This window comes from Notamacropus eugenii, chromosome 6 (genome assembly GCF_028372415.1).
Source record: "Notamacropus eugenii isolate mMacEug1 chromosome 6, mMacEug1.pri_v2, whole genome shotgun sequence".
Taxonomy (NCBI): Eukaryota; Metazoa; Chordata; class Mammalia; order Diprotodontia; family Macropodidae; genus Notamacropus; species Notamacropus eugenii.
Genome location: NC_092877.1, coordinates 14,818,906 through 14,887,185, shown reverse-complemented (window position 1 = coordinate 14,887,185; position 68,280 = coordinate 14,818,906). Strand labels below are relative to the sequence as shown.

Genomic DNA, 68,280 nt, shown 5'->3' with positions numbered 1-68,280 from the left:
AGCAGAGGCTGCCTGATGTGTTAGAGTGAGGTTAGTGAAGTGGAGGCCGACCATCATCCAACTGTACCTCGCACCTGCTGCTGCAAGGGTCCCCTGGGGAACAGCTACAGAAGACCTGGCCAGGCTGACTTCCATCTGTACCAGCACAAGGCAACTTCCACCTCTTGCCACCAATCTGATCTCCACTTGAGATGCGGACAAACGTCCAGTGCAAAGAGGAGCAGACCTTCCATTTCCTTCTATGCCTGGCCCTTGGGGAAAGAGTCAAAGTCGATGAGGACTAGGACTTGCTTCTGCTTCCTAGCTTCAGTTTCCATCTGAGGCTGCATCGTTCCCTGCCTGCTCTCTGGCTTTCCATGGGGGGAAGAAGAATAGTGAAGCAAGCCCTCAGCCTGATCATCCAACAGTGACCTTTCCATCTCATGCTTCACCTGTCTCCAGCCTCCTTAGGAAAGCTGAGTGAAACCCTTCACCCAATAGTGAGCACGTCCTACATATCTCAATGAGTCTGAATCCCTACAGGTTGTCAAACCTTACTTCCCTTACCCACCACCCCTTTCCTTACTCTTTTTTTAATTAGTAAGTTTATTTTTAGTTTTCAACCTTCAGTTCCATAAGTTTTAAATTTTCTCCTCTCATTCCACCCTCCCTCCCCAAAACAGCCTGCAGTCTGATATAAACTCTACAGTACATTCCTATTAAACACATTTTCACATTAGTCATGTTGCATAGAAGAATTAAAATGAATGGGGGAAACCATGAGAAAGAAAACAAAACCAAAAAGCAAATAGTCTGTCTCGCTCTGCATTCAGACTCCATAGTTCTTTCTCCGGATGTAGATGGCGTTTTCCATCCTGAGTCCTTTGGAAAAGCCTGAGGTTTCTGCATTGCTGAGAAGGGCCAAGTCTATCAAAACCAATCATTGAACACTGTGGCTCTTTCTGTGTACAATGTTCCTCCTGGTTCTCCTCATTTTCCTTTCCTTCCTCTCATTCCCTTTACCCTCCACCCCAAAGTTTCAATCAGATGCCACCCAGCCCTTCCACTGTGCCCTCTGGAATGCCTGTTTCATGGGTAACAAACTTCCCATCACTGTCTGTCTTTTAACCTCTGACTCCTGTCATGTTCTAGCTCTTACTGAAACCTGGCTCTCCTCTGATGACACAGATTCCTGACACCCTTTGCAGGACTATCTGCATCTTCACTCATTTTCCTAGGCTCACTGGTTGAGGTGGGGTAAGATGGATTACTTCTTGTTCCCCAATTGCCGTTTCCAAGTTCTTTCCGTACCTCCATCACTCAGTCATCTCTTCCTTTTGAGGTCCACGCTATTAATATCTATCCCCAATCATAATCCAGGTAGATGTTGTCTACAGATTTCCAGGTCATGCCCTTTCCTTCCTCAATGAGTTCCATACTTGACTTACAATTCTTTGCCTTTCAATCCCAGCCCTCATCTCAGAGGACTTCAACATACATGTTGACAAACCACTCAGTTCCTCAACCTCCTCACTTCCTATGACTTCCTCCTCCTCCCACCTCAGCCACACACAAAGATGGTCATGTCCTCGCTATGACCAGTACCACCTCCATGTTCAAGAATCCTGAGATCCCCTTATGTGACCATAATCTAATGACCTTTCACCTCTCCCACAGTCTTCCCCTATCGAACTCTGCTTTTTATCCACACCATGATATCAGTCTCTTGACTCCTCCACTGTCTTTCAGGCTATCTCCTCTGCACAAGTCACCCCATCCTCTTTTCCCTATCTTGACTCCTTGGTGAACCAATCCAACTCTACACTGTTCTCTCCTTTTGGGGCCCTAGCCTCTTTATTTCAATGACTGTGTTTTGGATCATTCTGTGACTTGATGGGAGCTCAGAGGTCAGGGTCATTTCTTGATTGGTCTAGTACTGCCTTCCAGTATGTATGAATGTGTGTGGGCATGTGCTCTGATAGATGAGCAGAAGGCTGATTCTCATTTTCACTCATACAATCTGGCATGCTGTTCTCAGGAGGTGTGATTTGAACCCAGGTCTCTTGTCTTCAGAGCCACTCTGCCACTCTGCCTAGACTCCAGACTCTGATTTAGTCGTAATATATAGTGAACAGTAGCAAGAGAAATAAGGGGCTTATGTATTCAGTTCAACAGTCAACAACTGTCTATGTGCCCAGCATTGTGCCAGGTGCTGGGTTTACAAATGAAAATGAAACGATCCCTATTCTCAAGGAGCTCACATTCTAGAGGGAGAGATATATACAAATAGAATTATGCATAAAATAGGTACAAAATAAATAGGAGCTTTATCAAATGTTTATTAAGCACCTACTATTCTATGTTTGGCACTGGGGATACAAGGACAAAAAAAAGTTCTCTCCTCCCAACGGGAATTATATTCTATTGGGAAGACGCAATATATACACAGATAAATAGATAATACAGCTAGTATGCATCTGAGAGAAGATCTGAACTCGGGTCTTCCCGACTCCAGGCCCAGCACTCTATCTGGTTCTCCATTAGCTGCTCTAAAGACACAGTTGGGTGGTTCTGGATTTGGTGTCAGCAAGACCTGAGTTCAAATCCAGCCTCAGACACTTACTAGTTATATGACCCTGGGTAAGTCACTTAAATTGTTTGCCAGTTTTTCCTTCTATAAAGTGGGATAATGACACTTACCTCCCTGGAGTGTTGTGAAGATGAAAGGAAAAATGTAAAGCACATTGAAAACCTTTCATTGCTATAGAAATGTTATTGTTGTTGCCATGAAGTGATGGACGCTATTTGGTCAGTAAAGCCCCAGGTCAGGAGGTCTCCTGTAGACCTTGGTGGTCTGTTTGGTCCCCCAGAGCCATATGAGCCTATAGGGAAGCACGTTGTGTAATAAATGGAGAGAGCCCTGGATTTAAGAATTAGAAGACCTCACGAGGGGCCATGGTGTGGTGTGTGTGTGTTTGTCCATTGCCAAAGAAGACCATGCCATCAGAGAAATGATGACATGACTTGCCCTTGGCTTTGTTTTGAGGGAGGGAGGGCTGTGCAGGTCACCAGCCTCACTTGTCCTCCAGAGCCATCTGAATCCAGTGGCCAGATATTCATCAGGATGGCTAGAGATGACCCAAGATGAGGCAATTGGGGTTAAGTGACTTGCCCAAGGTCACATAGCTAGTGAGTGTCAAGTGTCTGAGGTGAGATTTGAGCTCAGGTCCTCCTGACTCCTGCACTGGTGCTCTATCCACTGCACCACCTAGCTGCCCCAACCATGGTATGGTACGAAAAGGACCGAGGAGAGGGTCCCAGGAGCCCTGTTGTTTATTGTGTGTGGTCCTGGATCATTCACTTACTCACTAGGCCTGTTTCCTCTCATGTAAAGTTGAAGGATACTAGTCTATCTGACTTCCAAGGTCCTTTCTAGCCCTAAATCTATGATGGTGAGCCCAGCTTTTGCTACATAATTAGCTGGGTGACTTTGGATATAGGACCTCCTAGAACTAGCAGCTTGTGGGAGGCCAGAAAAGGAAAAAACCTAGAGATAATGTTAAAGTAAGTATGCATCAGGGGTGAGGAAGGAGGGGAATGAATGAATGAATGAATATGAATATTAAGGACTGACTTTGTGAAGGTAAATCTTAGCTGATTAAAGCTGGAGAGCCACTTGTCAGGTGGGTTGGTGTCAGAGGCCTGAGAGCCAGGGCAGTCTCCACTTGGCAAGCCCTTGGCAAGTCTGGCTCCAGAACTGTAGGCTGGGCCTTGGACTTGCCAAAACTGGGTGAAATTTCTCCGGGACAGTTGAGATTCCCAGGTGAATAGTTCACGTCCCTCCCAGGTACTTAGAGGGTGTTGCTTTTACCATCTGATCTGCTGAAGTTGGGGAAAACTGTTGAGAAACTCAGGTTTCCTCTTAGGTAATAACTACCCCTATTATGATAAGGCAGCAACTGGAAAGTTAGGGGGAGGCTGGCAGGAGTATTGAGGATGGGGTTGAGCAGAATGATAAGGCTGTGGTCCTATGACTGATTAGAAATGCTCCATCTGTGCCTTGCCGATCCCAAGCTTCCTGAAGCAGTGGGTGGTTCCATTCCAGCCTTCACATGCAAGGGCAATCTACCAGTTGGCCAGAAATCAATATTTCCGCCCTGTGACAAATGACAATGGCCTACTTAGCAGGTTAATGACCACCATGGAGTGTAAGGGTTTGCTGGCTGTGCATGATGATTCTTCCTTCACCCCAGCCCTGAGCCTCAAATCTAGGGCTTATACTGGGCTTTGGGAAAATGCCAGGTTGAGGGTTGGGGCTTCCCCAAGAAGCCAATATTGAACACCAGTGTCCCCTGCAGCAACCATTCCTTCCTTCTCCTTAAATACAGGGAGCACTGCCTGCCATGTACATAGGAACCTTGGAGCTGAAAATCTGGCCTCCTTCATCTTGGAGATGGGGAGACCAAGGCACAGAGAGGGGAATACACTTGTCTAGGTCAACCTGGGGATTTTAACCTAGGTCTTTGTTTCCAAATCTGCTGCTCATTCTGTTTGACAATAATATACCCTGCAACTTTCTTGTGATCTTACAAATCAATTTTGAGATGCAGATGAGGAGAACTAGGATGACTGATCCAAGGACCTCGAGAGGCATGCGAACCTATGGAAGATAGTTCAGTCTGCTGGTGCAAATTCCACAATGTCAAAATCACCTTATATTGATTTTGTATACAAATGTATAAATGTATATAAATATCTATAATTTTATATATTCATACACAAATATGTAATTTAAATATATGTAAATTTATATAAATGTATATGAATATGTAAATGATAAATTCCTCCAGGGAAGGGACCATTTCATAGGCTCATAAATTTACATGTGAAGGAGACTTTAGAGTCTGCAAGCTCCCTCACTTTACAGGTGAGGAAACTGAGGCCCAGACAACTTAAATGACTTACCCAAGGTCATGCAGGCAATAAAGTATCAGTCAAAATTTGAACTCCTCCCTTGATTCTCAATCCAATTCTTTCCCTATTGAGGGCATCTGCGCTGGCAGGGCCATCAGATAAGAGTCTTCAAATAAGGCCTCCCCTATGGTGCTTGGCTAAATCTCTTTGCGAAGTTGGGAGTTGGGGAGAGGCGCTGAGCACTCAGCCTAACTAGTAGATGGAGCACGGCTGCCACCTGCTGCCAGGTAGTGCTCAGGCTGGCCCTGTCCATTTCCCTGGCTTCCTTCTTCCCTTTGAAGCTAGTCTGAGGTGCCTGAAATACCAGTGCAGAAAACCAGTCAGACATCTACCCGCAGAAAGCAAACCAATCAAACAACCCAGGCTTTCGTGGCTAAGAGCTCTCACTGCTGCCGAAGTTCTGTGTTTGGGACCTCATTAGTGCAGTAATCTGGTTCTGGCTCAGATTTTTAACGGCCCTGCAAAAATCACAAAAGTGCTTCCCTTACAGCAATTAGACACATGGTTGGGCAGGGCAGGCTGTTTTATTCCCATTCTGGAGATGAAGTAACTCATCCAAGGTTCTTTAAAAAGTAGTAAAGCAGGATTTGAAACCCCACACTCTGATTTTATGCAAATAACTTGCACAAAATATGTACAAGAGAAATGCAGAACGAGAGAGTATGAAGTCCAAGGGGGAAAACCATTACCAACTGAGAGAATTAGCGAAGGATTTCAATGGAAGTCGTGGTATTTGAGAGAAAATTTAAAGAAAAGGTAGGAAACCAGTGAGGGAAGAAGGGTTAGGAATAAGAGGATTCTGAGCATTGTAAATAGCATAGACAGAGGAAGCACCTACTCTATGTTAGGCACTGTGCTAAAAAATAGGATACAAAGAGAGGTAAAAGACACCCCCCATCTCTCAAGAAGCTTAGTCCAAAGCGGGGAAGATACTGCAAAAACCATGCACAGAGAAGCACCATGTAAGACAAGACAGGATTTAACTGGAGATAACTAACAGAAGGAAAGGCTTCCTGTAGAAGGTGGAATTTTAAGTGGGACTTGAAGGAAGCCAGGGAAGCCAAGAGATGGTAAAGAGGAGAGAGATTTCAGCCATAGGGGACAGGCAATGAAAATGCCTGGAGTCAAGGGATGGAGAGTCTTATTCAAGGATCAGCAAGGAGGCTAGTGTCTTTGGATCACAGAATCCATGTGCGTGTGTGTGTGTGTGTATGTGTGTGTGTATGTGTGTGTGTGTGTGTTGGGGTAGTAAGGTGTAAAAAGACTGGAAAGGTGTGGGGGGAGGAGGGGCATCCTTATGATGGCCTTGGGATGTCAAATTGAAGGTCTTGTATTTGGTCCTAGAGGTAATAGGGAGCCACTAGAGTTTACTGAGTAGGTGGGGAGTGGGTGTGTGATGTGGTCTAATATGTGCTTTAGTAAGGATGGACTAGAATGAAGACTTGTGGCAGGGAGACCCACTGGAAGACATTACAAGGCTTGGGGACTGAGGGGATGATGGTATCCTTGACTGTGATAAGGAAATTTGAAAGGGGTAAGTTTTGGGGGAAAGAGAATGAATTCAGTTTTGGACATGTTGAGCTTAAGATGTCTACTGACATACAGCTGGAGAGATCCAAGGGGCAGCTGGAAACACACTGCAGATCAGTAAAGAAGGTAGGACTGGGTAAGTAGATTAGCATAGAGATGGTCATGGAATCATGGGAGTTGATGAGATCAAGTGAAGTAGTACAGAGGGAGGAGAAAGAGGGCCCAAGGACCTGTGGGACACCGAGTTAGTAGATGTGACCTGGATAAAGATCCAGCAAAGGAGACTGAGGAATATGAGATAGATGGGAGAACCAGGAAAGCAAGGCAAAAGATTAAGCATTTATATACTGTAGTATATACTGTAGTTCCTACTGGTATGTGCCAGACACCATGCTCAGCCCTTTTTATAAACATCTCATTTGATTCTCACAACAACCCTAGGAGGTAAATGCTATTAAGCCAACCCCATTTTACAATTGAGGAAACTAAGGCAAATAAATGTTAAGTGACTTGGCCATAGCTATAGTAACTGAGGCTGGATTGTCTTTCTGACTCGAGGCCAGAAAACCTGGAGAGGAGAGATTATCAAGAAAAGTGTGATCAACAGTCAATCATCAAAGTGACAGGACTCAAGCAACAGTTTGGCCAAAGCATGGGATCACAGGATGAAATAAGACTGAAACGATAGAGTGATCACACGCTGCCTAATGGACTGAATGCCACGCTAGGGAGTTAGAAACTTACTGGGTAAGTGAAAAATGAGGCACTGAAGGATTCTGAGCAAAGCAATGCCTTGTTTGTAAAAAATATCATGAAGGTGGATACTGACAATTAAATGGATGAGGGGCAAGTGGAAAAAAAGCTGATAGTAGGAACAGAAAGCGAAGGAAGGATGTTTCGGTGTAAGCTTTCACATTCTAGTCATCTGGAAGGTGGCTTCTAATCCCTGTCTATGGTAAGGAGCAGGTAATTGAGTACAGAAATAAGAAAAGGAAAGCTTGACAATCTTCCAGTGTCTCTGAGTCATCTTTCAAGTATGTATAGTTAAGTTATTTGCCTTGGAGTATTATGATTTCCTGGAGGATCAGACACATATTCAAACATAAGCACAAACACACATTCTCAAGCCAAATACAAATGCTTTGGGTTTCCCTCTGCTTAAAATTATTTATCACTGCTCATGGATAAAGAGTTGACTCCATTTCTTTAAAAAAAAAAATTATTTGGATTTTTAAAAGTGACAAAATTAACAGAAATTGGAGTAGAGATGAGAGATTTTAAAGTCAAATCTTAAGCAAAATGACTTGTTGGGAATGTTTTAGAAATGACAATCTTTGATGACTTATTTTCTTGGAACATCCACCTCAAAAGTCTCTGGAAAAGGTCAGCTTTCCTATAACATATCTTAGAAGTGTTTCCGTCACTCAGTTCTAAAATGAATTGCCTCATTTTAAATGCAGCAGGTGCTGATTCTTCGGAGAGACTGTACAAATGCATCTCCTGGCCATGGAAGCGGCGGTTCTTAAAAAAAAAAAAAAAGACCTTTTCAATAAAGGGTTGGGAAGGGGCCATGTAGGTCATCTAGTCCAGTCTCCTATTACATAAGGAAACTGAGGCCCAGAGAGGTTAGGTGGCTTGTTTGGTCACACAGGCAAGTAATTAGAGGCTGGAATCTGATCCAAATGCAGACATTGTACTACATCTCATTACTCCTGTCACTTCAGAAAGTTCCCTAGTCTAGGATTTTTTTTTCTACAGCCACCTTAAATGAGGTGGGCAGATGTCATCAGGAGGGAGCATGGACATGTACCCTGCAAGGGACCCAGTCATGTAACACAGCTGTCTAAGCGGCTTTCCTTCTCTCTGACTCAAGCCTGCCTTAAGTTCTTCTGCATGAAGCAAGGATTATGATACTTCCAGGATGCTCACCTCACACGAGGTAAGAATGAGGGAGCTGCGGCACATAAATGAGTTCCAAAGTCTGCCTCCCAACTCAGTTCTCCTGTGTCTTCCTTCTTGATCTGTTTATACTACCCACCCCCCAATGATGACAATGCCATCGTAACATTAAAACAATTTATTAGTTTTTTAAAACTTTTTCTAGAAATATTGGTGATATTTTTAAATTACAAGGGAAAATACAGACAAACCAATACACATATTTATTGTGAAACAGTGCAATACATAGGCCAGGAGGGGAAAGGAAAGGTCTGTTATCTTTGCCAGTGGCACATACGTACGTTCCACAGACATTCATGAAGGTGGGTGGGCCCGGGGGTGGGAAAAGGAGGACATCCATGTTCAAGGACCACCTTTCTTTTTGTCCATATCAGTCTTTAGCAGTGTAAATGTCTAAAGTCTTGGGCCATCAAGTCATGCGTAAACATCCTATCCTAGAGCATCACGGTCTCTTGCAATTGAGTTAGAAGCACAGGCTTTTTATTATGCCCACCACACAGAAGGGAGAATTGGGATTAGTCCTCAAATAAAGAAAAAAACAACTGTTTGGAAGGGGTTAATCTAGAAAATGTCCTCCTCTATCTTGCCCTTCAAATTTAAGTCAGCAGCCATCTATCATGGGGCTAGAATCAGGGCCAGATAAAAGACAGACCCGCCCAGTTGGAGCTCACAGCCTGCTAATTCCCTGTACAATTTCTACAAGTACACAATCTATTCCAGGTTCTCATCATGGCCACAACCAGCCTTTCTGCAGTACTTTACACCCCATCATCCTTGAATTTTACAATGGCCTCAGGCCCCCTCAGAGGGCTTGTATGGCACTTGTTTACTACCTGAGAGTGAATTAAAGTTTTATCTGGAGGACTTTAAGAGATCTATGATGACTAGTGACCTAACAGGGCGTAACAAAACCAAGGCTGGGTAATCCTGCACGGGAGCACACATACACATACATACGAGCATCTTCCTAACATTAAATAAGCAATTTGTAAAGGGTTACAGGTAATACTTAAGGAAAATGAGTCCCAGGGGTTATGTGGTGAGTCTTTTATATCTACATGTGTGTATACACACACATATATGCATATAGACATACATACACCTGCATGTGTGTATATATATACACACACACACACACATAAGTATATAATATGCCAAAAACTTCTAAAGCAGCAATCTTAAAAAATAAAACTATTCAATTAAGACACTTGTGATGGATGGCCAGACGTGTGTTAAGGTGCTCATCTTATAAAAGGACTGATCAATTCCTGGCTTTTCTCACCATTTATGGAATAATGATAACTTTAAAAAACTCTCTGGATTCCTAAGGTGCCTTTTCTTTTAAGGGCACAGAGCACTTACACTGGTGAGAATCCAATCCTTTGCCTTTCTCTGGTGTGATGGCTTACCTACTCAATAATTCTTCATCCATCCTGATACAGGATTTGGGAACCTTAGGACTTTGCACAACTAGTGCAAAAAGCTCATCAGTCATTATTCGTGACCAATAACAGCACAGTGACAGATCTCTTTGTTTAAACACAAGTAGTTTACACCACAGCCACGTACAAAAGTATTTCTTCATGCAAAAATATAAATAAGACCACAAAACGCATTAGCTATGGAAGATAAAGCCTTTCTAAAGTAGTTTTGGAAGCTTTTAGTTACACCTCAAATCTATATCCCAGTTATAACTTTTCCAAATAATAATCCTCTTCTGCAGGAAGACCAACTCTGTTTCATTTATAAGAGCAATGAAATTCAAGGGCATGGACCTCCAAATAAGCCTCACTGAAAGTAACTTTGGAAAATTACTAACCTTGGCTTATAGGGGAAACTAATAACTTGCAGATCAGATTTTCCCCTTTGAAAACAAGAAGGTAAGCAAGAAGGCACTCAATTCCCTTAGAAGCAATCTCTCAGCTTTCACTTGGAGGTGATGCAGGGCAAGCTTGCAAAGACCAGGGAAACAATGAGTAGGGCAGCCTCTCTTTCAGAGACTAGTCAGGAGCACCACCGGAGCTGTGCTTTGTTGCCTGGGCCAAGCCTACTCTACCCGGAGAGTCAGATGGCCAGGTGAGAACGTAGGGTATAAAGGATGCCCTTTGTATCACAGTAGAGTTGAATGCATCCGTTTTACAGACTCCTTTTCAGATCCTCCCCAACCAGAATTACTTTTCTATATTTCATTCTGATATCTATTAGGAGAAATTAGCCTTTCATTAAAAAAAATAAAAAGAATTTCTATAATAACAAATGAAGCCTGTTGACTGAGACAGAAAAGACTGGGGTAACATTTCAAAAAAACAGGTATTTCTTTTTTGGGGGGGGGGAAATATTTATTTACAAATGTTTACTTCTGATTGAAAGTTAAGGTTGTACTGCTTAGGTGTAACAAAACATATAGATCTACACTGATTTAATTAGACCGAGTATCCCTACTCTTTTTTCAGGCTGCAGGAACATAGAGGAAAGGTGATATACACTGAGACGGAAGGAAAAAACACTTCTTCAGGTTGTACAAGACTACATTACATAGTAAGATGGCTTCCCAAGTGTGATAAAAGAATTATGTTATTTATAGTCACGAACATACTGGTATCCATTAACAGTCAAAAGGCCAAAGTCAGGGGCTATAAACAAAATGATGTGGTTCCATGACAAAACATGAAAACACTCCCAGATGACAGTTGTCTTCACAATTAAATTCTATTGGATAGCACAGTAGCTTACAAGCTTTCACATATGAATCTTGCTCATGTTCACGGCCACCCTCTGAGGGAGGGAGGGAGGCAGTTAGCTGGGGCAGAAAGTAAAACTCTGGAGGATTGTGCCTTTCCCAAGATGACACAGCTAGTAAGGAATAGGGCCGAAACCACAACACAGATGACCTTAACAACTTAGCAGAAAAGATAGCCATCTTGTTTTAAAGAATTTAGAAAACACCCAACTGCTTAGGCATTATAGAAACAGGCATTGTGGAAATACAGCATTGCAGCGTTTTACTTATTAAAAAACAAAACAAAACAAAACGAATGAGCTTTTAAGGTACATTACTTCTTTCTCCACAGGGATAAACAGGGAAGTGTTTCATAAAGCAACTGACTACATGACTGTGGGCCTCTCCAACTCTAATTATAAATTAAATGGAAAAATGAAAAGGGTTTTAAAAAAGTGCTCCACTAACGTAAAATATTTATTAGTAAAGCAAAAAGCTATGAGGATCTCTCTTGAGTGAGGAGCTTGTACAACGGAGTAGGCAAACGCTAATATTCTTTTTATGCTGATGGCCTGAGTGATTTGTAAGCACAGCCCTGTGTTATGAAGATGATGGTGAAGTTTAATGAAAGATTCTAGGTTTTGTGGAAAAAGTGCAATTCTTCTAAATAATCCCCAGAGACTCATCTTTTTTCTCCTCATGTTCAATAGCCCTAGCAAAGCTGTACAGGTTTCCATCATATTACCTTCCCTATTCCCCGGGAAAAAAGATAATTTTGGTTATGCCAGCAAAAAAAGCCATCCTTATTGGGAGAAGAAACCAAGAAATCGCTGACGTGGAATTACACCCCTATTCTGCCAATCAATAGCAAAATGTGTGACAGCAAATTGAGTAGAAACATTGGCTTGCACAATGCTCTTCAAAGAGGAAGTTGCATATGGAGCTTTATTTATTAGCAAAGCTCCAGATGATGCAGAGGCTTAAATTTGAGGGCAGTGACTAGTCAGTTAATAAAACGCCAAGATGGCCCCATCTGTTGATATGCCAATTTGCCCAAACTAGCAAACTCCCACTTTTTTTGGCACAACAAGACTAGAGGAGGAAAGGAGTTAGTTGGTTATTGGGTTCTAAGTCAAGGTCAGCCTGAAGACCTGACAAGAGGATCTTTCTGTCCTGGATGATGCCTGTTATCATCAGGCTTTGCAATGATCCTCAAATACATTCAGCATCAAGTAATTAGCTAGCTAAGGGAAGGAGCATCCACCTGAATAAAGAGACAACCTAGCTGATGGGCATTTAATCCATTCAAAGCCATCATTTTGTTAGCATTGGCAAAGAGCAGAGATAACTGTTTCCGGATTTAACTGACCAGTTTAAACAGGCTTCGTCAATGCTATGACAGCTTAATGACAATTGTCAAAGGGTCAGAGAGAATTCAACTTCTGAAATCATTGATTTCTAGCTCCAAGGAGGCCTTAAGAACTATCTACTGTAGGGGTTCTTAACCTGGAATCTATGAATCTTTTTAGAAAATATTTTGATAACTGTATTTCAGTATAATAGGTTTCCTGCAAAAGGGGTCCTTGACATACATAGAAAGACCTAATATACTGGAACCTCCTCATTTTAGAGACGAGGAAACTGAAACCCAAAGTGGTTGTGGCAATAAACTGGCATTTGATGTCTTCTGGGGACAGGAAGAAAAGATCAAGCAATTTCATCACAAATAAATAATCACACACTGCCATGCTTCCTTCTAGTAAGCCAACAGGTAATAGACATAGATCAAGGAGGAGTACGTATATCTCTTGCCCAGTAGATAACAAAGGCAGTGGGTGAAGGGCTATAAGAAAGCAGTGCTAATACAGATCTGTAAAGATGAGGTGGTGGTCATATGGCGCCACGAATTGTGGCAGAGATAAAAAGGCAAATCTAAATGATTTTTGTTTCGGTGCTGGTGCAACAGATAAGTGATCTCTCCTTAGCTTTCTTTCCTATCCTGATTTTATAAATCCCACCAAAGCCAAAATATCAGAGGGAGAGGTCTGGGTTTGCCTGGAACTCAAAAATAACACTCTTTTGGTCTCCAGGATGCAAACGGAGGTAGATGGTAAATAAGAAGTATTTTCTACTACATCCAGATATGAAATTCTAGAGAGGGAACACCTACCACCTCTTGATTGTAAGAACCAGCTCAAAAGGCAGAAATCCTATCACAATATGGTGACGCTGGTTGATGACTGGGTCACACTAGGCCACTTCTGAAAGTACAACAGGGAGTCACTGATAAATCCATGAGTCTAGTCCCTGACACCAAAAGAATTTTATCAACCCTTGGCTTTATCCTCACCTGAGCCCTGAATAGTAGGTACAGTCAGAGGTACCTGGTTGGGGTTTTGCTCGCCCTAGATTGGGGTACCTGTAAAAATCTCCAACAAAGCTCTTGGTCAATTACAGCCACCAGCTGAGGTCCACCTATGTCTGGACAGAGCTGATATCCCAGGAGCATTTAAGTGAATGGCTTCATTTCCTGGATCCAAACTGTGGCAGTGAATGCTCATATCTCCATCATTTTTAGATGACCATGTCCACTGGGGATGTGTACAGTATCAATAAACCCAAATATCAGATCAAGTGAGAAGGATCTATGTCGCCATTTCTAAAAATTCCAGACACAAGTAGCACATACAGGCGTCTGGGAAAGGGGGCAGGGGCAGCAAGCTGGGGTTTTGGATGTAATCACTTATTGGGGTTCCTTGACAAAAGTCATTTAAAATTATGTAATGATGATTATCCTGACTTTGGGGAAGGCAAGAGTGGAAAATTTAATATAAAAATTGGTAAGTGGCCTAGCTGATCAACATTTATTACTCTAACACACTATTCTGTTCATATCAGCAAAATGCTCCCTCTCCACAGCGTCTCGTTAGAGTCAGTAGTTTGTAATGGGAAATCTTGCGTTAACAACTAGTATTCAGAACTAGATTTCACTCCAACATTCAATATCCAAGGGGCCTAAAATACTACTGAACAGATTTAAACAAGTACCCTGTGTGGACCTCCATTATTGTTCTAGGAGAGTACATAAAGATATACTGAGTGAATCCACTGTGAGCTGGATTCTTATTCAGAAAAAAGTTTTCTTATTCAGATCCCATGGTTCTGGTGAGTTAAGGCAACCACTCCAAATACTGTATAACAGAACTGTCTTGACTGACAAATTCCAAATTCTATTTGGTGATATTCAGGCTCTCTCTCAAGGGAGTATTGGAAAATTATCAAAATTCATTTTGATCTGCCTTAATTTAAAAAAAAAATCAAATGTATCAGAATCTTATGTCAGGATATAAAAAATTCAGCCATAAATATCCCCAAATAGCTTTGAATCACTGGCTTACACAACTAAGTGGTGGGCATCCATATTTATCATGGATGTTACTACTTTGTGCTGTGTGCCTGCAACAAAATTTGGGGTTATTGTTAAATTTTTGTTTGTGTGTATTTGTACAGAAATACATTTAAAAATACTTGTTATGCAGCATATGCAACCAATATATTTACACACACACATCTGTTTTAGCCTCAAACTTCAGTTCAACAGGTGATCATGGTCAGCATCTTAGCAACAGATCACAAAAGATGCAAGAACCATTACCCAGAGTTCTTGACACCAAAACCTACTAGTACAGAGATGAGAAGATAGGAGATTACAAATATGTGCTTATGTGTCTTAAAAGAAACATGCACTGAAATTAAGACTCGGGACTATTCAGTAATGAGTTTTCAAAATCTCCCCCACAACTAGATCACATTTTCATATTGGCTCCCAACTTGAAAGATAATATTTCTACTACAGATACAAGAACAAAAAGACTAAGTGAAATGAAAATTCAATGGGCCAGTGCTGGGTCTGGTGTGGACCACGACAGGAGCAGCTCCACAACATGCCTGCTGACAGTGAACACTGCAAAGATCTGGCCAGACAAGCCGAAGAGCTTATCAGACACAGCGTCCCAGAGGTCTCACAGGAACCGCTGATCAAACAAACAGCTTTCTGAGAACAAAATGCTAATTCAAGAGCTGAATAAAAGTGAAGCTACAATGAAAATCTACGATGATGTGGGGACGAACTTGCTTCAGAACTATAGAAGTGATGACACAAGGAAAGTGAAAGAAAGCAGTGGCGATCTGCGTGCATCTTGGATGAGCCTCAATCAAAGCACTCGTGACCAACAGACTGCCTTAGAGGCTGAGCTGAGGATGGGGCAGGCCTCCTTCCAGGATCTGGAGAACTTGCTAAAGTGGACACCAGAGGCAGAAACCATAGTTAATGTGCTTTCAGACGTAGTTCAGCGGGAGAACCCTCACCAGGACACTGGTTTGGCCAAGGAATTAAAAAAGCAGATTTAGAGAACTTCTTTAATCACATTTATGAAGCTTTCAGCCTGGCATAGCAAGGATATACAGGCTGAAATTGATGCCCATAATGATATCTTCAAAAATATTGATGGAAATATGCAAAATATGGTAAAAGCTTTGGGAAATTCAGATGAGGTGGTCGTGCTCCAACATCAACTAGATGATATGAACCAGGGGTGGAATGACTTGAAAGCAAAGTCTGCTAACATCAGAGCTCACTTGGAGGCTCATGCTAAAAAGTGGAAGAGTTAATCGAGTGGCTAAATATGAAAGACAATGAGCTTAAAAATGAGCACACTGGAGGAGATGAAACTGCCTTAAAGCTCTAGCACAACCACTGTAAAGCACTGAGACATGAACTGAAAGAGAAAGAACAGAACATACTGAATGCTGTGGATGAAGTTTGAGTCTTCCTTGCTGACCTGCCAACTGAGACCCCTGAAGAACCAAGACATGACCTTCAGTCTAACATGAAATAGGGGCAGCTAGGTGTCACAATGAATAGAGCACTGGCCCTGGAGTCAGGAGGGCCTGAGTTCAAATCTGACCTCAGACACTTGATACTTATTAGCTGTACAACCCTGCGCTTAACCCCAAATGCTTCACCAAAAACAACAAAAATCCCAACAAAATAAAGTCTCTAACATTCACATGTAGGGGTGAAAAAGCCCTTTGCAAAATTCAAAGATCTTTATAAAAATACATACAGTCTTGGTGAAAAAAGCTTTTTTTGGATAAGTCTAAGACCGCTCTATATGACTGTGCTTGTAGCTGGTACTTCCCTGGGAGAAAAAAAAAAAAGCAGCAAATGGAAACTTCCCCTCAAATCCCTCAACCACTAAAAGGGGTCAAAATTATGAGAACTCAATTCTCTAGCTCTTCATTTGGAGTAGATAAGGCAGTAGTGATTCTCGTCTATTTAAACCTAATATCATCAAAACAACATAGCTTGGAGGAAATTTCTTATTATCCAAGGAAGAGGAAGCTTTCAGCTGCTCTATTATGGCTTTTGGATAATAAATAGCATCCTTCGAGTAAAGTTCATGGGAAAATCCTTTGGTGTCAATCTTCTGACTTTATGTGAGAAAGGACTAAAGACATCCTCAGAGACTAACAAAACAGCTAAAATACATTAGGCACCTCGGCTTCCATTCTTTTGTACAAGCAGACCAAGTGTTCATCCCCAAGGGAAAATTCTTTCAATGTAGACTGTCACAAAAGGAGTAAGGACTTAGGTAGTGATATAGACTTCAACTTCTGAGTGATGGTTTTCAGGTAATGGTACAGAATTTAGGATAGAGTAATAAAATACTACCTTTTAAAAGCATGGGTTTGATTTGTGTTTCATTGCTTAGAGGTTTTCAGAGGACTGAGACTCTTCAACTGACTTCAAGGCAACCAGAAATAAAGCCTGGACCATATCACTGTGACGTGAATCATGTATGGTGACTAGGACAGGAGCCAGCAGGCTCCAGACAGATTCCATCTTCCTAAGCCAGGGGCCATTCACTATACCCCTGCATCAGTACTGCGTGGCTGAAAGCCCTCCCTTCTTAGGCTATTCATGTCCAGGCGTGTTAAAACCTCACAACGCACAAGTAAAGTATCATCTTTAATGAAGGTTCTTTGCCTAAGGGCTTGCAAGTGCATGAAAGTCACATAGCCAAACCCTTTGGGGTTCCGGGGGATGGTGGGCCTCTGGAAGGCAAGCAGCTCTGGCTTGGCATCCATGATTTCTTCATGATTCTGCCTCACAGGTGCTTCAGACTGATCGAGAATAGTTAGGCGTATTGTGCCCTGGAAGGGCCAGGGCAGATGGCTGTCATACTCACCTTGCATCGTGTGGACAAAAAGGGAAATATAGTTAGCACAGCGCTGAGCACTGGGCAGCTGCAGGTGAAGGCGCATGCAGAGCTTGTAGCCAGGTTTGCCAGTATAGAATCCAGGGCTGTGGATGACTACAGGCTTCTCTTCTTCTTGTGATTTCAAATGCATCCCAAAGTTGTTAATCTTCCAGATGTAAATGCCATTGCACTGCTGCGCCTCCATCTCTGCAATTCTGTCCTCAAGGGTTCGAATGGTCCGTTTGAGGTCCCCCACACAAGCACTCTGCGTTTCCATCTTAGCAGTCAGCTCTCGGATTTGATGGTCCTGTATGACAAGGCGACTTTCCAACTGTTGGATGGTTTCTTGGAAGTTTGGAACCCCTGAGGGGGTCCGGGATATGGAGCTACCATCATAGGGAGGGGTCTCACGTGGGTGGAGGCTGGAATTGAAAGCTGCAATGCTGATGCTCTCGATGGCCTGGGCCATCATTCGCATGTGCGCCAGAGTATCCTCTTGTAGATGGCGTGCCAAATGATTCCTCGGCATCTAGAAAAAAAAATGATGATAGTCAGTGACTAGAACAGTCCAACTGATAATCTAAAGGGCTAAATGGGAAAAATGAAAAAAGTAATACATCTATTACTCTAAAGCTTGCAAAGCATTTTATGTCCACTATTCCATTTTGCTCTCACAACAACCTTGTGAGTCAGATGCTTTGGCAAACTGAGCCTCAGTGACTAAGTGACTAGGCCAGAGCTAGTCAGTTACAGAGGCAGGCCTGGAAACTCAGGGATTCCTGAATTTAACAACATCCTGCTGTCTCTTGAGAAGTTGATCAGGGTCCAAGATTTATGCTTAGAATTTCCAATTACCATGGATTAGATTCTTTGAAGCATTTTGCTGAGTAACATAAATGTCACAATTTAACATAAGAGATTTTCTTGATGGTTAAAACAAAACTCACCTTCTCACGACACCCAAATGTATTGAAAGTACATGGAATTGGAGCTATTGGGCAATCTATATCATAGTGATTAGACATCTGGAAAAAAAAACAAAACAAACATTTCCCTGCAAGACATGGTTTTCTCCAAACAGTGAGCAGATCATATTCAAAGGGACTATTTCCAATAAACTATTAGTAAACACAATTTCAAAGTCACTGTAGGCTAAGCAGTATTACATCCCATATTATTCCAACAGATTTCATACAAATTAGATTTGGGGGAAGACAAGAAATTCAGTTCTGCTGTTGGTACAGACTTCCCTCTAGTGGTTTTCAGAGGAAAGAGCCTTGTCTTCAATGACAACTGGAAATTCACCCTGAGCTAGCAGTGTGGTACGATCATGGAGTGGGGCTAAGGGCACCTAAAGCAGTATAGCTACCAACCAGAGCTTACGGCCATTCACCACACACCCCCACATGAACATTTTGCCTCCATCCTGTCCTTGCTCCTCTGTTATCCTTCTTTCTTTGTCCTCAGGACTGCCAGTAGTGGCATGGCACTGCTCAGTTCTACTGGTCAACACTGTAGGCACAGTTCCTTGTTATGTGACAAAAGTTCTAAAGACACAACCCTGATTCTTGTTTATGACATCCTCATTGTGACGCAGCAGGAAGCTTTACAGAGAACAGACTTCTCTGAAGACTGCCTAAATGGTTTCTTCCTGTGCTTTAAAGGCAAAAGAAGACATTGAGACTATATTTAGAAACTGAGGTTGGTGCAACCTTAGTTATTTTGTGAGATCTCCAAAGTGATATATTTTTGTTTTAAAGAAAATACATTTTGAGAAGAGAATTGGGGGCTGTGATATGGGAAACAGGAAAAACACAGTGTATTAAAATGAACACTTCTGTCTTTTAGAGATAAACTCAACAGGTCATTTCAGCAGCACAATCAATCAAAGAGAAAAGTTTAGAAAGTTTTCCTAGCACTTGCTGAGCACGCTACTACATGCTCATCTCTGTGTTGGCAAATTTCATGCTTATATTAACATTCTTACCAATAGTTCCGATTTTTGCTGTTGAACTGCCCAAAAGTTTTAAGACAGGAATGAGGAAGAACGTTCCATCCCAACTGTCAGACACTTCTATGGTCCACAACATACTCACTTCATCTGGGATGCCCTGCTTGCTACCTAAGGCACACTCAAGATGGACTATAAATTCCAAGATACTTTAGAACTTTTTATTAGGCTTGATGGCCTACAGCCTACTGATGTCAGAAAGAAAAGAGAAAACTGTGGAACTGACTATACTTGCTTTATCTTATGCCTTCCCTTTTCTCAGATAGATTCTGTTTTCCTAAGGGACACTTACCATAGCAAAGGTATATCTGACACAAAATTATTGGTCTATTAACTTAAAGATTGAGTGTTTGAGGTTGGGAATGCTTGGTTCAATGACCATTTTTCTGGCTGGTGAAGACAGACAGATACACACACACACACACACACACACACACACACACACACACGCTTATGTAAATCAAGGGCTAGAAGGGTCCTTAAGAAACCACCTAAGTCATCCAGCCCAACCCTCTCATTTTATGGGTGGTGATACTAAGGCCAGAGGTGAAGCATCTTGCCCAAGGTCACATCCCCAATTCCAATTTAGGTCATGGCACTCCAACTTCAGCCTTCTCTTTGCGGCAGAGATTTGGGTCTCTCTGGACTTATCCCTCTTCAGAGTTCTGAGCAATTCATGGAAAGGGACTGATACTATTGACCTAGCTCAAGCAGGCTCCTTCTGACCCTCAGCCATGCTAAGGAGTATCTCTGTTTAAAATACTTTTTGATATTTAATTTTCAACTCAATGCCACAGACCCCCTTGCTGGGAGCTTTGGGTGAATGTATATATTTGTGAAAAAGAATGAAGTTAATTACTCTACCTGTTCACGAATGAGCATGGTGTTGCAATATTCACAGAAAACTGTTGCCAATGGGCAGTTCTGGTCATGGAACTGCATTTTGGAGAAAATGAAAAAATGTATAAGCTATATTGTATCTTAATCCATTATCAACTAAGCACATGTGTAGCTGGTTTTTCACCTAGCCCATATTACTCAGGAACAGTGGAATTTATGTAGGATTAAGTACTTCAATGGTTTCAAGACCTTATTTTCCATTTTCCCCAGGATATTCATGATACTAATTGAGTGCTCTAGTTCTCTGAACAGAATACTGACCAAAATGCAATAACTCTTCCACTTTTACCTAATGACTAGCTAACAGCTCAGCTGGGGCTAGCAGCATTTATGTTAAGGACAACTCCCGATTCCCCACAGACAATCTTTCCCCCCAAATTTTCCTTACAGCATGAAAGCTCCTAATGAAGCCCTTATGTAAAGAGGTTATAAAGTGGAGCCATTCCCGGTGTGTGAGTACTGCTAGGTGGCACCTTCATTGTTACAAGTCAATCCCATTATTAAATTCCCTCATCACCAGGAAGAGTCTTCAAGTCCTTCATTTGGAAAACCAAATTCCATGCCTAAAGTTAAGATTAGTCACGATCCTGGGAAGGAATCAACATTCCATGTTGGTTCTCCACATACGGAAGTAGGGGCAAGGAAGGAGATGGGATTTGGCTCCAATTGTGACTCTTCTGACCACTCTCAGCCAGGCAGCTAATTTCACTTGTCTCTTTCCTAGCTAACATTTAATATCACTCACTCTTCTCCAGGCACTGTGCTAAAGAGCTTTACAATTACTACCTCATTTGATCTTCATAACAACCCCGAAAGGCAGGTGCTATTACTATCCCCATTTTACAGATGAAGAAACTAAGGCAAACAGAGGTTACATGACTTGTTCAGTACCATACACCTAGTAATTGTTCAGTTTTCTGGATTCCCAATTCTCCCCTCTATCTGCTGCACCAATGATTGCCCCAATTACTCTAAAGAGCAGTGCACTACACTTAAGGAACCACGAAGGTTAGACTCGTGGTGGGGAGTCAAGACGCCTGGACTCTTATTTCTAATTTTGTCGATGACAGCATAACCTTACATTACAAAAGCCTCCTCTCCATAAAGTCAGGAAACAACCTCCTACATCATCAAGGTGCTCTAAAGGTAAATGGGAAATGTTTCAGATTTGCATAAATCTACTCAAAGAAACCCCTGGGCCTCATGCCACTTCTGTTTTTTAAAATATGTCTCCTCTGCACTCTTCACATACTTGACCCTGAATCCCTAGACATTGCCAAGATAGGTCTTTAAGAAACAAGAGGCAGGGATACAGAGCAGAACACCTTTCCTATGACTTTGTCCCTGTGAAACTTTTCAATGTGCCAAAATGTTTCAAGTGAACAGCCTTCTTTAAGTTAATATCTATACATTTTTAAACCTTCCAGTTATTTCAGTAAGAATGTATGTCAGCCATCTTAAGCTTTAAAAATGAATTTAAAAGTTCTCTTAACCCACACATGAAGGATATGTGATTTCATCAGTGGAAGGAAATACCCCTAAGGGAACCCCATCCAACAATGTAGAGGGCAATCCTTCTATGACACAGTAGTTAAGACCAAACAGTTGCATGGTCTATAGGGAGGGGAAGGACCTTGCCCAGCCCCATACACAGTCAGGTGTCAGAGGCTGGATCTGAATCAGATTCTAATTCCCAGCCCAACGCCCCACTCATTCTCATGATGCCATATGGCATAAGATTTCCCATTCCTTCCCAGTCCCTCTCAAATGCAGGCAGGAATTGATTTCCAGACCACTTCTAACAGGGGGCAGGACACAGGTCAATACGTGCCTCTTTCTCTTCAAATGGCATCGGAGCAGCACAATTCACACATGACACTTGTCGCCTTGGACACTCCACGAGCATATGATTCTGAAGGAGATATTTCCGAAAGGAAAGGTGGCATTGTGGGCATTCTGCAAGGGCAAACTCACAGTGTGTCTGGTGATCCTATAAGAAGAGCAAAATGAAAACTAATTAACATCTGTCAAGATGAAAAGTTCCACCTATCTCAGCAAGATGAGAGAACATGGATATCATGGAGCCCAGCACAGGACAATACAGCTGCTTTAATGAGTGCTTTCAAATAATAATTATGATTTTAAAATTCATAGGGCAAATGCAAATTGGCCAAGTTCATACGTGCAGATGCAAAAGAGCTAGTCTCTAAGCCAGGAGGAAATGGATTCAGGTTTGGCTTCTGACATATACTGGATGCATGGCCCTGAGAAACTACTAATCTGCATTGGCAAAGGAAAGGTTCTCTGCTAGAAGTCCCCACACCAAGAAATCACAGGTCTAAGTCTCTCACTTGATCACTGTTGCCACATACTCAATCACAGAACAAAAAGACTTTCAATGTTAAGGTCTTCTCCACACTGAATTACCTAAAGGAGGGGCTACTCTAAAGACTAGTGGAAAAATTTATTGCCAAGTCATTAAACTTCAAGTGTGACATAAGCAATGTGGTTAAGCCACTGACTGAGTGATCTCACTGTAACTACTTCATGTAAAAGTAAATGCCACTGCTAGTTTCATCACTTCATTTAGATCACTAGCTATAGGGATATCTCATCTAGTTAATAAAGAAGTACGCAATTTATGAAAGCCCAGAAAGAAAAATATAAGGAAGACAATGATAAAGGGATGACAGCAAAAGGTGCTGGTGAAAGACTGGTTCCTTCTTTCAAAGTGGCAGAAACAAGGCATGGGAGTCAAGTGTGGTATTTGCAGAGCCCAGACCAGCTCTGCTCCAGATCAGGATCACATAAGGACATCTGTGGCCGGAAGAGGAAAAGAGCTCTAACTTCTCTTTCACTTCTGGGTCTCATTTTCCATGTGACCCACCAACAACTGGAAATACTACAGAATAGAAAATAGATTTACAGTCCACCTCTAGATGCCTCAGTTCCATCTTCAGCAGGCAACCTTCATTAGGACATTTCACTGTAAGCGAGAGGATTTCCCGTTTAGCAAAGTTGTCAGGAAATAGTTGATTTTCCAGCAGTATTTCATTGTCTACAGGACATTTGTGACCAGCATCTCTATGACAAATAAATGAAAAAAAAATGTATACCATTATTAGAGGGCAATTCAAACTTAACTCTCATTCAACAAATAAGTGTACCTCTGCATTTAATATCTATTATAGAATGTAGTATTGGATAATCAATTGGATTACCAAAATAATCTATGGTAATTGCTGGAAACAGGAAGATCTCACGCCATCTCTATGGTACAAATCAATAAGGGATTTTTTAAACTGTGGAGCTGTTTAACACCACAAGAAATGTAGAACACTTATATGCCTAAACTCACTGGCAAACAGTTAAAGAAGATAAAGGTATGAATCTGAGCAGTGTGGACAGCCTTGATATCCTGTCACAACACGCCTAGTAGGCAAATGACATTCTAGGGTCCCTGATTTAACTTAATATGACCAAAACACTTCCAAGAGTCCCAAGTATGGGTCATCTAATCAAACCAGTGAGTTGTCCTGGGGCATTCTTGTGACTGGTTATACCTTAAACACAACTGAAGCTTTGGGTACAGTCAATGGAAGTGGGTTTAAGTTCTCTTCCACTGGGAAGAGAAATGTATTTGGACTCCATAGTGCATGGTCAAGTCCTGTTGATACTCAATGACACAAAAATGTGAACAAGTCACTTAAGTTCTCCAGGCCTCAGGTTCTTCATTTGCAAGATGGAGGAGGGGTTGAGTAAAGATTCCTTTCATCCTCTTATACCTCATAGGGGTTGTTATGAAGAAAATAACATGATGACCAGTAAAGTACATAAATGGGAGTCATCATTAGAATGTACATCCCCTGAGGCCATGTCTTGGGTTACCCTTAGTCCTCATATTCTAGGAATTCCTTGTTCCTTATGAAGGCAGTTACCATTTCTGGTCTTACTTACCTACTTATCATTATCTTCCAGCCCTGGAGCAGGTAGCCCTCTAGGTCCTTGGGTGGAGCCTTCTGACTGAGGCCAAGTTTTCCAGAACAAGTCCTTTTATTAAGGGGATTTGTTCTGTGAAGTTTGGATTCAGTCAAAGACTTGAGGGCCATGGGTGGCCTCAAAGCCATAGGTTCCCCAACCCTGTCCTGGCCTCTGCCCACTCATTCCTATCAGAAGTTTTAAAAAGACAAGGTGGTGCTTGATGCATATTTTAGGATTCTTTATCTAGGCAACACTGAGATGCCCCCATAGTGAATAAGGTGATGCTTGAAGCATGAAATTGCAGATTTTTATATACTTTAAAAATTACAGGTGCTAAATCTAGATCATATACAGGAAGCCTAGAAAATCTACAGGATATCTATACAAAATGTAAAACTGTTACCTGGAGAACCAGAATTCCTTTTGAAATAAAAAGAATTAGATTTAGAGGAGTGGATACATTTTGTTGATTACAGGGATCACAAAGTTGGAAGGGACCTCAGAGATGACCTTGTACCACTATCTCATTTTGCAAATGAAGAAACAGAGGCACAATAGATGAAGTGATTACCCAGAAGTCACATGACTACTAAATGGCAGAATGGGAATTTGAACCCAAGTGCTCTGATTGTACACAGCAGCTGGTGATGATATTACATAATATCACTTCTATGAGCATGAATGTTAGTGGAAGTAGATTAGCTGAAGCTTTAGAAAGGAATGTGAAAAAGAAAACCTTCACATTTCCTTTTGTGGGTTTTGCTTCCTTTTAGTCCTATTCTGTGTAGGAAAATTTCACTAATGAAAAAACAACTTCATCTTGCCTAGGTTTGTAAGCCTGGATGACCTTGGTGACACGTTACACATCTCTAACTTAGTAAGAGGAAACCCAATAACCAGTGCTATTTCTATTTACTACATATACTGTGTGAAGAAGTGTGAGGGAAACAATGAAGGCCAAAGCTGAACCAAGCAGCTTGGTTTCCCTGCTCTCAGTTTCTCTATCCACAGTACAGATGCTGCTGATGCTTACAGAGAGGGGAAATAAAGTTTCTTGAAGTGCTAAAAAATAAATATTCAGTGTAGCATTAAACCAGGAACTCAGAAAAGCTAGGTTTTATTCCCAAATCAACTACTTATGGCCCTAAGGACAGAGAGCCCTTAAATTGTGCATGCTGCGGACTTCTTACCTGGAAATGAAGACAGTAGTTACTCAATTACTTCATAGGGATCTCAGAAGAATTTTTAAAAGGAAGAAGGGAGAGGGGAGGAAATGGAAGTGGAACTGATGGTAGTAGGAGTAAGCATCAGGATGAAACTATCCATTTTTTTTAGTTCAAGCGGTAAGAGGTATCCCTTGTAATTTGTAAACTATGGTGAGTTACTTACCTACAGCTGTCATTGTAGCTTTTGTCACTGTAGCTTTTATAAAAGAAACCCCCTAAGATGTCTGAAGCTACCCTTGGTGAACAAAGGTCAGTGAAAATTAAAAGATTTCTTAGAAGGTGACTTTTAATCCATTCATGGAAATCCCACCAATAGCTAGAGCATCACTTACTAATGAAAGGGCATGGGGTAAACTGCTCTTACTGATAAGCATAAACACAGCCAAGCTGAGTCAGATATTAAAAATACACTGATATCTCATTTACAAAGAAAGCTGTTAGCAATCTCATTCTTCACTAGTGCTCTAAGTTGGTGGCTGGACTTGACATCTTCGAAAAAAGTAAAATTTCTATGTCCTTTTTCTGAGTAGGATGATTTTACTCTCAATTTTCACAACAAGATCTGGAAGAAATAGCTTTATAAGCCAGGAGAAATAGCAGTTACTTTAACAACTGGAAACAGAATCCAGCTTTCTCAGCTTACTATCCAGTGTCCTAAAATTACCCATGCAACCTCTTATCCAGTAAAACTACCTCTTGAGATACTGATGTTTTATTACCTTATTGACTTGACAATGCAGGCTTTGCAGAACCGGTGGCCACAGGGGGTTTGCACGGCTTCCCGCAGTGCCATCAGACAGATGGGACACTCATATTTGCTTTCAAGGGGTGGATCAAACTCCACATCATAGCCTTGAATCTCATCCATCAAGGAGCTGGCAAGGTTCCCAGGAATGGCACTCCCATTTACACTATCCTCCTTTGCACCAGTGCTACAGGCACTGGCCATGGCGGTACAACAGTCACTGGCTGGCTGGCTGGCACTGCAGCTGTCTTCACAGTTTACCAGACTCATAGTTGCTAAATGGCCAAGCAACTTCTCTAGGGAAACAGCAAAAAAAAAAAAAAAAAAAAAGCTTAAAATTGCATTTGTTTAGCATCTGTTGTCTTTGTTCAATTTTTGGCTTTAAGCAAAGCAATTATTCCCTAAATCTTGGCTCAGATGCCATTTCCTCCATTCAGCCTTCTCTAAAACTACCCACCCACTTACTCTTCCTCTTCAAACATCCCAAGGGCCCTCTGACCCTCCCTTGTATGCTTTTTGGTGTATACACTTTTTCTTCTGTTACGTTTTAAGTTCCTTTCAAATAAGAGCTGTACATATCCATCTCTAAATTCCTGACACCCCAAACACCCACAGGTGCTTAATAAAGGTGAAAAGAATGGCAATAGGGTGCAGTAGAAGGGGTGCTAGATTTGGAGGAGGCACATCTGTGCCCTTTCCTGGGACCTGGGTGGTCTTGGGCACTTCACTCAATCGCTCTGGGCCTCAACTGAGGCAGAAGCAAGTGAGATTACGAGTTGTCCAAGCTGGCTTTAAATCCAGGACACTATGGTCTCTCTTTGGTTCCAATCACTTCCCATTTAGCAGAAGCATTACAACAGCTGACACAGAACTTTAAACTTAAAAAAACATATACGTTACCTCACTGATCCTCACAAGAGCCCTGTCTGAGTGGGGGTGGTTTATAATCCCTATTCTGGGACCAAAAAAACCCTAAGGATCAGAGGGTTTAAGTAACTGGCTCCAAGGTCTCATGATCAAGTATCTGAGGTAGCTCCCTGCTACCCCAAACACCTTCACACATTACCTGGCTCTTTGACGTCTGGTTCTCTTAGTTTTGTCTTCATATTCTCAGCTCCCTATACAGTGTGCATGTGCACACGTGCATGTATGCCTGAGCTTTACATATACAGGCATGGATGTATTTTAAAATCAAGGTCTCCCCATCTTACCCAAGTGAGAAATGCAGGCAATATTCATAAACCCATTCTTAGCACTAACTGGAGGAAGCTTTTACCTGCTTGCTTCATTTCAGACCTAGGTAACCTGATGGCCTTCTACTTCCAGGGGCTCTAATGTCAAACACTGGACATCCAGTCAGCACTGCCCATAATCAGCACGGTCCACTCAGCTCAGAACTTGTGAGCTCAAGAGACCCAGTAGCTTTAGCCACCCCTGCAGCTAAAGTTAGAGGTATGCACTACTACACTGCCCACACAGTTAAATTTAGAGCATTTAACGAATAGTTTACTATGTGCCAATACCAGGGATAAGAAGCCAACAGGAGACAGTTTCCCCTTAATGAGGGGAAGAAACAACATGAACATTAATAAACCATATCCAATATACATAAAAATAGTGGGAGGAGGGTAAGGTATTAATCACTAAGGGAAAAGGTCTATTGTAGAAGGTGACATGCACTTGAAGGGAGCATGGAGGTTCCACAAGGCAGAGAGGAGGTGGAGAACATTCTAAGGACAAGGGAATGGCTGTTCCAAGTCAGGAACTGAGTCAGGAGTTGGAATGCTATATAAAGACAAAAGTCAGCAGACCAGTGTAGCTGGAATGGTTGGTTGGTTGTTGTCCTTCATTTCTGGAAAGGACCAAAATGACATCACCATAATAAAGTGAAGTTTCAGTGTGGCCGGCAAGCTCGGAGTGCTCTACCACAGGTTGGGCACAGATGGTCCATATGCATATTTAGGGTGGTTACTCCAAATCTGCACACCCTATGTTTCCTTTGTTCTATCCCAATTCTGCTTTGCACATAAAGCACAGCATCTTTTCTGATGTAGGCACGCCACGCTGAGCAGTCCTGTGCCAGCGTCTTCCATGTTGCACAGTCAAATCCAAAGTCCTTGAGAGAGACCTTGAGAGTGTCCTTGTATTGCTTCTTCTGGCCACCATGTGATCGCCTGCCCCATGGGAATTCTCCATAAAAGTCTTTTTGGCAAGTGTACATTTTTACATTCAAACAACATGGCCAGCCCATTGGAGTTGTGCTCTCTGAAGCATAGCTTGAATACTTGCCAGTTCAGTTCGAGCAAGGACTTCAGTGTCTGGTACCTTATCTTGCCAGGTGATCCTCAGAATCTTCCTAAGACAGTTCAAATGGAAGAGATTCAGTTTCCTGGCATGGTGCTGGTAGACTGTCCATGTTTCACAGGCATACAACAATGAAGTCAGCACAAGAGCTCTGTAGGCCTTCCATTTGGTACCTCTTCTCTCCCAAACTTTTCTTTGGAGCCTCCCAAACACTGAGCTAGCTCTGGCAATGCGTGCGTCAACCTCATTGTTAATGTGTACATCCCTGGAAAATACCCTACCAAGGTAAGTGAACTTATCCACAGAATTCAAAACTTCTCCATTTGTTGTAACTGATGATTCCATGTGTGGATGTGTGGTGGTGACTCGTGGAGCACCGGTGTTTTCTTGGTGTTAATTATTAGGCCAAAATTAGCACAGCAAAGCACCTGGTGCTGATTCTATTCCAGCTGAGATTTAGAAGGCAGGGGAATCATTACTCACACAAAAGTTGACTGAAATTTTCCAGGTTATATGGCAAGAGGAGATTATTCCCCCAGGAGTTCAAGGATGCCTCCACTGTCCATTTCTATAAAGGTAAAGGGAATAGATTGTCCTCCGAAAATCAGGTGGGAGGTCGGGGTGGTGGTCTCTCTCTTAGTAACTGCTGACAAAATTCTTGCTAGAGTCCTCCTTAACAGGCTGATCCTTCACCTGGAAAATGGTCATATACCTGAGAGCCAGTATAGGTTCAGAAAGGGCCAAGGAACAGTCGATATGGTGTTTGCTGTCCAACAACTCCAGGAGAAATGCCCAGAGCAGAACAAAGGTCTGTACACAATGTTTGCAGATCTGACCCAGGCCTTTGACACTGTTAGTTGTGAGAGCTTATGGGAAATTATGTCAAAATTTGGCTGCCTGGAGAAGTTTATCAGTATTGTACGTCAATTTCATGACAACATGTTTGCCTGGGTTCTGGATAGTGGACAGTGCTCTCCAGTGGAGTGAAACAGGGCTGTGTGCTTGCTCCCATGCTTTTTAGCACGATGTTTTCAGCCATGTTGTCAAATGCTTTCAATGAGGATGAACATGTCATCATTACCATACTGATGGTAAATTCTTTAATTTGAAAGACTACAAGCCAAGAACAAAGTGGAGGGAGTGTTGGTGCATGATTTTCTATTTGCAGATGGTTGTGCACTCAATGCAGCCTCTGAAGCTGAGGAGCTGGAATACAGAGTTCTGAATGACAGGTTTGTAGGTTTATATAGTGTCAATGTCTGTAAAAACTTTAAGATCAATTTCTGATCTGCTCATTCAGACAACAAAGTTGAAATACAGGTGAGTCTCTGGTATACTACATCAACTAGAATGAATAATTGATAATCCTTTTTCCATAAAGTAGTTTTATTAACTGAAACGTAGGAAACCCAAGACATAGATTCTCTTTAAAGCCACACTAAATCATCTTATTTAAAAAAGTAAGTTGTTGTGACTTCTTGCTTCTTTCTCATCTCTCTAGTGTTCTGAATTAAGAAAACTATCACTTGTAGTTCTAAGAGCCTGTGAGCTCAGTAGTAGAATTATAAACCATTTTCATTTTATTTATTTATTTTTTTTAAAGAGTATTTTACAGAAAGACTTAGTACCTAAGGTGAGAAACAGTGACTCTGTGACCAGCAAAAACAGGCTCAGCTCAGAACTTCCTCGCTGCTTCATTTCAGACAAAGAGGTTTTTCAAGCTGGCAAAGCCTTTACTCCTCCTGCCTCTTCCTCCTCCAACTGGTGATTCCTCCCTGGAAACCTCCATTGAAGGAAGTGCCCATGCAAGTCCTAGCCCTTCACAAATGGTTCTGCCCAAGACTATGACTTCTCACCTTCCTCCAGTTTTTTTCAGCTCCCTTTGATTTTGTGTCATTAAAATGTAATCTCCTTGAAGGCAGTTCCCTAGGACTTGGCAAGGTACCTGCAACAACCTATGGCCTTACTATTATGAAATGCCCTCTTGCTCTCTCAGTCTGTCTGTCTAGTGTTAAAAATTGGGAAGCAATAGTCTTCAAAAAAAACCAGTATTTATATTTTACCTTTTTAAAACAATGAGTACCTATCTAAATAGTCTATTTTGCTTTCAATAGTGACTTATTTTCTTTGTTTACATGATATTATACAATTGTCTTAAGAATCTGAAAGTAAGTTTCTCTTTGTAAGCGGCTTCTTTGCTACAGAGGAGCTCCCCAGGAACTGGAACGAATTTTTAAAACAGGTTGTTAGAAATAATGTTTCCTAGTGATATAACAGATAAAATCTCACTTATTTTAAAATGGTCAAACATGAAACAAATAATCAAATATGCTACCTAATAGTCTAATGGCATAAAAGTAATAAAATGTCTTATTACTATTTTTTAAGAATCAAGCAGTCTAAAATCATAGTTCAAATTAACCCAAATAACTCTAATAATCAAAATGAAAGGAAATGCATATCACAGGATCAAAAAATCATACATGTAGAACAAAGTGAGGCCTTAGAGGCCATTGGATCCAACTCAGTTGAAGAAACTGGGACTCGAGATGAAAGACTTGCCAAGGGTCACATAGTTAGTAAGGGTCTGAGGCATCGTTTGGACCCAGATCATCCTAAGTCCTGTTGGGGGGAAAGGGAAGTGGTTATAACTGATCTTTGGCTTCAATCTTTTCTAGTTTCAGAGTCAAAAAATATTTTAGGAAAAAACAGATGCTTCCAAGGATGAAAAAAAAAAAGCTACTTGGGTTACAGTTATCTTGTTCAGACTTGGTGTAAATTATTTTCAAAGACCACTTTAGCTACACAGTATAGCTCTGCAATGAAAACGCTGATTTTTTTTTAACATAATAAAAACTTTATCTTTCATTTTCAGGCTTGCAAAGAATATCTCATAGCCTATTATCTCATTTCAGTCTCACAACCATCTTGAGGTGAGTTCTCTGGTTATCATTCTAGCCTCTTTTTACATAGCAATATGGTACAAAAAAAACACTCAGAAAAAACCCCAAATCCAAACTGCACAGGCCGTAGGTTCAACTACTGGCTCTGCCTCTCCCACGAGTCCTTTTGGACAAATTGATGAAGTTCTGTGGGTGTCACTTTCTGTACCTGGGAAACAAGAGTCAGACCAAAACACTTCTAAGGTCCCTTCTCCCTCTGCATCTAAGATACGATGATGAGACATCACAAACATCATCCACTGAGGGCTCTCCTTTACGTAAAGATGCCTTTCGACAACACCCTTCTGTTACTGAAATTAGTATTTTAAAAATTCAAGTGAAAATGCAATGGGTTTTAAATAGCTTTTTAATGAGTAAATAAAACAAAAATAGCAGGCAAAATAAATTCATACTGACATGCTCACTACAGTTATGTCACTGTTTTTACTAATTCTGTTAGAAACACTGTAGGTTACTGCCATACATGACATGTGCAACTCTTCATAAAGAAATCTTGCTATTTCTTAAAGTGAAAATAGTATTTTTTTCCTGAATGTATTTTATAACATTAAATAGCAAAATAGCAAAATAAAATAGCAAAAGTAAAAAAATGAATATGCTTTTATATGACTAATATAGCAATTTACAAAGCACCTTATATATTATCTCAGACCTTTTTTTAAGACAAAAGAGGAAAAAATCAGCATGGTTGAGCAATACATCAAAAAAATTTCTGAAAATATATGTAATATACACCACTAGTGTACTAGTGGACCTCTCAACTCTACAAAGGGATGGTTTATATGTCTTAAGGTTTGTAAAGTATTTATTAATTCCTTTGAGTCTCTAACACTTAGATATATTAGGCAATAGTTCTGTTTTATATATTAGGAAACTGAGGCTCAGTGAGATCACACAGCTGGTGAATACCTGCAAGGGAGAACCTGGACACATCTCATCCAGAATCCAAAGCCAGCATTTTATCCACCAGGCCAGCACTCATATTTTTCCTGAAATGTATCTATTGAGGTGGTGCTGCTGATAAAGGCCCAACTCTGATCAAACATTACTCCATTTTAATACTTCATACAAGTTTCCCAGAGAGTAGTGTCCCCATTTAATAATTCATTCTTCCAAAACTAGAATATTTTTTTTCTCCCCAGAGTATGTATTCCTCCCTCCACTGGTACAGACTCAGACTTGTGCTGAGCTATCAGACTACAAAAGTGACGAGAGCTGCTCTGGATGCAAGATTCATGAGTCTTCAGCCTGCCTAGTAACAACATTGCCAGGCTCAGCTTTGCTCCCCTTCATCCCTGAGCCCAGACCAGCTTTTCCTGCCTCGTTGGAGCTGCCAGAGCTTGAGGTCTGACTCCCTTTGAGAACTTTCTATGCCACTAGGAGACACACAACGATCTGAGTGGGAGATCCTTAGGTTTTCATTTAATACAAATGAAAAGACAATGACAACAATAATCTAAGTTGCCAAGTGAGTATTTTAAAATGCTTCTGAAGACAACTATTTCTCAGATTTCCTTGGAGTTCCAGCAATAGGGATGCCCTCCATACACCGCAGGCATCTTATGCACACAGAGCTTTTCGGACATCGCCTCCTCCACTAAAACTGGAACCTCCAGAGTGCTGGGCTTGCATTTTTGCCTTTCTGTGTAGCCACAGTGCTTAGCATTGTGCCTGACACAGGGCAAGAGCTAAGTAAAGGCCTGCTGAGACCAAGGAGGAAGCTGTTCAGTTAAGCCCACTTTTTCCACGTTCCACTCACTCATCAAACAATCCATTTTGTTGGAAGTCTTAATTTTTGTTCTTTCTCAGTTCCATTTAAAAAAATCAAAGGCTTTCCCCACAAATTAAACTCATCTTTTCTGGCAAATGCATTTCTAAGAAAATACATTCAATAATATTAGTCCCAATTTTGATGGAAAAAAGTTCACAGTAAGGATGCAGCTTAAAGATATCAATCAGGTATTAAAACACTAAAATGATTGAAAATTTTGTCAACAAATACTCTTTGCTTTAGAAATCAAAACCACATACCCCATCTGTCACTGTCTTTGTACAGAACATTAACTCCCTTCACAGATAATGCCAAGACACTTACTCTACCTTCAATGGGAACACTGGAAAGAGACACAAGGCCCAACCCACAACAGTGATTTCATTCTATGCAGACCCTTTTTTAAATAGCTGATTTCTTTTTAAATTTTGGTTTTCAAATATTTTGCCGAGAAAAGTGATGACTATGTGGTTTCGAGCTCCTTCAAAGAAGGAGGAACATGCCGCCAGAAAGGAAACAAGCATTCATTAAGCTCCTACTGTGTGCCCAGCAGTTATCTCAGTCTTCACATTACTCTAAGAGGCGGGTGCTATGATTATCTCCGTTTTACAGCTGAGGAAACCAACGCAGGAAGCAGCGAAGGGACACTTGCCCAGAGTCGCACAACTCGTAAGTGTCTGAGGCTGGATTTGAACTCAGGTCTTGCTGACTTCAAGCCCTTGGTTTCTCCTGCTGCCTCTAGGCAGGCTGATATACAGAAAGGCCAAAGAAAGGGATGAAGGGAACATGGGAGATTTCAGACTGGCTCCCCCACCAAGAGCCATCATCTTGGGCAGGTAGCTCTACCTCCCTAGGCTTCAGTTTCTGTATCTCTAGAAAAAAGGGGCCAAACAAAATCACTTCCAAGTTTTAGAGATAATGTGGAATTAGCGCCCAGACTATGCACCTCCTGGTAATGGACTCAACATGGAGAAGGAGACATACATTTCAGACATAACCAATGAGGGAAATTGTTTTGCTTGACTGTGTGTGTTTGTTCTAAGGGGTTCTAGATGATTTCCACATGTACATGACAAATTACTTCACTCAAGGGTCAGATACCTTGGAAAAGTCAGTGAACTTCTGGCAGCCTATTTCCTCCACTATAAATACACTGGCACCTACCTCACAGGCTCATTTCAAAGATGAAATAAAAGATCCTTATGGTCCTATATAAATGGAGCTCTTAGCTCTCACTCTGTCACTGCTGTTCAGTCATTCCAATCATGTTGGATTCTTTTTGACCCCATTTGGGGTTTTCTTGGTAAAGATACTAGATTGGTTTGTTATTTCCTTCTTCACCCAAGTAGATAACTCACAGTGAGGGGAGATAACAACTCCCCTTTCATTAATGTGCTGCAACCATGAGCTGATGGCAGCTTTCTTTCCTGCTGGGACTCCAGGTTTGTGGCTCTGAATTCTGCGTGCAAGAAAGACTTCTTTAATCGTCTAGAAAGTTGTTAAACGGTAACCAATACAAGCCATAGAAATAGTATCAAGAATATGGCCCTACACCAGAGGTTCCCATTAATCACTAAGTACTTACGTATCTAATAATACATGTTAAGTTTCCCAGAGTAGGAGAGGGAAAAGGGAAAAAAGAAAGGATGCAAAAACTGGTTCACTGAAGCTAACGCTGCAGGTGGGGAGAAGGATAAGTAAAGGTCAAGAAGACTTTCAAACATGATTTTTAAGTCAGATCAAAGTTTTCACAGGATGTTTAAAAAAATCACACCTGACACATAAAGCAAGAGATTGCACGAAACAGAAGTGTCAACAAAGTACTGTCAAAGGAGCGGAATTTTTTTTTTGTATTATGCTTTCAGAAAGATTATTCTATGATGCAAGGGCAAGCAGAGCTCATTAAGCACTGGAATTTTTAAGGCATTAATGACAGGGAATTAAAATTCCAAAGACTGAATATAGACTCCATGTACATGAATTCAAGTATAAGCGATAGCAGGAGGGAAGAGTCACAAATGACTCTCACAGTCAGAATTTGGGAATAAAGGTCTCTTAAAAAATTCAATGCAAACCCCACTGTGCCAGTATTAAGGTTGTGATTCTAAAGTATTCTGTAATACGGTGATCTGAGTCCTGGATCCACACTGCGACCTTGGACAATTCATATGACCCCACTGGGAGTCAGTTTGTTCATCTGTAAAGCAAGGAGGCTGGATTCCCTTCTTACCATTTATGTAGGCTGCTGATGAAAACTTCTGAAAGGGCCTTAATCATCTGAAGTCAGATTTTCTAACTGTCAGGCCAAGAGTCTTTCCACTTCATTAGAGTACTGCCATCCTTCAGACGCTCAATCACCAAAACGCAGCTTCCTAAATTGTCAGACCTGGAAGGAACCTTAGAGCGCATCTTAGAAGTCCCGAGAGCTGAGCTGAATTCATCACAGTAAACCTCAGGGCCTTCATGCTGGAGGCTGGTAGACGTGGCAAGGCCACCTCCCGGGCCAAGGGTAGGGCCTCTACTGAAACCCAAGGCTCCTGACTTTGGGCCCCCTGTTCTTTCCATGATGCCAGGCTACTTCCTTCATTAGCCAGAATGAAAGTAGTTCAGTTCACAGAGAAACTGGAGCAAACAACAGTGGTGAATTGTTTTTACAGCTTCCCTACCTGTATCTGGACGTCTTTTCCAGAGCCCAAGTGTGAATTCTTCAGGTGATTTCCATTCAGGGCCCTCCCAAACGCACAAGGGAGTTCCCCTCCCCCAAATACCAGGAACAGTTTTACTGAACTCATGTGTGGAACAGTCAAAGGCTGAAACCACCATGTGCAGAGGAGTGGGAGAAGCTTAGAGGAAGCAGTCCCTGGGCCCTCTCCAGGACCATGACGGGCTGCTGGCTTGTGTTTGTTTAGGCGCACAAAGGGAGGCAGGAGGCAGGTTCATGGAGGGGCCTCAGAGGCTGTCAGACAAGGGACCTCAGCATGCCAGGCAGCAGGGCACAAGACCTGAGGGAGCCGCTGCTCAGCGGGAGGGCACCGCCCTGGGGAGGGCAGGGCAAGGCCCAGCTCTGCCAGCTCTGCCCCTGACTGCTTGGGTGACTCTGGACAAGGCACTGCGTCCTTTGTACAACCCGAGGCTGGACTGACCGCCTCCACTTCTGCCACCGACCAGCCCTGACAGGGGGGCCTCCGGGGCGTCTGCAGCCCTTGGGCTGGCTGGGTGGGGGGCTGGCCCCCATGAGTCCGGCCTGTGATTCAGTCTCAGCTGCTCCTCGGCTAGGGCTGGCCAGGGCAGAGCAGAGGGAGTTTCCTCACTGGGGAGTTCCCTCTGCTCATGAGAGGGCAGGTCCAGCCGCCTGCTGGCTGCTCCACGCAGGCACCTGTCAGGGCTCCCCTTCCCTCCGGGACTGCCTGGCCCCCGCACGCTGCCAGCCTCGGGGGGGGAGCCCAGCCAGGGGTCCCCCCTGCCTCACGGCTCACAGCCGGCACTGGCGCCCCCCCCAGCCCTTCCTGCAGGCCCTGTCCTTGGGGGGCCCAGGAGGGGGACCCCCCGGGCCCAAGCCCTGCTTCTAACACCGAGGCCCCACTTCCCCATCCGCGAATCAGAGCTGGGAGGGGGTGGAGAACGAGCCTCCCAGTCGGGGAACACGCATTGATGGAGCCCCTACTGTGTGCCGGCCCCCCAAAACCCAACCGCCCTGCAGGGCCCCCGCCTGGGGGAGGGCGAGGCAATGACGTCACCGTCACCCACAACACCCAACCGTTACCTCGCGGATCCTCACAACGACCCCTCCGGGACGGCGGGGAAACTGAGGCACGGGTTTAGGGCGGGGCCGCCAACAACCGCGTCTATAAACGGGGCACAGTCCGCAGCGACGAACCCCCTTCCCACCCTGCCCCCCTTCCCGCGGCCAGGCCGGCGGCGGGGCCTCTGGGGCCTCACCGGTCCGCCCCCGGGAGCCGCTCCCCGAGTCCCCCCTCGGCCCGGTCCGCGCGGCCCTCCCGGCTTGTCCGGGCTTCCTCGGGGGCGCAGGCCCGCGACCCCCGGAGGGGGCAACCCGAGGCACGGGGCGGCCCTCCCGGGCCCGACACTCACCCGCCCCGCTCGGGATTTCCGTTGCTCTGCAGCTCCGGGCCCCGCAGAACGAGGGCGAGGCGCGCGCTCGGGAGGCGCGCGCTCGGGAGGCCCGCAAGATCGGGGAGCGGGCGAGGCCCCTCAGGCCGCTTCCGCCTTCCCAGCTCCGGGCCCCCCCCCCCCCCCCCCCCCCCCCCCCCCCCCGGGCACGGGAACACGACTGCGCCTGCGCCGGGCACGACGGCGTCCCAGAGGGGCCGCCTTCCCCGGCGGCGCAGCGCCCCCTGCCGCCGCGGCGGGCCTCCCGCAGGCCGCTGCCGGCACACCTCGGGACTGCCCGGGTGAATTCCATCCTTGCGCATCCTGGTCCGACTACGCGCGAAAAGCGGGGTGCGGCTTCGGACGCGGGGAAGCGCCCCACAATTAGGAAGTGATCAGCGACATTCATGAGACTGATGGAAGGGGGGAGAGACCCAGCCTTCTTTGTGGAGGGAATTCCCAGGTGCGATGGTGTAGACGGCCGGGGAGCGCCCCTCCCCCCTTCTTCCAGGCCTGCCCTTTTTCCCTTTGTCATTTTCCTACGGCTACAAAGTAACCTTTCAGTCTGGCGCAGGGCCAAGTAAGTGCGCGGATTTAGGAAGTACGGTCCTCAGCTACGTTGGCTCGTCCTACCCATGGGCAATGCGTGCTCCTCCAGCACATCTTTGCAGAGAGTTTTGGGGCAGAAAACTTAATTTCATACAAATGTTTTTGTTGTTCTGACCTTCTCAGTGTCACCAAACACGAGCTGCACCTGCTCCTCATTTACTCCCCAGGATAAGCATCAGCCTGGAGGTTCTCCTGAGAGGCTCCCCTGCCTCATTGCACTGCTGGGAGCATTGTGGGGTGCAGCCAGGACCCACTCCCAAACCTCCCTCCATGTAGGGCTCAGAACCTGGCAGCTCGCTCTGCACTTTCCAGAGATGATCGTTTAATTGTACCCTCAGGGGCAAGCGCGTAGTAGGAGCTTCGCTGGAATAGTTGATGGACCATTGAATTAGAGGTAGACAGCTCCTGAGTGATACAGTCCTAAATCCTTCATGGCTTCTGAACTTACTTTGAATGGAATTTCCCTTTGTACTTCCTCCCACTGGGTTTTGTTTGTTAGGCTGATCATTTAGATGGATTTATCTTATATCTTACATCAGGCAACTTTGCAGAAGTTATTCATGATTTCAACTAGTTTTTTTTTTTACTTGACTCTCCAGTTTTCCAAGTACACGTCCACATAATCTGATTGGAAGGCAACTTTCTTATTATTGCAAAGAGTTTGTGTAGTAATGGAATTAACCTTTTAGTTTGGGGTAAAATTCACTTGTAAATCCCTTCTGGTCCTGGGGATTTTTTCTTTTGGGAATTCATTTCCTGCTTGTTCAACTTCTTTTTTTCTAATCTGAATTTCCAATCAGCCTATTTATGCTTTTGTTAAGTATTCAGCTATTTCCTCCAAGTTATCCGTTTCGATATCATATAACTGGGCAAAATAGTTTCTGATCATTTCCTTTATTTCCTCTTCCATTATTGTAAGTTCTCCTTTTTTTTTCATTTTTGGTATGAAAAAGTGGTTTTCCTCACTTTAAAAAAATCAGGTAAGCTAGCTTTTAGGTAAGTGGCTCTTTTGTTTTCAATTTTATTAATCTTCTGAATTTTCCAAATTTCTACTTTGTTATTTAGTTGGGGATTTTTGACTTATTGTTGTTCAAGCTTTTGAAAAAATGTTGCACACCTAATTCATTGATTTGTTCTTTCTTTTTTGTGGATGAGAACATTTAAAGATATAAATTTTCTTCTATTTTAACTATATCCCATAAATTTCACTTTGTTGTCTCATTATTGTTATTTCCTTTGATGAATTTTCTATTGTTCCTGTAATTTGTTCACTAGTTGATTTTTAGTCTTCAAATACTTAAAAAATATATATTTTTTATTGAATTTACTAAACATTTGCCAAGTATATATTTAACAATTTAAAAAATTCATTTTAAAAAATTTTGAGTACCAAATTCTCTCCCCTCTTCCCACTGTCTGAGAAGGCAAGCAATGGGACATCAACTACACATGTGAAGTCGTGAAAATGTATTTCCATATTGACCATGATCCAAAAGAAAACACATTAAAAAAAAAAAAAACAACCCTAAGAGAAACAAAGTGAAAGAGAAAGTATACTTCAACCTGTAATCAGAGGTCCTCAGTTCTTTCTCTGGAGATGAATACCATTTTTGATGATGGGTCCTTTAAAATTCTCTTAGATCATTGCCATGATCAGGTAGACTAAGTCTTTCACAGCTGATCATCTTTACAGTACTGCTACTACTACTACTACAATGTTCTCTCCTCGCTTTGCATCAGTTCATATAAGACTTCCCAGGTTTTTCTAAAACCATCCTGCTCATCATTTCTTGTATAGCAATAGTATTACTTCATAATCACATACCACAGTGTGTTCAGCCGTTACCCCATTGACATGCATCCCCTCAATTTCCAATTATTTTCTACCACAACAAAAGCTTCTATAAATTTGTTTAGTCGTGTGTGACTCTTTGTGACTTTGTGTGGGGTTTCTTGGCAAGGATACTGTAGTAGTTTGCCATTTCCTTCTCCAGTGGATTAAGGCAAACAGGTTAAGTCACTTGGGCAGCGTCACATAGCCAGTGAGTATCTGAGGCCAAATTTGAACTTAGGTCTTCCTGACTGCAGGTCTAGTGCTCTATCCACTGAGCCATCTAGCTGCCTCCAAATATTTTTGTACAGATAGGTCTTTTTCCCTTCTTTTTCATCTCTTCTCCAATGACTTTTTAATTCTTTTAAAGATTTTAAAATGTAATTTTTATTGCATTGTGATGTGGAAATGCTGTATTTAGTATTATTAGTATTTTTTTGGTCTATTTCTCTGAGTTCTTGGAGCTCCCCCTTGCAGCAGCACATAAATAAAGTGTGACTAACAAATTGGCTTTTACACATAATCAAGGCTTTTGTTTTTTATCTCTTTGACAGGAGGAAGGAAAAGTAATGAGTTCTATTTTGGACATGGGTTAGAATTGCCTGTGGGGCATTCATTTAGAAAAGACCAGCAGTTGGAGATGCAGGGTTAGAGAGGTGAGGACTGGATGTATAATTTTGGGAGATATCTGAGACAATAGCTGAATATGGGGGACCTGGAGAGATAGAGAGAAAGGGGGCGTAGAGAGATACAGAGACAGAGAGACAGAAGGAGAGAAGAGAGGAGAAGAGAGGGAGACAGAGGGGAGAGAGAGAGGAGTGAGAGAACAGCAAAAGAGAGAAAGAAAGGGAGAGGAAGAGACTGAGACAAAAAGAGGAGAGAGAGAGGAGAGAGGGAGAGAGACAGGAGAGAAAGGAGGAGACAGAGACAGAGAAGGGGAGCAAGGAAGGAAGGAAGGAAGGAAGGAAGGAAGGAAGGAAGGAAGGAAGGAAGGAAGGAAGGAAAAGAGAGAATCCCCTATGAGGGTTCATGAGCCCTGAACTGGTGCATGATGTGCTCCCTTTCTCTAGTAAGCCAGAGAACACAATTAATTGTGTGCCAAGGGGTAACTCCTGCCACTAGTGCCTTCTGCTGTCACCCCACTCCTCCTGCTGAGCCACTCCTAGATGGTGGGGAGGCTCTGCTGGGTGCTACTCATGGCTGCCGCCTAGTGATGCTCCATTAGTTTTGTGTCCACTGCTGGTCACTACCAGGTGCTCCTTTGCTGGCTTTGAAGTTGTAGCAGGTTTGCCAGTTGCTGCCTTCAGCTAGAGAATGCAGCTGAGATAGCTTGGGAGGAGGAGTTGACTATTAGCACTTTTTTAGAATTAAGCTAAGAAATTTCTCTGCTGTAGTTCTTTTAAAGAGGGCAGAAATGCTAACGCATCTAATCAGTGGACTAGGGAGAAAATCTTCCTGGGCTTTTCCTCCCAGAAGGAAGCTCTTTCTGTATCTCCACCCATTGGCCGGAATGGGCCTTTCCTTTCCAGAAGGTGATTCATTGCTTCACCGTCCAACCTCTTTGGAACTCTGAGCCAGAGTCCCTACAGCTAATTAGTGCTGGTTTAAGCTTGTTTTTGACACTGTATTATCTGGTTCCTAAGGGCCACATGTCTATCAGAAATCTCCCTCTATCTTTAGGCCAGAAAGTCCATGCTAAATTTCCAAATGCCAAACTGCTCCCATTTGTCATCTGTCAAGGATTTTCTTGGTTCTCAGGCCTTCCCCTGTGCCTAAGCCCCAAAACTCTCTTTCCAATAAATGAGAGAAGAGGTACAGAAACAAATCTTAAACAAATGAGCCATTGTTTTCCCCCAGTCTAACCATATTCCTGAACTTTCTGAAGTATATATTGTCCAGCTATCTTTGAGCCCTCTGTATTAAAGAAAGAAAAAAAATAGATAAATTAAGGAATGGGAGGGGTCCAAGAATAAGACAATGAAGGGAACCGAAGGTTTCTAAGAGACCAAAAGGAGGAGAAAGAACCTTCCAAGCGAGGGACCAGCTTGTGTGAGGACAGAGAGGTGAGAGATGGAGATCCAAGTCTGGGGAATAGAAAGTAGATCCGTTTGACCTGAACATCAAATGGAAGGGAAACATTATCTGGAGTCAGACTATAAAGGGTTTTTTTAAACATCAAGCTGAGAATTTGTATTGGATCTTAGAAGCAATAGGAAGCCACTGAAGATCCTTGAGTAAAGGCGTTACATGGTCAGACCTGTGTTTTGGGAGAATTCTTTTGGAATCTTTTAAGGGGATGCATTGAAGAAGGGAGAGCCTAGAATCTGAGAGTCCAATGAGTCATAGACCAGAGGAAAGAGGACAAAGGCTTGAATTGGGGGAGAGAGGGTGGCTATGTAAACAGAACAAAGGATTTGATGAAAGTGAAGGATTCTCTGAAGGCAGAATTGACAAGACTAGCACGTAGGGGTTGAGAAAGAGGAAAGAATTTTCACCATGGATGTGAGCCTGGTTGCCTATGAGATGGGTGGTGGCTTCAGAGAGGATAATGAACTTCATTTGGGAAAGTTTGGGTTTGAGTTGCCTACAGGACATCTAGGTGGAGATGTCTAACAGGTAATTGGAGATGAAACTAGGTTACAGAAATATATGGTTCTGGAAATAGTTACCTGCATAGAAATAATCATTAACCCCTCCAGGGTTCATAGAATTTCAGAATTGGAAGACTTTTCAGAGTTCAGTGACTCTGAATGAATTCAGTTAGACAAGAGGTCACCCAGCTTCTGCACAGGAAGACCTCCAGTGGAAGCGTACTCGCTATCTGCCGAGGTAGTCAATTGCATTTTTAGGCAGCTGTGATAATTAAGAAATCTTTCCTTAAATGTAGTGAAAATCTCCCTTTTTGTAGCTTTCACCCATATTCTTGCCCTCAGTGGTCAAGTCAAATACATTCAATCCCTTTAAAAAAAAGATTTTTATTGATATCTTTCGTTTTTACATTGACTAAATTTTTCCTGTCTTCCCCAATCTCATCCCCCTTCAACTCTTTCAGTGTTTGAAGATAGCTTCCATGTCCTCACCCTACCTCCAACTACACCCTGTCTCTAGCCTACACATCCCCAGGCCTGTCAATTGATTGTGGTGTCACATAGTTTTCAGGAACTATGCTCTCCCGGTCATATCCTCTGCATTTTTCCAGCTTGTCAACAGCTTTCCTAAAATTTGGCATGCAGTAGGGAACCCAATATTCCATATGTTGTCTTATCAGGAAAGAGTATAGAAGGGTTATCACATCCATCATTCTGGAAATAATATTTCCATGAAACCTGCCCAAGATTGCTTTTGAACTTTTTATTGCAGTGACCTCTCCCCAAGGTAGCATGGGGGTGACCCTGTTTTCTCAAAATTCATGCCAGAGGAACACAAACAGCCCCTACAAAACTGGAAATGCTCTGAACCTCCATGGCCTGTGTGTCTTTCAGCCAAATACCAGCTAGTCTTGCTAAATCCAGGAGAGCTCATCACCAGAGGCTTAGCCAACGCAGAACAATTTCATTTTTCTTTTTGGCAATGATTACTCAGTAAATTATCTGCCAGCGTGTGGAGTGAGTTGTAATCTTTGTCAGCAAAGGGAAGACCCACACAGATGAAGTCAGAGATCCTTGAAGCCAGTCACACTGTTGGGTTTGTGGTGAGATTTAAAAAAAACAAAACCAACAGTATGTAAATGCCTCCTCATGGCCAGGCAGCGTACAAAATGCTGTTTAGAGCTACCACTTAATGCACAGACAGTCTCTGAAAGAATAACTGATTTAGGAACTTTTCTTACAGATAAAACTGCTGATGGGGGGGGGGGGGCGAGAATCTTGTCCGTTGTTTTGCTGAATCTAATTGAATTCAACTGAATTGCTGAGGACTGAGGTATTTTTCATTATCTGTTCTCTAGACTTAGATTGGTTTTTACAATTAGTCTGAGTTTTATTGACTTCTAGAGTTGTTTCTGTGGACAAATATTTAGAGATGAAAAAGACCTTGGAAGTTACCTACTTCAATCCCCTCATTTTACAATTTTGAGGAAACTGAGGTCCAGAGAAGGGACGTGAACTTGCCCACAGTCACACATAGAGAGTGACAGAGCTAAAATGTGAACCCAGTCCTTTAAAAGTAGAACCAAAAGAATGGTTTGCACCATGACTTACAGTTATGTGGTGCGATGGACAGAGCAACCGGAAGTTGTTGTTCAGTCATGTCTGACTCTTCAAGACTCCATTTGGGGTTGTATTGGAGAAGACAATGAAGTGGTTTGCCATTTTCTTCTCCAGCTCATTTTACAGATGAGAAAACTGAGGCAAACAGGGTTAAGTGATTTGCCCAGGGTCACACAGCTAGTAAGTGTCTGAAGCTGGATTAGAATTTTGTTCTTCCTAATTCCAGGTCTGGCACTCTATCTACTGAGCCACCTAGTTGATAGTTAAAAATAATTAGACTCACCTCCAAGCGTAGGTATAATTCAGTAAGCAGTTTGGAATCCTGTATTCTAGTATTGGACCAGCTTAGTCAACTTCTGAGAGAGAATCTCCTGGGGAAGGGGAAGGGAGGAGAGAGATTCTCTCTGCTTTCTTTTCCTCCTCACTGCTCCCTATCCCTCAGTGGATCCAGAGGAGTTTTGGAATATCCACCAGGTCTCATTAGCTTCCAGCTCTGTCCTGAGAGCAGCATGTCAGCCACTCAATACTGATTTCATGGCATTGCGCCTATCTCGTCTCAAACTGCTCATCTCAGAGAGCTGCTTGAGTCACCCAGTTGGGAAACACCCATTCCTATGTTTGAGTTCAGGGTTCCTTCACTATGTGGCCTCCCTCCTACAAGCCCCCTCTAATGTCTCATCATAACCTTGACTCCACTAAGTTCCTCCAGGAGAAGGTAAACTCCTTGAGGGCAGACCCCAGTTCATTTTGTCTTTTTATTCCCAGAGCGGTGCAGAGTGCCTCGTATGCAGAAAGTACTGGATAAATGTTTGAATTGAACTGAATCAAATAAGCCCTGGTTGATTGTATCTGCCCTTCCAAGACCAACTGAGCTAGTTAAGCTGGAGAAACTCACCCTAGATTAGCTAAGTCTTCTCAAGAGGACTATTTCTTAGGCACTGAGGGTTTGGGGTGTGTATCAGTGGAGGGATGGGATTTCTCCTCACCCTCCCAGCTTCTGTATTCCTACCCCCAAGTTACCATGGATTTATTTGGCATATACTTACATGTATATATGTACACATGGCATATATACTTATATATGCCCAGAGGTGTAAATGTATATAGGCTATGTCCACTTGAATATGCCCTATGTGTATGTAAAATGTCAAAATGTCATATATATGCTCATGCATGCTTATATGTGTATATATGGCATATATACTGACATATATCTCCATGTCTATATGTGTATGTATAGATGACATTTATACTGATAGTGTTCATGTGTGTGTATGCATGGTATATGTTCCATATACACTTATATGTGTACATATATATATAACTGTATAACATCATATATACTTATATGCATCTGCATGTGTATATGATGTTATGTGCACATATATGTCCATGTATATATAATGACATATATACTGATGTATGCTCATATATGCATGTATTTGTGTGCCATATATACTTATATGCATATGCGTATATAATGTCACATATGCATATATGTGTCCAATCTATAGGTATATAGAGATGCTATATATGCTTATACATGTCTAGGTGTATCTATGCATATGTATATGTATACAGTCATGTATAGTTGTATATGACTTCACAGATGTCTCCATAGCCTGCATCCCAGCCTTTATCTCCTACCAGAAGCAAAGGCCCACTCCCTGAAACCCTGGGTTCAAATTGATGAACATTTGCCTTATTTTGCCTAGACTCTACATCCTGGCCACCTTTGTACCGTTGCACCTACCTGCCCTTCAGCAATCAAATCAGTACTACTATTCATGCAAAAAAATGCAGCCAATTGGCATTGGTGGTTCCCTTTGTCATCTCTAGCTACTATTCTCCTACATGTATGTCTTTTCTATTAGTATATAAGCTCCTTGAGGACAGGGAGTATCTTGTTTATTTTTATTTATATTCCTAGCACTTAGTTCCTGGCACGTAGTGAGAACTTAATAAATGCTTTTTAATTAATGAATCAATTGATTCATCTTGTCTCCCTGAGAGGAATGTAAACTTCCTGAGGATAAGGTCTATTTTGCTCTTGTCTCTTTATCCCCAGTTCCTAGCATAGTTCTTAGCATATTGTAGACCATGGTCAGTTCTGGTTGATTGACCGAATACCTATGATGATGAAATCAGAGATTCCTGAATGACAGAACTGTGGCACCCAAGCATGAGACCCAGTCAGGAGCAGGTGTTTATCAGCACGGTGACCCTGGGCAAGTCTTAATAGGCAGCTAGTGGTACTAGTATTGGAATTGATGTCAGGAAGACTGAGTACAAATCCATCCTCAGAACCTTGGTAGCTGTGTGACCCTGGGTAAGTCACTGCCTGCCTGCCTGAGTTTCCTAATCTAAAAAATGGGGAAGATAATAAAAACATTTACTTCTCAAGGTTGTTGTGGGAATTAAATGGTGTAATATATGTAAATGGTGAAATATATGTAAAATACTTGTTAGTATTAAGCTCACTGGCCTCAGGGTGTTTTTTTTGTAATATAGAGATGATTCCTATAGTAGTTACCAAGCAGATTGTTGTAAGGCTTGGATTAGATAATAAGTGTAAAATGTTTTCCAAATTTTAATATGACATATAGATGGAGGCAGTTTGGAACAGGGGAAAAAACAGGTACCTGAGTTCAAATCCTCCCTTTGATGCTTACTGCCTAAGTAAGTCACTTGCCCTCCCTCCCTGTATTCCTGTTTCCTCATCTGTAAAATGGAGGGGGGTGGTAATGGGTGGGATGGGGACCATGTGCCCTGTGAGCTTCCAGCTCTAGAACTGTGTCTGTATACCAGTTATTAATAATACATTTATAATGTTGTTTTTATGTCCCAAGAGTTCCAAGTAGCCCACTTAGAAATGAAGTTTTTGGTATGTAACCTGTCTGTAAGTTGGGAACTGCCTGTATTGGGGATTGCATATAAGCCTGATATAAAGTAGATAAGACCCTGGCTTAGTCTACAGGGGGACTGAGGATTTTTTTACAAATAGAAACCCAGCCTTTATCTTTGTCTCCTATATAGAAATTTGCTCCAAGACCACAAAGCCCTTTCTTTTGCTGGGCTGGTGCTACAGCTAATACCTTGAAGGGGTTTTAAAAATAAAAGAATTTAAAATCCCAGATTGACTTTTCAGCACTCTGCAACAAAGACCATTTGGCTTTGATCATTGGGTATGCTGGAGCAGCTGTGGTAGACTCACCATGGGAGCTCCTCTGCGAAAATAGACTGCATTATGACATTACAGTGTTTACTTCCTTACAGCAACACCACTCCTGAATACTGGCCAAATGCCCATACCTACCGTCTTTACCTTATAGGGATACAACACATTCTTTTCAATGAATTTGGATCTTGAAGTCAGAAGACCTTGATTCCAGTCCTGGGTCTAACATTTCCTAGCTTTGTGACCTTGGACAAATCACCACCTTCCTGAGCTTCAGTTTCATTGTCTACAAAATGATTCTGTCACTCAGTTCAACAATTTAACAGCTATGATGTGCCAAGCATTTGGCACTGTGGATGCAAGAGGAGCTTACATTCTATTGAATGGGGATACAGGGAGAGACAAAATACGTACACAGAGAAATGTGTCAACCAAGCAATCAATCAATAAGCACTTATTAGGTTCTTATTAAATACCAAGCATTTCATTAGGAGTAAAGGGCAAAAAATAGTCCTTCTGCTATATAAGAGAGCTTGTATTTGAATGATGGGGATGACATAGAAATAAATAGGTTAATACAAGATACATGCAGATTAGATGGAAGATAACAGAGGAAGGTTCTACAAAATAGAGCCTTTGTAAAGCCTTTTGTAAGTTTTATAAAGAGGCTACCTATCTGGGTACGGCTATAATAATGCAGGAAAAAAGATGACAACTCCATCCCACCCATCCAATATGACTAAGATTCCAGGATAATTTGAATAGTCTTGACCCTAGTTGCCACTGAGAAGGAAATAGAGTCAGTCAAAAAATACAGGTTTAACCAGAGGGACTTTTGCTGTGCTGGCTTGGTGTGACTGTGGGTCTGACTCACAAAAAAGCTCCATAGGGTCATAGATCTAGATCTGCAAGGTTCCTCAAAGGCCATTTAGTCCAACTCCCCTCATTTTATTGATGAGAAAAGAGTAAAGGGAAGTGACTTGCCCAGTGGCATATAGTACATACCTTAAAGGCATCTGAGGTGGGATTTGTACTCAGGTCTTTTAACTATAGACCATTAATATTGCTACTCTACCTTTGGGCCTATAGGCTGACTCACAAAAGAGCTGTAAGTACGTCCATGGGGTCAAAAGTTACTTAATAGCTTCAGTTCAATGGAACAGTAGGGAAGCAGCAAATGACTACTTTAAAGAAAGGTATTCAAGCTGGGATAAAACCCTAGGAGATGAACTATCTAGGCTATGAGTGTTCCCCCACTGTTCTGAGAATCTATGGAAGACTGCATCCTCTATCTATAGAAAGATTTGCCTTATTTACATTTTTATTCAATTTATTTAAAAGCCTTTGCTTTGATTTAGTGTGTACTCTGATTTGGTCTGGAAAAAGAGAAACATCAAATGGGGGCTTCTTAGATGTGCTTTTATTTTTCCATTTTCTTCCTTTCATCTTCACATATTCTTTGAATTTCTGAAATCAATGCAAAACACCGTACAAGAAAATATATTTATAAGGATCATTTGCTAAATCATAATCATTAATGCCAACAGAAATGTCATATCCCTCTGATGATTGCTAATTTTTTAAGTAAAGAAAATAAGTTTTAATCATTTAACCTTTCTCCCTTAACATGTTAATTAAACTATGTTTCTCTGTATCACCATTTTTTAACCATTTCTTGAGAACAATCAAAGAAAACAGTTTATTTTAAACAAGAAGTTTATTTAAACAACAGTCTATTTGACTTGAAGGGAAAACTATCTAGCATCAATTTCTTTCTAGCAATTTATCCCTATTGAGAGATAGAAATTGCCTTACATGTAACAGCTACATACAAAAAAGTTATAAAATCACCCTTGGTTTTACAATGATAAAAGAAAAACATTGAAATTATCCAATCAAACAAGGTATGCAAGGATTTTTGGTTGTTGTTATTATTAGTACTAAATAGTAAGAGCAAAATAAGTTACTATAATGTAAAGCTAAAAGTTGAATGAACATGCCACTAATGGAGAAAACAGATAGTTCCACAGAACCCATTTGTTTTTTCCCTTCCCCATCTCTGTTTGATGTTGATCAAAACATACTGTCAACCATTTAGTTTTTTAAAAATGCCTATTATGCCTGTGCACACACACCAGTTACTTTATGTACAATAAAGGAATGGGGAAAGAAAATCAAAGAGAGAAAACGATACTGTAGTAATCAGGATGTGGATGAACCAAATATTGGTTTCCTAATTGTGAACATATTGTTTTTCTTGGGACCACAGTTCTGGAGTAAAGTTGCAGTTTCCCTTTTTAGTAAACACCTCTATCTGCTACTGGAATACACCAATTATATCTTCATCCTCCATTTCCAGCTGTGCACATGTGTCTATTTCCTTGATTGGTTGCCCATCAAATGGGAATCTGATCTGCCTCATTGACAAACCCTGTCATTTACAATAGGTTTTTGTTAGTTTCCTAAGTGGTGTATGCCTATTATTCTTAAATTGTGTCACTGAACCATCTTGTCCTGCTACCTTCAAATTAATGTGGTCATTGTTTTCAGTCGTGACTCCTTCCTTTGACTTTTCATTGGCCATGGCAAATATGGGGGTCTTCTCAGTTGGTGCTTCACAAAAGAGGCACCAGGATGATCTGCTCTAAGGGAAAGGGGCAGGAGGGGAAGAAGCAACTACAACAGGAAAAGGAGGAGGAAGAACATGGCAGTGGTGAGAAAAAGGAGGAAGAGGATGAAGAATTGAGATATGCTTTTTGAAAATATACTGATTCAAAAAGTACTTTGAACTTGAGTGTAGCTTTTGTTTTTGGAAATCCACGTTGACAAGAGCTCTGGCTATACATGTGATTTCCTATCATTCATTTTTGTATCTTACTTTTGTCTAACCCATTATATTTTAACTTGCTGGAGGGCTGAAATCACATAATGTAAGTCCTTGGATCACCCAAATAAATGTCGAGGTTCAAAATCAGTACTCAAATGATCTTTGTTCTTTGAGTGATCTGACTGATTAATGATGAAACGAAGTATCCTTCTTGATGATGTATATGACCTTTTATGTTTCCTAGTTTTAAATGGATTATGGGAATGGGGTGATGGGGTTGTGGAAAGAGAAGAATAGGAGATTGAGGAGGAGGAGGAGAGGAACATCTTCTAAGTAAGCACGAAGATCTCAAAGTTCCTGCTTTTTATATCCTGATCAAGTGATTGGTTGGTTTTGATGAGGAAAAGATTGGTTGGTCTACTCTTTTCCCTTGTCCAAGGGTCAGGTATGTAAGATGGCAACTGAAAGGTCAGACAGTGTGGCTTAGAGTCAGTAGAGACCTGGGTCCTAGTTCCTCCTTTTTCCTGGACTTCAGCACCATGCCTCATCTGCAGTCCCCTCTTGTACTATCCATTGGTCCCTGTGTCCCCACTCTGAAATATTCCTCTTACTATGTTGGCTCCCTTCTCCCACTGGTGAATATCTGCTGGAGCCTCCATTTTGGGCAGGGGCTCAGTCTGGCCAACCTTCACTTCCCTCCAGGATAGACTTTCTTCTACCTTTCTAGACTTCAACACCCTGCCCCTTCATAGGTACCTTACTCCGCCCCTTCCCCCACACTTTCCAGCTTCCTTTTATGTATTCTCTTCCTCCTTGAGGGCAAGAACTGTCTTTTTGCTTTTCTCCTTCTCCCCAGAAGTTAGAACAGTGCCTGAAACTAAATGAGTGCTGAATTAATGCCTGTTGCTTTTCTAGGTTTCTCTATCCTTTTTTGCTACCTAACTAGATGTTTTATCCTGGGCATGTCATTAACCTATCTGGGCTTCAGTTTCCACATTGGTAAAATGAAGAGATTGAATTAGATGACCTTTAAGGTCCCTCTCAATTCTTCTATATACTGCACTAGAGAGCTTTAGGAAAGATATTACACCTGTGAATTTTGTAGCTCCTACTATCTGTTGGACAGTCTTGAATTTCCTTTTCTTTGCCTGCTGATGTGGTAGAAGGAAAATGTGACATAACTTATTGAGGTCATAGAATTTAAAGCAGGAAGGGCACCTAAATGAAGAAAATGAATCCTAGATAATGAAATTCCACCCTTCCCCCCCCTCCCCCCCCCCCCCCCCACCAATGTCCTGAACTCCTTATGACATCTTCATATGTTAGGCTCCATAATTCTCCTGGATTTACCAAGAGTCTCCTTGAATCTCCTGGGAGGCTCCTGACTTCCAGGTGTAGGTATCTTTCCCTTGAAACCTCAGGGAATAGACTAAAGCAAAATGCTCCAGCTTCCTTGAGGAGTCTCCTGAAATTGTGCTCTAGGAGACTAGTCCTTCCCGTGAAAAGAGCGTTTGGAATCAGGATTACTTTGGTTCTGCTTAGCCAAATGGTGCTGTGGATAGATCCTGGGCCTGGAGTCAGGAAGACCATCCTCCAATATTAGCCACGTGATTAGGCAAGTCACTTAATTTCTATGGGAATCAGTTTCCTCATCTATAAAACAGAGAAATAGCACCTATCTTCCATGGTGGTTGCTGGGGATAAAATGAGATAACAGTTGTGAAGGGTTTAGCAAACCTTAAAACTCTTATGTAAATGCTACCTATTGTGATTACTGTATTACTTATCTGCCTATATATTATATCTGCCCCTTCCCTCCCACTCCTCATGTAAGGTAAGCTCCTGAAAGAGAGGGCCAGTTTCATTTTTGTCATTATATCACCAGAGCCTGGCACAGGGCCTAGCACATAGTGTTTCTGGGTCTGAGTTGATTTTTATTTCACCTCTGCCACCATCTGGGTGATCATAACCTTCCTAAGCCTCAATATTCTTCACGTATAAAATGATGAAGTTAGCCTAGATTTGTGGCCATTCAGCCATTTTTTCAGTCATATCTGACTTTTCTTGACCCCATTTGGGGTTTTTTTGGCAAAGATGCTACGGTGGTTTGCCATTTCCTTCTCCAGCTCATTTTACAGATGAAGAAACTGAGGCAAATAGGGTTAAGTGACTCACCCAGGGTCACACAGCTAATAAGCATCTGAGTGTTTGAACTCAGGAAGATGAATCTTCCTGATTCCAGCCCAGTGCTCTATGCATTATGGCTCTCTGGTTGCCCCTGGCCTGAATAATCTCTAAAATATAGATTCTTCACCTTTTTGTGTCATGGAACCCTTTGGCAGTCTGGTAAAGCCTATAGACTCCAATGTTTTTAGGTAAATGGAGGAAATGCTATATTTCAGTCAGAGGTTGGTACAAATAAAGATGTGATTTTTTTTTCTTTCCCAATTCAACTTGACAGATGCCTTCTGTGATAAACTTCTGTTTTAAAGCTTCTTTTAACCATGATATGCTTTGGGTGAATGGATGCTGAGCTTCCCAAGTAAAAAGAACTGATCCTGACTGATCTCATCCATGGCAGTGCCTTGTTGGATTTGGAGCCAGAACCTCAGTTCAAATCTAGGGTTCTACTATTTACCATCTGTGGGACTTTGAATATTTCAGATGAATCTCAGGTTTCTCCTTTGTTAAATGAGAAGGGACTGAATTTTAAAGTGCCTTCTAGTTCTAAATCTATGACCCTATGTACATTTACTGTTCTTCCTTCTCCTGTGAAAATATTCCCAGAGCCACATATAGCAGGCACTTTGGAAATTGTCATTCTTAAATTTCTCAGCTTCATGTGGAGTTGGCCCTGTACTCTGCTAAGTTAACCCCAATCTGTAAAATGGGACAGTTGAGATCACTGAGGAATTCTTTTGCCAAAATTCTTCTCCAAGGCCAGCTGTCTTCTTCTGAAGATAGGGTCTTTCCTTGTTCAGATCTCATTTCTTCAATCCCCAAAGTGTTCCTTTGGCAAATCGGAGTTTACATAAAAAAATCAAAGGGATGATCAATGACTTAATGACTAAATTTGCTCAGTTCTGAAATAGTGATCAAAATATCTAACTTCTCACTAGATTCTTTTATTGATTTTTTTGTATTGAGTCTTTTACCTTTTTATTTCTATAAATGGCATTGGTATCATTTGTTTTTATTTTATTTTTAAATTTTCTATTTAAATTGAAATTGAATTTCAAATTTGTGTTGGTATCTTCTGTTGGTTCCTCCCTCTTTCCCTACCTATCCAGCCATGCTTTCAGGGTTATTTTAAGAGCTAAATGGGATAATAAATGCAAAATCAATTTTGAGAAGCATAAAAACATTATACAAAACTAAAAGGTTATTGTCATTATTGAATGTACCTGCCTTCTACTTGAAGTTTTTAAGACGGGACAAGTATTTCTTTTTTATGAGGAATGCTATTAATTCTTATTTAGGAATGTTTTGCCTGGAGAAGTGAACACTTGGGGGGGGAATGTGATGACAACTGTTTTGAAGTATTTCAAGGGCTGTCTTAAGGAAAGGGGATTACTCTTGTTCTTCTTGGCCCCAGAGAGGAGAACAAGAATCAGTGGGTAGAAGGTGCAGAGAGGCAGATATATGCTCCATGCAAAGACTTCATGGATGAGAGCTATCAGGCTACAGAGCTTGGATACTGGAGCTCTCCAAGGTAGCTTCCCAGGACATCCACAAACAGAAGCTACTTTATGTGTTAGAGGGGCCTCTTGCTCAGGGCCGAGCTGGCCAAGCTGGTCACTGAGGTCCCTTCTGACACTGAGAATCTTTGAATTTCTTTGCAGCTTCACAGCCTTGCCTGACATCACCATTAACCATGGCCATATCCAGATTACTGACTGGGAAGTCATGCTATCTCCAAGGCAGATGAAGAGTTAAGTGTACGGATTTGTTTATCCGTGAACAGGCTTACTCCTTATTCTCTCCCATCCAGCCTTTAAATCCCCTCATTTCCCTCCCCCCTTCTCCTCCTCCCATCCCTTAATTGGGTGTTTTTCTGCTCACTAAACCACAACAAGGGTTAGATTAAGAGCCAGAAGAGACCCCAGAGGTCATTCAACTTTGCTCTCCCAATTTTTTACAAAAGAGGATCTGAGACCCAAACAGGCGAACTGCCTTTCCCGGGGCTACAAACAGTGTAAAATGGTCAAGATTTAAACCCTAGACTTCTGACTCCAGCCCCAGGATTCATTTTACCATATTATGCTGTCCACTGCCCCCCCGCCCTAAGCAGGTAATGTCCGTAGGTGAAAGCAGAAAAAGGTATTTGTATTTTGTGATGGATAGGGGGCAAGAGGTAAAAAATTGCATACACCTTCATAGTGTTTAAGGCTAGAAGAGACTCTAGAGATCACTGAGTCCAAACCCCTCATTTTATAGATGAGCAAACTGAGGCCCAGATAAGTTAAGTGATGTGTCCAAAGTCACACAAGTAACGGCAAGGTCTGGATTTGATTACATTTAGACCTAGGTCTTCTATCTCCAAATCCAATTGTTTTTCTTTTGACTATATCTGATTATTAGGAGACTGCCTTCCTACTCTGGACATGTCATGTTTTGATAGCACATATTAGAAAGTGTTTTGACAAGTGAAGTGATTTGCCCAGTTACTAAAAATTACTAACACTCACACCCCCACCCCAGTGAATTAATGAGAGATGGATTGGAATACTGAATCCCACTTTTTCTTCCTAGTTCCTGGATTTTAGAGTGTTTTGGCATGGTGGTACCATATCACAGAGCTGGAAAGGACCTCAAATATCATTGAGGCTAACATTCTCATTTTACAAATGAGGAAATTGAGGTCCAGATACATAAAGTGCTCCCCATGAGGAATCTCCTCTACCACTATGGATGGGTACCTTCTCTGAAATATAAAATGTTAGAGAATTTTCTAGGGCACTGAAAAGGTAAGCTACTTGTCCAAAGTTTCATGGATAGTATATGTTGCAGGTAGGGCTGGAACCCTGATTCTGAGGCCAGCTCTCTGTCCATTATACCATACTCCCTCTCTTGCCCCAGAATATACAGGTAGAAAAGTAGTAGTGGATTTTTTCTATTATGTCATCAGTAGTTTGTGGGGTTTTATGATGGTGACCTTGGTAGTGATAAAGAAGGTGAGAAGAAGGGTATGTTTGGGCAAAAAGAGGATGCATTTTGTTTTTGAAATGCTATCAGTTTGAAATCCAGTTGGTAATGTGAGGCATAGGAGCGAGATGGGGCTCGACAAAATAGATCTAGGTATCATTAGCATAAAGATGATAATGAAAGCCATGTAAGAGCATTTAGAGAGAAGAGGAGGATCTACAACCTACATGAACAATGACCATTCCCACTCTAGATTCTGAGGTCCTATTTAATTTAAAGGAGGGTGTTCTGGAGCCAGCTCAAACAGGATAGTGAAAGTTGATTGTTAAATTTTCAGTATGAGCATGGATATTTCAGCCATCCCCAAATACTAGAAATCAGAGCTTAATTTATTATTTTGTTGTTTCTTGACTTAAAAAAAGTGATAAAAAAATGTTAATAATGCAGAATAAGCTTAAAAACTATGTTCTGTATATGTCATCCAACCCTCCCTGGGCCAGTTGTTAAACATTTACTAGCACACGGCTGTTTTAAAGTTTAAAGTGTTGAGAGGCAGTCTAGTGTACTGCAAACTAGCCTCAGGAAAAGGAAGAACTAGGTTTAAGTCCATCTTTTGGCAACACTACCCAAGTTATTCTGGGCAAGTCAGGTAACCTCTCAATGCCCTGGCAACTCTCTCAAACTATAAGTCACTGGCATAGGTGCATTAGTAGAGGGAGTTTCCTCTACCAGTGTGATTAGCAAAATCATAAGCTGGGTCCAATTTTCTTTTAAATGTGTACCTTTTTTTTCCAGAGCAGATGTTTCTATGGGGCTGATTTGAAAGTACTAGGGTTGTTTGATTAAAAAAAAAAAGACTCAGGGAAGATATGAGACAGTTGGAGACATGGAGTTCAAAGTCAACCTCTGACTACCTGTGTGACCTTGGGCAGGTCATTCAGGACCCCTCCCCCAAATTTCAGTTTTCTGTTCTATGAATTTGGGCAGGAAATCAACTGGTGTCGAAGCAGCCTTAGCTAGACTTTCTTTCCCAGAACCCAACAATGCAGAATTTTCTCTTTCCACTTGGTGGTGCTACTTGTACAAGAAATAGTCCTGCAGTCTCCTTACCCACCCCAGGTGCAGCTTTGCTAAAATTGCTAGGAAAGAGTAACTGCAAATGCTAGTGCAATTAATAAAGCATTAGAGCTTTTGCTATCAGAGATAATCCACATTGATTTAATAAGGAGGCAGTGTCCAGGATGGGGGGTGGGGGGAGGGATTTGGTGGTGGGAAATGGAAACAGGAATGTGCCGGTAGCTGGTTAAATCACTAGCTCTCTCCTCCCTCATTGGTGTGCAGGAAAGTTTGAATCAGCAGAGCACTGACCTAATAATTATCTGTTGAGGTTCTCCAGCTCTTGGCTTGGCTGAGAGAAACAGACCAGGCCTGAGTCAGTATCATGTCCTGGAAACATCTGAAGTCAGAAGACCTGACCTTGGACCTTGAGTTAGCTCCTGACCATCTGTGTGATCAGTTCCCTCATCTGTAAAGTAAGGAGGTTCGATTAATGAGCTTTAAAGTCCCTTCTAGCTCCAAGGTAAAATGATGACTGAAATTGTAGGGAATCTACTTAACTATATTTAAAATAATATTATTATGTTTTCTTTTTGGGGATGGTATATACAAATAGAACATGGGAAATACCCAATAGAAACTTGGAAAGAGACCTACACAACCTCTTGCTTTTGCTCCAGAAGCCTACGACCTCTAAAGCTTCTCTGACCACTATGGGCTCTTCTAATTCTAGTTATTAGAACTCAGGAGATCTCATTGTCATCTTAGTTCTGCCACTGATTAGTTATTTGTTCAACTGATACAGGATCAGAGAGATAGATGATAGCTAGGTAGATAATACGTAGGTAGATAAATGATAGGTAGATAGAGAGATGATAGATTAGATAAATAAACAGATGATAGAAGATAGGTAAATGAATAGATATATGATAGGGAGAGAGATGATAGATGGATAAATGGACGGATGGATGATAGACAGCTGGATAGATAGATCGACAGAGATAGATAGATAGATAGATAGATAGATAGATAGATAGATAGATAGATAGATAGACAGGTAGATAATTAACAGATAGGCACCTAGAAAACTGACAGGTCATCTTGGTCATTTTATGAATGAGGAAGCTTGATGCCAACAGAGGTTATGTTATTGACTCATTCGACAGAAAAGTAACTGAAGCCCAGAGAAGTTAAGAGATTTTTACCAAAGCCATAGAGGCAGAGCATAGATTTGATTCCAGGCCTCCTAATACTGAATCCAATACTCTTTTTTTGCTAAGTATGTAGTGAGTGCCTTCACTTCTCCAGAACTCAGTTTTCTTTCCTGTAAAATGAGAGCATTGGAGGACTAAGGTTCTTTCCAGCTATAAGATTTTGTGATAATAGAGCATGGAGAAAGTGTACTAGCTTGATACATTGGTGTGTGTGTGTGTGTGTGTGTGTGTGTGTGTGTGTGTGTGTGTGAAGATACAATCACACTGTCCATAGACTGCATCTGTGGGATTCTGATAAGCTTGGAAAATACAGCGCTGATAGACAGCTGCTCAGCTGGTGTGCGAGATTTTGATTGGTATCAGCAAACAGAGTTCATTGCATTCTGTGGGAAAAATGTGTTTGAAAAAGGTCTCTGAGAAGGCTACTGGGTAGCTAAGTCCTGCAGACTTGGGGCTAGGAGGAGTAGCTGGGCAACAGGAAGGCAGGGGGCATGGGCCTTGAAGAATTGCTCTTGTTAAGGGTCTGTCAGCGTTTCCAGGATTATCTAAAGCTAATAACTCAGCTCTGAGGGCTTTGCTTCTGGCTGAAACTTGGCACTGAATTTCCCAACCTACAATATGCCCTTTTCCATTCTTTTCCTTCTGCTAAATTTGGCCCTAGTCTGCCAGCAGATTTTTATTTTTAATTTCCTGGTGACAGCATGGTGCCTCTAGGTAGCCTGTCTTTGCTGGTGTACAGAGGAATTCCAGGTGGGTCTGTCAGCATCTACTAATCTATGGAAATGTTTTGAAAACCACATCGAGAGAGGGCAGTAGCCAGATTTTGGTGGCTTATAAAGGGGGTTCCAGTTTGGAGCAAGAAGACAGGTTTGATTCCCAGAACTAGCTGGGTGACTTTAGGCAAGTCACCTCACTTTTTTGGTCATGATTTCTCACATGTAAAATGAGGGGGTGAATTGGTCTAATGGGTAGAGAGCTGGTAACAGAGCAAAGAAGATGTCAGTTGGAGTTTTACCTCTGTCACTTATTGCCTTTGTGACCCTGGGCAAGTCACCTAACCTTTTACCGTGCCAGCCAATTCTCTAACATGATAAGCTGCAAAGTATTTGCTGATCTGTAGTAGTTGAAGCAGTTATCCCATGTTTCTTAGACCAATGAAATAGTATGGACCTAAAATGGATGGGGGTAGAGTGGGTGATTCCTAAGGTCTCTTCAGTCTCTGGGATCGTGTGAATGATGCTCAAGGTTTGATGCTGGGATAATTCAATTAGCCCTGAGGTTCTTAACCTTTTTTTATATCCTGGACCCCTTTGGCAGATGAAACCTGTGGACCTCTTCACTCTTAGAACAACATTTTTAAATGTGTAAAATGAAACATATAGATTTGCAAAGGAAACCATTCATTTTCAAATGTTATTCGCAAAATATATTTCTAAAAAACCAAGTTCACAGACCCTAGGTTAAGAAGCCCTGATCTAGTCCAAGGCTTCCATCTTACAAATGAGTAAACCAAGGCCCAGAAATGGTAAGTGACTTGTCCAAGGTCACATAACTAGTTAGTAATGGAATTTGGATTCAAGTCAAGGTACTTCAGGACCAAATCCAGAAAACTTTCAGCTATACCAAATAGGGGATTAGTGAAGTTAATTAAATTTAATTTAAGGTGACATTTCTCCCTTGGAATATGGTTCTTGAGCAAAATTATATTTCAGTCGTTCAGGTAATCTTTAACATGTTGGCTTATCGACTTTTCAAGAAGAACCAGAGTCTTTCTAAGAGCAAATGTTAAGATAAAATTTCTTCACCTCAAAAAAATCACTTTTTTTGGTGCATAGACCAAGAGGTGAAGCGATCCTATGAATAACTTTTCTTTGAGGCAAAAAAGCTTTTCATCATTTGGTATTCTTTTCTGAATAAGTACTTACAAATGTGGCAGCTCTGCAGAATGAATGAAATCTGTCTATTTTAACCAATTTTGATTTGCATGAGAATTTACTTATCTGTGTGTAGTTTGTGATAGAGATGGAGGTATGCTGGTAAATATTTACCAATTGACTCTACAAACATGTACGTAGGACACACTTTTTGGTTTAATTTGTGCTATTGACATTTTCTCCATTACTTTCCTAAGCTTGGACAATCAACAAGACAATAAATCAAGCCCTGATTTGTAACATTTATTGATTTCTGAGGTATAAATGCTCGCAATGAAAATTTAACATTCAGCTTTCACCATTCTGTTTGAACTGGCTCCAGTGAGCCCTTGGAGAGTGCATGTGGGTGTACACACACACACACACACATATACATACACATACACATACACATATATATACACATATGGATGTATATATGTATGTGTATACACACATATATAGAAATGTATATACATACGTGCATACACACGTACACTTATACATATATGCATATACATACACATATATTATATATACACATTCACACACATGTATATATTACATATATTGTTTGGAATTAACAGTATCTTTATATTTCAACGTAGATAAGAGGTTCGTGCCTTCCACTGAAGGGTGTAGATTTATCAAATAGTATTTTTCCCCCACTATGTATAATACTGTGTTTTAAAATGTTGTCCATAAGCGTGTCTTTGAATGTCTCTGTACAGATTAGCAACCATGTGTATATAGAATTAAAAAAAAGTTTTCCATTAAAAAAACCTCTGACTTCAGTGTGATATTATAGTTAATCAATTAGTCCACAAGGAATTATTAAACATTTAACATGTATGAAGCACTGAAGATACATTGAAAAACAAAAACATGATACTTGCTCTCAAGAAACTCACATGTTTTTAACAAACATTGATACTACTATTTATTGTACTATGCACCAAACACTATGCTAGTCACAGGAGACAGAAGAATAAAACAATTCCTACTCACAAGGAGTTCACATTTGAATGGGAATGTTTTCACTTCCTTTTCAAGTCTTTCAAGTTTCGAGTCTTTCAAGACCATGAGGGCTTTGGATTTTCTTGCTTTAATTATTTTGTCTAAATTGTGCTATTGTCACTGGATGGAAGCGGCATCCTGGGATTGGTTGACTGAGTCAAGTAGCCAGAATAGATTTACCCATGTGGAGATCAAGATATGGAAATTTAGTACATCATGATGGGTTGTTACAGGATTTCCCACCAAATTTTAAAAGAGTCAGGCAAAGACTGCTAGCACAATATAGATATCCTTTATGAAGGATTTAGGGAAAGACATGGAAAAAGGCTGTACAGGATGAGAATGGGAGTGTGGTGTGATCTGTACTAGGGGATGGAGTCCCCACTCTGGTGAATCTCAATTCACTTGAAGGACTGGAGTATTATCACATGCTACAATAGTATCTAAGATAGGAGTTTTAAAACTTTTTTGTATCATGGTGAAGCAACTTAGTGGAGCCTGTGGATCCCTTCTCAGAATCATATTTTTCAACAAATAAAGTAAAATTCACCATATTAGTAAGGAAATGATTTAAATTGAAAATTATTTGTCTAGTATCATTCTGTCTATCCTCTATCATCTATCAATCATCTATCTGTCTATAGCATCTATCAGTCATCTATGATGTATCATATTTATCTATCAACCACATTTATCTATCTACCTGTCCAAGTATGTATACATGTATGCATGCATGTATGTATGTATCCATCCATCCATCTATTTAACAAAAACAGTTCACAGATCTCATGTTCAGAACTCTTGATCTAGACTATGGTTGAGAAAGTTTGACCTTATCACTTTCCACCCAACGAAATCTCTGATACGTTTCTGACATGCCCCAGGACATGTCCCACTCTCTCTCTATATGCTAAGGATGGGCTCATTTTTCATTGCATGAAATTTAGGGAAACAGAATTATAGCAAGAATTTGGTGTTCTAATTTCATATTTACCACTGACTTTCTATGTGTACACATGAAGTCATTTCATTTCTCTGCCACTAAAATAGGGTTAATATCATGTGATTTATTTTACACATTATAAGATTGTATTAAGGATTCAAAGAAGGGAAAGGAATCTAGGCCTTATAAATGGCAGACCCTCAATAAGCATTTTCTGAATATAAAGGCACTGTGAAGGTAAAGATCTTATGTGAGCATAATTTTTAGAATTCAATTCAACCAATATTTGTCAAGAACCTAATTGTGATCACGCATAACGAAGACAAAGATGAAGCAATCCCTGCCTTCCCAGGGCTACAAGATGTATACAGGTAAATAAACACTAAGAAAATACAAAGTAATTTCAAGAGCAGTAACCACTAGGTGGGATCAGGGAAAGCTTCCGGTAGGAATCAGAGCTATGCTTGGAAGGAATCTAGGGATTCTAAGAGATAAAGGTGTAGAGGGAGCACGTTTCAGACATGGTAGGGGAGGGCTTCTACAAAGGGATGGAGGCAGGGAATGGAATGTGATATTTGGAGACTAGTTTCACTACAGCAATATCTGTGAAGAGGGAAAGAATAGGAAATAAGACTGGAAAAGTAAGTGGGAACCAAATCAGGGAGAATTTTAGGTTTTGGAGGAGTTGTTTTAAAATTATTATATTTTTATTTTGCCAGAGATTTGAGTCAGAGAGTGAAAGGGTAAAACCTGGCTTTTAGGAATATCACATTGATTGCTGTGGATTACAGCAGAGAGAGTGACAGCTGGGAATCCAAGTAAGAACTGAGAACTCTTAGTAGTAGGAGTTGCTTATAGAAAACCCAGAGAAATTTGATTTTCCTTTCTAATATCTGAGGGACTGAGAATTGACATAAACAAGGGGATAGGACACAAAATGATTGCCGTCTAGTACAGCGCTGGTAGAGAGAGGGTGGCTACTGAGTGTGTACTGATTAGACAAATGAACGGTCAAATAAATTAATTGGGTAAGGGATGAGTCTAAGATTTAGTTGGCAAGTATTGCTGAATCTAAACCAAAGGGAATGGCCCACTGCTATGGAATCTCAGAGGAAAACAATTGAGGTTCCTTGTATTTCTTGACTCAGATTTGACCAGTAACATCTGATTCATAAAGGACAAGGAGCAAGAGCTGCTAAGACAGTGTGTCTCCAAAGTCTTAGTGAGCTTTTAAGCTATACTAAGATTTTTGGAATGTTTTGTATGTACGTTCACTGAATGATCACTGTTTTGGCTCTCCCAGAGTCACCCAGTTTTTAGGGTTCCCTTTCCCAGTAAATAGAAACCAGAACAAAATTCAGGAGTTCAAAGAAAACCACTGAGAAAATAGACCTGCAGTATTGACCTGTTTCCCAAGGGGACCTCAAACCAACCCCTCTGCAGGGCTCCCACAGAGCTAAGCTTCCTAGAGAGCCAGGTGCCAGCTGGAGTTGGACTCCCAGCCTCTGATTGGCTGAGAGTAATTTGTGGTTAACCCCACTGGGTGTGGGGAGGCTGGAAAGGACAGAGGAGGGCTAGATAAATAACACAGCTGCAGTTTGCTCTATGGAATAGGTGAGAGTGAGATGGAGAAAGGCATCGTGTTCGCTTCTGAGACACCGTAATATCAGCTGAATCACAGACTGACACCAGCCTTTACCAGACAGCTCCCAGTGGAAGGTAACACTCTTTTCTCAGGTTCTGGATGTGATGTGCCACTTGTCTCCTTTTAAAAAAAATATAATTTGATTTTTCTCAATAGAAATAGTTGAATTCTTATTTGGGGCTGGTGAGGCAGAAAAGGGGAAGACCCCACAGAAACTTGATTTTCCTTTCTAATGCTTGAGGGACTAAGGACTGACATAAAGAAGGGGATAAGAAGTAAAATGTTTTAGCTCCTTATTCATGATTACCATCTAGTACGGTGCTGGTAGAGAGAGGGTGCCTAATGAGTTGTGTACTGATTAGACAAATGAATGATCAAGTAAATTAATTAGGCAATGGATGAGTCTAAGACTTAGTTGGCAAGTATTGCTAAATGTAAACCAAAGGGAATGACCTGCTACCATGGAATCTCAGAGGAAAATATTGAGGTTCCTATGTATTTCTTGACCCAAATTTGACCAGTAACATCTGACACATAAAATCCTTCAAAGTTTGTGAAGCTATTGTCTCATGCACCATCTAATGTATATCTTCCAACAGTCCTTTGAGGTAGGTTCGATAGGCATCATGGACCCCTTTTTACAGATGAGAGAACGGAACTTCAGAGAGACTGAGTGTTGTCATGATGAGACAATTCATAAGTGTCGGAAGTGGGACTTCAACCAGTCCTTTATGATTCCAAGTCCAGTATTCTATCCTCCATACATACTGCCTTTCTATCAAGCAATAAAGATTTTATTCTGAAGGGATGATCTATGAGGCAGTGTTCCTTGGCAAGTACCTTAGGGGCAGGGCAACTCTGTCTTTTGACTTGGGGACCACCTGTAGAATGAGTACTAGATTTTGAATTGGAAAACCTGTGGTTGTGCCACTATGTGACTTTATTCAAGTTATGTAAACTCCTTGAAACTCAGTTTACTTTTCTGTAAAATGGAAAGCCTAGGATCATTGATTTAGAGCTGGAAAGGACCTCATAGATGATCTATGATAAGGATATTGAAGCCCAGAGAGATGAAGTTGTAAACCTGGAAGTAGTAGGAGAGTTGGAATAATGATGGTTGTAGAAATAATAGGGAGCCATGGGAATTTATTGAGCAGAGCCTGGGTATCATCAGACCTGAGCTTTAGGAAAATTATGTTGAGGGCTGAGGGCAGGATGGTCTTATAATTGGTGTTATGCTTTGGTTGGTGTTAACTAAGAAGGTTAAAGAGTAAATTCAATGGTAGAGAGCCTGCTTTTGAAGGCTTTCAGAATGATCATGCGTGCATTTCTATATACCAGTTACCAGTGGAATGTCTCAGAAATCAATGCTCAACTCTGTGGTAGCTTACATTTTTGTCAAAAACTTGGGTAAAGTACCTAGATGGTTGATCAAATGTGCAGATGACACAAAGCTGGGAGAAGTGGCCAACACACTGGATGGCTAGGAGATCTAGCCCAATCTCATATAATAAAATTTGAAAAGGATAAAGATTTGAAAAAAATCAATTTCAGAATGGTTAGAACATAACTTGTCTGTGATTTAAAAAAAAATAAAAACAAAAAACAACCTGGGATGCTTTAGTGGGTTTCACACTCAATGAGCTGAAATTGGAATATGGTAGCCAAGAAAGCTAACACAATTTTAGTCTCCCGGGAACAATGAATGGATAGTTCTTCTACAGCCAGATTGGTCAGACCCTATCTGGAGTCCTATTTTCTGTTCTGGGCACCACATATTAGGAGGAACACTGATAGAAACACTGGAGTTTCCAGAGGATGTGATCCAGGATGGTGAAGAACCTAGAGTTCATGCTATGAGAATTAATTTGAGGAAATGGGATGTTTAGCTTAGAGAAGAGCCAGCCCCGAGTAGGACATGAATGCTTGACATTCACAAGCTTCAAAGCCTCTCATTTGGAAGAAGGATCATTCATATTTTGCCTAGCTGCAGAAGATGGAAGAAGGCTCAATGGGTGTATGTTACCAAGAGGCAAATTATGGCTAACTGTAGTAGTCTTAAGTGGAATAGGCTCCTTCCAGAGACAGTGGGTTTCCTTCTCCCCTCCCCAATAATAGGGCTTCAAGGAAATGATCATTTGGGGGGTATTTTGTAGGGGGACATTCTCTTACAGGTCTGATGTGGTTCCAACTCTGAGAGTTGGTGAAATTGTAAATAAAGTGAATTGTAGCCTATACATGACAGAAGGACAGATTGGAGTCAAAGGACATAGATTTGAGTCTCAGTTGTATTACTTACTCTTTATCTTTGGCAATAGGGATAATGATAATTGAAATAACTAATATTATATAAAGCATTTATGTAGTGCTTAAAGATTTGCAGAGCAATAACATGTATTAGTTTACTTGATCCTCCCAATCACTCTGTGATGTAGGTGTTATTATTATCTCAGTTTTACAGATGAGGAAACTGAGGCAAACAGAGGTTAAGTGATTTGCCCAGGGCCACACAACTAGTAAGTGTCTGAGGCAGGATTTGGAGTCAGATTTCCCTGATTCCAAGTCTGGCATTTTATCCTATCGACTTCCCTGGGAGTCAGTTTTCTTATCTGAAAATTGATATGTTTAAAATAGGTTCCTTTTATCTCTAATCCTATGACTTTGCATAGCTCCCCCTCACTTAAATCCAATTCACTTGCATGTCATGGCATTACCTCCTTGAGGCCATGGTCCTCTTCAAGAACAAAGGACAAGCAGCAGCACCAGCAATCCAGTGATGATGGACTTTGCCTTTGTATGAGACTGCCTTCTGTGTTCAACATGGAGTCATAGATTTAAAGCTGGGAATGATCTTAGAGATCATCCACATCTTACTAATGAGGAAACTGAGGCCCAGAGTGGTGAAGTTATTGACTCAGGGTCACATTGGTAGCATAAGCCAAAGGGATAGAAAATGATTGTCTCAGGAATCAGTAAGTAGGATTGGTAAGAGATTCCAGAAAGAGCCGTCACCTTCAGCTATGGGACAGAGTTGAGAAATATGAATGAAGACAGACTCTGAGGAGTGACAGCTGTGATTGAGAGGTGTTGAAGGATTTTGAAATGGTTCAGGGTTCTGTGGAGAGGATGCTGCTCTGTGCAAGGAACTTTTAAAGTGAGGATTCCTTTTAAATATCTCTAAGAGAATTGCTTTTAATTAAAAAAAAACCCTCTGTCTTAGAAGCATCATGCACGGAAAAATCGATTAAATTTCAGTAGTTTAAAGGAAAAGCTGAAAAGTGAACTCTCTGCTGGTGGATCTTGGGAACATCCTTTTTTCTCACTAAGAGGTATGTTAGCTTCAGGCTACATCTCTATGATGATAAAAATCTCTGGTCAACTTGGTCAGTTAATTCGGTGAAAAACTAGTAGGACTATGGACCTGATTGGTCACAGTGATTGATCTAATAGCTCAGAATGGACACAGCTGGAATTTTAGAATAATGACTGACAGTTCAAGTTAATTACACACATATTTAATGGTCAGTCTAGTAGCTCACAATATACATCAATTGAATCTTAGGACTGTGACTGACAGCTGAGTTTAATTCAATACATGTTTATTAAGGCCCTACTATGTGCCAGATAGTATGTCAGGTCCAGGGGGAGATACAGAGACATTGTCTTTGCTTTCGTGAGGCTTATAATATAGTGGAAGAATTTGACATGTACACAATACATACACTGTCAAAAAGCATATGATTGGAGAGGGGTAGAAAAGATATGATGTATGGGCTCTGAGAAAGGAAAGCTCAGCTAGGTGGCACAATTGAACAGAGTACTGGACTTGGAGTCAGGCAGATTTGAGTTCAAATTCTGCCTCAGACACTAACTGTATGACCTTGGGCAAGTCACTAATCTTCAGTTTCCTCCTCTGTAAAATGGGATAATAATGCCACTTGCCTCTCAGGCAAGTTGTTGTGAAGATCCATGTGAAAAACTCTTAGTAGACTTTAAAGTGCCTTGGGAATATTAGGCAGAAGGATATACGGTTTTATAAGTGAAGCTGGTGGGGACAAGGGATTGTAAGAATAGGGAATGATATGTATGGAATGAGAGAAGATGTTGAAGCAGAGAAGTACAGGATATATACAGGAAGATACTGAGTAGTTCAATTTGACTAGAGGGAAGTGTGTGTGTTTGAGGGAGTAGTCTCTAATACTTAGGAAAACTAGTTAATGCTTTCCCACTTAGATACCAAGGGGATTTGGTGAGCTAGGAAGGGAATGGGCATTTCTAGAGGGCATTATAAATAGGAGTCCTAGATCATCAGGTCAACCTCAATCCCAGTCAGTCACTTTCTTAAGTAGGTGTTTGCTGGGCTATAATATGGTGTGACACCTGCCACTTGCTGGGGGATGGTAATCGGAGAACAATAACCACTCCTGCCTTATCCCATGTAAAAAAAAATACCCACTCCTGCAGTACTCAAGTATCTGCCCATTAGAGGACAAATGGGTGAAGCCAAGCCAATTCTTCAACAGATCATCTTTGCAGAGTATCCAAGACTCTTGGAACTTTTCATTTGGAAAATTCTTCATAGGATACCACAGAACACAGAGAGCATGGCACAGTGCCCTGCAAGTTTGAGGAATCCTGGGATTTTTATAGCCAATGTAGATACAACCTTATAATTTACAGCAACATTCTCTAATTAAAATTGCAAGCATAATTACAATTCATAATACTTATTAGCTTGCATTCATAAAGCTTAAGCTGGCTTCATCTTTTCACTTGGTGAATAATTATTTTCTTTGGGTCTGTAGTTTTATCTCCTCTTTATGGTCAGTTTGGAAGGAATAAACAATGAAGCCCTTGAAAGTCTGTTTTCAAAAGCTGGAAATGGAATGTCTGGCTAGTGCAGTGAGGGGAAAAATCAGTGTAGGGAATGGTAATAACAGCAGGGATTGATATAATAGGCTAAAGTTTGCAAGGGGATTCACATACATCATCAGTTCAATCCACAAGCATTTATTAAACGCTTATTATGTGTGGACACTATGACTGACTGGAGCTTCACAGACAAGGCTTAGATAGATGCAACAGGTAGTGTTTCTCTTCCTTCCTTCCTTCTTTCCTTTCTTTCTTTCTTTCTTTCTTTCTTTCTTTCTTTCTTTCTTTCTTTCTTTCTTTCTTTCTTTCTTTCTTTCTTTCTTTCCTTTCTTCCTCCCTCCTACCCTCCCTCCCTTCTTCTCTCTTTCTTTTTCTTTCTTTCTCTAT

At 41.5% G+C, this 68,280-nt stretch overlaps 1 protein-coding gene across 3 annotated transcripts; it reads right to left on the bottom strand.

Moving 5' to 3' along the window:
- Positions 1-8,545: 8,545 nt before the first annotated feature.
- TRAF6 (TNF receptor associated factor 6) lies at positions 8,546-37,565 on the bottom strand. Of its 3 annotated transcripts, none has more exons than XM_072619117.1 (7): positions 37,418-37,565; positions 26,262-26,583; positions 23,269-23,419; positions 22,167-22,325; positions 20,300-20,371; positions 18,372-18,449; positions 8,546-17,953 (listed from the first exon to the last, which is right to left on the bottom strand). In XM_072619117.1, exons 2-7 carry the CDS (start codon positions 26,555-26,557, stop codon positions 17,090-17,092), a joined length of 1,620 nt encoding a protein of 539 aa, XP_072475218.1. In that variant the 5' UTR covers positions 26,558-26,583; positions 37,418-37,565; the 3' UTR covers positions 8,546-17,089. The 3 variants fall into 3 exon arrangements, with proteins under 3 accessions (XP_072475218.1, XP_072475217.1, XP_072475215.1); XM_072619116.1 differs by lacking the exon at positions 37,418-37,565 and adding an exon at positions 37,265-37,289; XM_072619114.1 differs by lacking the exon at positions 37,418-37,565 and adding an exon at positions 37,089-37,219.
- Between the last annotated feature and the right edge of the window lie 30,715 nt (positions 37,566-68,280).

What these genes read in the sequence shown, in the direction of transcription:
- TRAF6 (XM_072619117.1), bottom strand. Translation starts at nt 26,557, where the DNA reads ATGAGTCTGGTAAACTGTGAAGACAGCTGCAGTGCCAGCCAGCCAGCC. An exon ending in TGGAACTGAGGCATCTAGAG is followed by an intron (nt 22,326 to 23,268) that starts GTGGACTGTAAA and finishes CTCTTCTTATAG; the next exon opens with GATCACCAGACACACTGTGA. An exon ending in TGCCATTTGAAGAGAAAGAG is followed by an intron (nt 20,372 to 22,166) that starts GCACGTATTGAC and finishes TCCAAAATGCAG; the next exon opens with TTCCATGACCAGAACTGCCC.